We start from the raw sequence: 72,089 nt of genomic DNA, 5'->3' as shown, positions 1-72,089 counted from the left end.
CTTTTCCTGCATTAGTAATTCTATGTATTCAAAATGAGTGAAATCGGGTCAATACTTCCCTGAGCCCCAATTTACCTAATATAAAGATTTTCGAATTTTCTGGTGACTTAGTGCTGAATATATCGGCGAATATTTGAGTTATCGCAATGAAAATTTCATAACATATTTTACTCATAACAGTATATCATTGTGCCTAAAATGGATACAATTGTGCGAAAACTTGATCTAGCCCCTATATAACCATTACCAGGATTTTCAAACATCCGGCTGATTTTGTGTAATGACTATGTATAATGATTTGGGTTTTTCTAACAAATCTTATGCCGAATATGTCTGTAGGTCACTGTATAAGTTATATATGGTGTATATATGTATATATAAAATTGCTTAGATTCCGATTCTCTGGTTGACGTTTTACACCGTAAGGTATTTCGTTTGCACTCGAACTTATTCAAATCTTACTTGTTTTAATTTATATTTAAAATGAAATTCCTTTAAAAAAAAAAATCACCAAAAAACGCTTTCTCTGATTTGCAGGTAGATATAACTCCTTAAAAAGTTCTGAATTCATAGATGTTTCAAGCAACCCTAGTGCTTTAGTATTGATAAATGGTGATTAGTATTTTATTAACATAGTTATTGAATCGTGACTAAAGCGAAAATCAGCATGACATAAATATTAATGAAAGTTGCGCATAATTGCATATAAAGAGCTACTATTCTATTTATTTTTCTTAAAGCTGTTTAGCAGAAATAAATAATAATAATAATAATAATAATAATAGTAATAATAATAATAATAATAATAAAAATAATGATATTCAAAAACTTAACGCATTAATGGCCATAAAATCCGTATGGATCATACAAGCAAATTAAACAAAAAGTTAAACTGTTTTAAATTAAATTTTGCATAAACACTAACGAACTCGTTCTACTCTAACAGCAGGTGAAAAAATATCACTCAATAGGTGTCTAATTTTGGCAAAGAATTTCATTCACTTTTTCGAAAACAAGGTGTGCGAAATTTTATCTAAAACAAAAATACGATTTTTAAGCAGCGCACATGTTTTTGCTAATTGAGATGCTCAATAAACAAAGCATGCATAAACAAATAATTATTTTGTGTTTATACCATTAGCTCTGCTTCTAGTATAAAAAAAACTACACACTCACCTTGTAGAGTATTAAAACAATTCTATTGCTGTCCAAGCCACCGGTGTTCAAGTTAGCCAAACATATGGCTCTTTGTTTAGTTGAAATAATATTTTTTCATGAATTTTTTGAAAAAAAAAATTAAATTTCCTTATATTTATTTTCGAGTGTTAATGGCTTTGTTTATTATTTTATAAACAATTTAGACAATTGCCGAATGTTTTATGGTTCAAAATGCAAGTTTATTTAGTCCCGGTGGTGGTAATTATTTCACCGGCAAATGTACTTGGAAACATGCTTATTGGATTAAGGTGCTGGCAGTTTAATGCCTGCTATTTATCTTTATTAAAAGTACTTGCCTTATGAATGGTTCAAGTTTAATGGCAATATAAAAGACTAGCGTGTGGTTCGAGAATCTGAGGGATTCTGTGGTAAAAAACTTTTTCTCCAAGGAACGTAGCTAAATCGCGATAGATAGTTTAATTTCCTTACGATTTTTCTAAATACTAATCTATTTTATGATGATATAGGATTATTGAGATAAAATTTGTTTTATAAAAGTATTTAGATCTTATGAAGACCTGCATGTATCACGAGGTGATGCTCTACAATGACCCGAAAACTTGATTCGTACACTAAAGATCCTTATAAAGAAATTATTCGGATCGGTTTCCAATAAAGCTCTGTTCCTTCGCGTCTTGATTTGAATAACGTCTAAGGGCGAACCCTACACAAACAGATTGCAGCGGCATTGCTTCGGATACCTGTACGTACATACAAATTTATAGCATATCTAATAAATATCTAACAGCTTACTCATCTGCATATAGTAAGTAGACAATTTTTTGTAGGCATACAGATAATTAGAGGCAATTAATTTGCTATGTCTTTTCATTAAATTGTAATTTGCAAATTATCGCCGCTTGAATAGGTATTTTAATAACATTTTTATTGTCCATTTAAGCTTTTTTCGCTCAAAATGACCACGCATGAACGCTTAAAGCTATTGTCCAAGCTAATACAAAAACCATTAAAATGGAAAAGGCAGAGAAATTTAGTTTTGTGGTTGTCTGTGACACGGCCGGCAGCATTTAACTGAAATTAAATGACAGCACGGTGCTGTGCAGTTACAATAAAATTGTCATTAATGTCAACAAGCAGCAGCCAAAGTGGTGGTTGTCTGAGCGCTGTATTGCCTGCAGTTAAAAGTGTGTTGCAGCAATATTATGCGGATGCAAGCATTGAGTGGTTAGCTAAATGAAGAGTAGCAAAATAGCTTTTAAAATTTTGTAATTTTAAATATTTGAAAAAAAATCAAAATAAATACAATGCCTTATCTGCAAGAGTTGAAAAGCAAGTGAAAGCGGTTGTAAAGCAAAAATCTACTTCTTAAGGGGTTAAATGGATTTGCTCGTGTAAAAGTAGCCTTTTTTCAAGAATTTTTTTCTCATATAAAAAATGAAATATTTGCTAAGATTTTTTATTGTTACAAACACTCACTATTCGTAAAGAAATTCTGAAATTTTTGGAAAAAAAATACTTTAAACTCGGCCATTGCGACGCCATTTCCTGCGACCCCTGGGAAAAAAATGCGCCCGCGTTGGCAAGATAACGTCTTACAAGATCATCTAAAGTGAAAAAATACGCATTTTAGTCAAAAACTTAACTTAGAACTTGGACGAAGGAAAAAAACTGAAAGTTGGATTTTTGGCAGGCATTTTTACAAAGAAATGAAAATTTCGCGACATTTTTTTTTCAAATAGTTGTAATCGAAAAAACATCCTTTGTCCAAGTCTTTAAGAATTGTATCTCAAAGATCTGTGTAAAATTTCATGAAGATCGGTTAAGTATTCTCGAGAAATCTTACCAACCGACTTCAAAAGAGAAAAACGCGTTTAAAGACGGCGAACTTAGCCTAGCTAGCCTCAAGCGCGCAAGTTCTCAAGGCTGAAAGGTAAGAAAATATTCTTGAGATGTTGTAGAGTTTAATAAGACCATAAAAAAATCAATTTCTTGCAACCCGTAAACCCATGTAAACCCTTAAGAATGAGTTAGCCGTTGGTTATCCAGCGAAACGAAAGTTTTTACTTTTACTTGTAATTGGCTTGGTCTAGTTACGTTATTGATTGTATTGATCGTTTTTGATCATATGACTTCTGTGGGTATGCTAGTTTATAGCAATAAAATATTGACTAATGTTAGCTCAATGTCCTCTTCTCAAATTCAAAATCGTAGTTAGGGTTTTCGGCGTATGTCAGCTGCAAGTTTTAATAAATCTTTTCTTGCAAAAAAGAATAGTTCGTAGTCACTTAGGATGATTAATAAAGATGCACACCAAAATCTTTTGAGAATTAATCGAAATCATCCCCTTCTAAAAGCTTTAAAATAGCAAAACCCACGGATCAGCTGTTTAAGTAGCACATTTGTTCATTTCCACAGACTTTTCTCCACACCAAAAACGAGTCAAGTGCCTTTATAAATATGCAACATATTTTTCCACATTTTCACTTACTCAAATAGTTACACTTGGGCATTCTTTATTTAAAGCTACTTTAATCTACACCCCAGCTTGATAAAATTGCTATGTGTGCGTGCGAATAAGTTGTAACAAAGTCAATTCAACTTCCACACATTGCTAAAACACTTAGATCTTGGCAATATTCAACCAAATAAACAAATTGCTGTAGGTTAGAGTTTTAGGGCCGCATGGAGAGACTTGTGATGTTAGATAAACATGCCAAAATACCACGCTGATGCGATTATATAGTGCGCATGGATAAGCAAAGAGAAAAAACAACAAAAATTCAGTGCGAAATGAAAGCGAAGAAATAAATAAACGAATATATATGTATATGTAGGAGTCCCACATATGTTTTCTATTTTTACAAGCATCTAGAGAATAAGAGAAAGTTGAGTGCCGCACAGCGTTGAGTGTCAACAATCTTGTAACTTTAATATTGACAATGCTTAAATCCACTTTCAAGACGACAAACATACTTCCGCAAATATATATGACATTATTTGTATACATTTCTGCTAATGAATGCCCACATATTGTTATTTTATGTACACGCTGTGTAATTTATACCTCCACTTATGTATATAATTCGGTATTAATATTAAGAAAGTGGAATGACGATAAATATACTGACACTAAATATACATACATAATAGGTGGTTATTATAGTTGCTATCGTGGGCGTTTTCAAATCAAACAATTTTCCAAATTTTTGTTTCTAATCCTAGCAAAGAACTTTTGCATATCTAAGCAGAGCTTTCATGACTTGCTTTGTATAAAATTTCGATTTTATGCCGCATTGTATTTATTATTGAGTAGGATATACCGATTATATTACTTTTACAAATTTCCGTTACCAGTTGTACAGAGCTTTTGCAAGCTTACAGAGCTTTAACTTTTTGATACAAATTTGTTTTTTAGTTTTCATTAAAGTTGTTTATATGTATATATTACAGTATTTTTTGTTTTTGTAGTCATTTTTCAAATTTCCGATACCAGTTGTACAGAGCTTTTGCAAACTTACAAAGCTTTCACTTTTCTTATAATTTTTTTTGGTTTTCATTAAAATTGTTGATATATATTAAAGTATTTCTCCAAAATTTGATAAGCTTTCGCTTATCCAAACTTACCTCTTAATTGTCTGTTTTTAATCAAGAATCGACTTTACTTTTCAGTAGAGTTCACGCTAAAAATTACAGTATTTTCCCAATTTTTTGATGCAAAACTTGTAAAGAGCTTACGCATTTTCAAGCAGAGCTTTCACTTTTTCCGATCAAATGTAAATTTTTGTCAATACATAGATGGTAGTAGTATTTCACTATTGTTTCGATACAAAGTGAGGAGAGTTTTGGCATACCCAAACAAAGCTATTAATTTTATTTTCAAAATTTTTTAATATTTTTAATTGTTATAACATTTCTCATAACTTCAAAACAGGAAAGTTTCTACAGAGCTTTCGCATGTTTAAGCTGGTCTCTTTGTTTGAGTTTATTATATATTATATTATTTCTAACAATTTTTGGATGCCAGACTTTAAAAAAGCTTTCGCACTTTCAAACAGAGCTTTCACTTTTTTTACGAAAACTCGATTCTTTCTATGTATACATAGATTACAGTATTCCTCCAACTTTTTGACATCATAGTTTGCAAAGAGCTTTCACTTTTTCAAACAGAGCTTTCACTTTTTTATCACAACTCAATTTTTTCAATAAATAATAAACAATGATTGTAGTATTTTTTTATAATACTTTTTCGACACCAGAGCTTGCACTGTGGTTTCGCATATCTAAACAAAGCTTTCACATACTCAAAATTTTCAATTTTAATTATTACACTGATATCATTATCTAGAATGGCTGTTAGCTCAATCAAGTTCATTAAAGGATCTTCAAATATCATTCTAAATAATTTCTGATGTGCTTAAGTCAAGCTATGAGACAGATAACTTAACTTAAACAACTTTTTAAATTCATTTATTTTACCACTAAAGCCCAAACAAGATTTACATCTATTTTTTCGAAATTATTATGAACTGAAGGTTAGCGCATCTAAGAAAAAGTATATAACAATTTTCTAATTTCTCTCAGTTGAATTAATTCGCATGGATAAGCAAAAGTAGACCAAAGTTCGATTTTATCGCATCAAAATTTGGTCAACTGCAAAATAGTTCTAAGGATTTTCCACTATTCAAGCTTTGAACTATGAAGCAAAAACTGAAATTATAAAACTATAAATCTACTACTTTATTGCAAGTTGGTAAAATAAGCTTAAACCGCTTTATTCCAAATATTTTTTTTATCAAATTTTCAATTGAATAAACTCATAAATTTTCCTTGATTCCTTTTTTAGGCATTCAATTGGATTAAATCAGCAGCAAACGACCCAACTAAAAGTAATGCTGTGAAAGCAACACATTAATGGCCATTATACATACACACGCACACTCATGAGTTACAAGTGCGTGGCAAAACATTTGCGCAAAATAAATAAATTGTAACAGCACAAAAGCCAACCAAGCAAAAAAAAGTAAGTTGTAAAAAATATTTATTAATGACATAAACAAAACAAGGCAATGATCCGGGTGTTAACTGCTTTGTTGGTGTGAAATGTGTGGTAAACGACATTGGAATTACACAACACGCACACACACCCACACACAATAATGTATTTGATTCAGTGGCGTTAAGAAAGCGTTCAACTAAATCCGTTATTACTTACATTACCAATTTCCGCACACATTGTTGTGCTAGCAACTGAACCTTTGCAGGCGTGTGGTATTCACGCTGTGTGCTAAAAGTAAAGTATGGAGAAGTATACGCCATGGTGCACCGTCGCACTTCTAAACACTTTAAAGTTTAACTAGTTGTGCGTCTACTTTCTCTTAGTAAATTATTAATTACTATATATCTATATACTTATATTATTATTTGAATTGACGATCTAGAATTTGATTAAACGAATTTAGAAAGTTTTTAAATTACCATTTTTCAAAGATTTGCATGCGCTGTAATTTTTTGAATTATTTAGAATGTAGTGACAGATAAGAAATTGTTACAAAAAGAGTTTTGAAAATATTTTAATAAGAAATTAATTTCGTAATTTTTACTCAACTTTCGATGAATCGACAATCGAAGTTGGATTGCTGCTTAAGCTTGTAAAAAATAAGTGGACTACAACGCCATCTATTGTATATATTTTTATTCGAAATTGTATAATTTCTTCTTTGGTGCATTTCCTATAACATAAAAGGGTATAAAAAGGTCTTTAAACTGATTTTGATCGGTCAGTTTGAATTATTACTATGTTATGTTATGGTAGACCTGGTCAGTACTCAGGTGACTCTAACGTCGCGATGTGATGCGATTTAAAAGTCACAAGGTCACTTCAGGGGAAGCTGGCTTCTAAATAGGTCTATATAAGTAAAGCTGACACTGTGCCTGGTCAATGCATAGGTGACTCTTGCGCATCGATGTGATGTGATTTCGAAGTCAGAAGGTGAATTCGCGAGAAATTGGCTGACATCTGGCTTTATAAAAGAAAAGCAGGCATCGTGTCTGGCCAGTTCTTAGGTGGCTCTCGCGCCTCGATGCAATTTAAAAGTCATAAGCTGACTTCATGAGAAACTGACTGGTTCTATATAAGTAAAGCAGGCGCCGTGCCTGGTCAGTGCTTAGGTTGCTCTCGCGCCTCGATGTGAGTTAAATATCATTAGGTGACCACACGGATAATTTCTGGTATCTTTTGTTAATCTAATATGAAACTCTAATCTCATATGAAACTATAGTCAGGTCTATTATAAAATTTATGCTCGATTTCCATACCGTAAAATTTTCATAAATTTATTACTTTGCCATAAATGCTTTTACATATTTCAATCGATTAACTATTCTATTATTAGCAGATAGTTTCGTGTAGCAATTTATTGCATATAATTTCATCGTTCATTATCCCACTGCAGTCATACTGTTTGCTATTCAAATATTTTTCTACAGTGACATGATCTTGTTATAAATTCCTTTTAGACGCGATTTATAATTTGAAGGGAAATTGATATTTAAATTGGTGTGGTAATTTGAGTAGTCATGTCTGCAAGCGCTTAGTATGTACGTAGTTGTATTGACTTTACTAGCAAAGCGGTTGAAAAATTAATAGAATTCTGCCAATGACAGCAATCAAGATTTACAATCTTTTAACGACCGGCCATAATAAATAAGAGTAACGAGAATAATAACATTGACGGACATGTGTACACGGGCGTCTAGCGATTTGATGTTAATATGAAAGAGAAATTATGTAGGTAAATGGGAGGGGTGGTCCAAAAATATGTGCTGGTATTTTTAGTTGTTTTTGGAAAGTAAGTACTTTTATTGAGCGTAATTTGATGGTATTTAAATTACTTTATGATCATTCATTTTTAGTATTGCGATTACATAAAAAACTGTCATAAAGCTACTTAGATGAACTGAAGAAAATGTTCGAAAAAATTAATTGTGGTAAAATATAAATATTTTTTTTTTGTGAATAAAGAAGTCTCCTATACTTTTGAAATATAAAACATGAAAATAGTTTTAAAATAGGAAATTTTTCGAGAAATTTAACATTTTTAACTTCTTTTGTTTGAAATTTCTTTCAACTTAAATTCTATTAACTTACTTTTATCATACATTTGAAAAGACTTGACAGGTTCTAAAGACAGTTGGACCTCGTTCATATCCACAAAGTACTCAGCTTCATATTCATTGAACCATTTTTTCTTCTAATTATGCTTCTTTGAAAATATTACAGAAAAATTTGAATCCACGAACTTCATTGAACCACACCAAAAGCATAAGTGTATTACAAAAGAGGGTTATAATGCGAGTACTCGTATATAAGTATGCGTGCGGATGGTAGACAGTTCTCTTTTTAATACGCTTTTATTAGCTTCACTTGTATGTATGTATGTATGTATGTTTTTATTGACAGACATTTGAGTACGCATGAAAGTTGGCAAAGTTGATCGAAGACCACAAATGGAACTTTCCGCATAAAGTGTTCATACTTGCTGCAGAAAATAGTTGTAAAGTGGAAAAACTTGAGAAAAATATTGTTGGCGTATGTAACGGGAGTACACAGTAGTTTAAATAGTTTAGCAAGCAAAGTTATTGATAAAAGACATGCCATTTTGCTTATTTTTCAATATTACCGCTATATACGTAAGCCCATATAAGTATGTTGGTGCATACGCCGTTATTTGTCACAAAGTTTTAATATACATGTATATGTAACGGTTATTTGTGTACCATTCATAACTTTGCCAACACAAATAATTTGTGTGGCATCAATGTGCCACATTCTCTATGCCCTGCTGGCTGGGAAGTGTGCCAAGTCAAGAAATGTAAATTGTTGGCCAACGATATGTTTGTCAAAATCTGTTGCATACATACTTACAAAAATCTGTTGCTGTGTTTGTATATCACTTTTAAAATATTTGTTGTTTTATATACAAACAACTTGAGAATTCCGCTGTTGGCTCTCACTCAATAAAAGAAAGTTTGTATTCCACGATAGTTAGACAATTTGAACAAGGAAAATCAAGTTTTTTTTATATTTGTATATATTTTTAGAAACTAACATCATACGTATGATATATGTATGTGCTTTTTCTAAAATATGGTTGTCGTTAGTGGTGTACGTATTTCTAAATAAGATGTGCCAGTGAGAAAGTCTCAATTATTAATATTGCTCGCTTAGATTTGAAATAATTTCGAGAGCTGAAAAAGGACTATTTGAAGATTAAAATGCTGACATGTATGTATGAGAAGAAATGTATTGTAGTACATAAGTGTCTACTGTGCAATTACATCTTTCCATGGTTACCGTAGAGCTATGTCTCGATGTTGTCCAGGGCTTGGATTACCTCTTAGTTGTTGTAAGATATTCAATGAAGCCAAGTATTCTTAAGGTTAGTTTTATTTCCACGGCCGTCATAGAGCTATATAAATATCAGAAGCTTATCCAGGACTTGTAGTGGGCCTCTAAGTTGTCGAAAAATATTCAAAAAAGTAGTAATTCGAAGTATTCTCGAGCTTAATTCTGATCAATACTAAAATGATGAGGATTTCGGTGTTAAAAATAACAGAAAGTATTTATTGATTTGAAATATAGTTTGTGTGTTTTTTTCACAATTATAAAGTTCTTTTTATGCTGAATGATATATACTGATGGCAATTCCCATAAACTTACCTTTTTATAACATTTATAATACATTTTCGTTTTGGATCAAAAACAATAATGACTCGTCAATATTTATTACTAATAGTAGCAAAATCATGAAGAAGAATCAAGAAGTAATTCGTAGTTTCAAGAAAATTATAATTATTTTAGTGTTTAAGAGCTGAAAATTCAAGTAAGCTCAGGTACAAAAACTATGCATTTTTTTCAAAGAAATAAAGTAATAAAGTTAAGTTCAAACTTCTTGTTAGTAATCTGTACACTTTTCTTTGTGTTTTTAAATTTGAATTAGTGATTTCGTCAACAAAACATTGAAGTTTTTTAAAGTCTACACCGGTATTGCAGCCTAAGCTTCTTACACGCGACTTTCAGCGCTTGGGTTGTGTAAAATTGTCACCCTTTAGCATAAACTCCTTTGGCGGATACCTCTAGTACCGTCAAAAAATCTAATTTTTTCACTTTTGTTATGGGAGAAAAAAAAACAGATCACATCCGATTTTTTTTTTGCATATATATATATATTAAGAGGTATTATTGAACTACAAAACAAAAATGTCAAATGTCAAAAAAAATGGCGGAAATATTAACGATCCCGTTAATTGAAATTTTTTACGGCCTTCAACTTCCTGGCTAGGCATCTTATCTGAAACGAAAAAAGTAAATTTTTGTTAATCAGGAGGCTTTTATCAAGTGCATAGTAGAGGAGGTTTGAGAATTTCCTGGATTTTGTAAAAAGTGTAATTTTTACCTGTGTTTTTCGACATCAAAATAGGTAAACAACTGTCAAAATGTCTTTTTTTCTCGGAAAAGCGCGCTATCACGCACTAGAGTATAAAATTGTCTATAAAATACGCTTTGGTTCAAGTAAATCCGTTAAATAATTGAATGAAACTTCGGGACTATATTTTTGAATATGTTATCAATTGATTAGAGCGAACATTTTTTTTTAATTTTTTGAAAATTCTAGAGGTATCTTTGCCCTTAATGGAACTTCCCAGAGATTTACAATAGGGTTCAAGTCTTGACTATGAGCAGACCAGTCGAGAAGTGAAATATTTTTTGCCTGAAAAATCCTTTGTCTTCCTAGAAATTTGGAATTCGGCATTAAATGATATTTATACCCTGAACAGGGTATATTAAGTTTGTCACGAAGTTTTGTAAGACCCAGAAGGAAGCGTCGGATACTCTATGAAGTATATATATAAATGATCAGTATGTCGAGCTGAGTCGATTTAGCCATGTGCGTCTGTCTGTCTGTCTGTCTGTCCGTCTGTCTGTATATATACGAACTAGTCTCTCAGTTTTTAAGATATTGTTTTGAAATTTTGCAGCCGTCATTTTCTCTTCAAGAAGCTGCTCATTTGTCGGAACGGCCGATATCGGACCACTATAACATATAGCTGCCATACAAACTGAACGATCGGAATCAAATGCTTGTATGGAAAGCTTTCACATTTGACAAGATATATTCACAAAATTTGATATATGTTATTTTCTAAGGCAACAATGTAATCTCCAAAAAACTTGTTTAGAACGGATTACTATAGCATATAGCTTCCATACAAACTGAACACATAGTTACTAACAGAAATGCACCTGTGAAGGGTATTTAGCTTCGGTGCAACCGAAGTTAACGTTTTTTCTTGTTTTATCATGACATTTTCTAAAAAATCATAATGGCTTTTCCATTTGGTGACGCACTGGTCATTGAAATTTTTTTGTCAACTCGTTTCTCATGCCAGTAGTATTGAATGTCTGCCAACATAAGCTTTTTTGCAGTTGTCAATCTAATTATTTACCATTTTGCCTTAGTGTGACATTAATGTTTTCTTCAATACTTGTGGTTGCTATGGAAAGTGGGCAATTTCTAGAAATTGTGTATAGTGAAAACTGCAAGAGTGTATTTGGTATCAATGGGTGCCTATTTAGTTACCTCATGAGCTCAGTTTTTTTGATACTAAAATTTCTTTTAGACACTGAACTGACGTATTTAAATAGGTACATAGTCGAAATATTTTTCGAGAAAATTGCAACTGGTTTCAAATTTTGTCAAATTAAAAAATTAGTATTATTTGAGTAGGGTTTACTATGGCTCACAGTAGAGAATACTTTTGGTAGGGTTGCCAATTGTTAAAAAATATATTTTAGAGGGCAATCGTTTGTTTTTACATCCCACTGATCAGAGAATTTTTCTGTGACTATCTTACTGACTTTACTAACCCACTGCTAATTAATTACCTTAAATTTTTTTGAAGTTAAACTCTTCATAGTTGCTTCGATCATTTTATTTTCCACAGTAGCAAATTTGTTCGAAGAGTTTGATGAATTCTTCAAGTCTGATGCCGCGTGGTTGAAGATGTGGTTTGTATCTTAACTGCTAACTAACACTAGCTAGCCAAGTTTCTGCTGGAAAATCATTTCTTAAATCAACAAGTAAGGAAGGGCTAAGTTCGGGTGTCACCGAACATTTTATACTCTCGCATTATAAAGTGATAATCGAGATTTCATTATACGTCATTTACATATTTTTCAAATGCCGTATTTTTGTAAATCATCATTGGTTCCTAATGTTTATACTCGTATTATACAAAGAAGGCATCAGATGGAATTCAAAATAGCGTTATATTGGAAGAAGGCGTGGTTGTGAACCGATTTCACCTATATTTCGTACATGTCATCAGGGTGTTAAGAAAATATTATATACCGAATTTCATTGAAAGTTAGTAGTTCCTGAGATATGGTTTTTGGTCCATAAGTGGGCGAGGCCACGCCTATTTTCAATTTTTAAAAAAAGCCTGGATGCAGCTTCCTTCTGCCACTTCTTCCATAAAATTTGGTGTTTCTGACGTTTTTTAATAGTCGGTTAACGCACTTTTAGTGATTTTCAACATAACCTTTGTATGGGAGGTGGGCGTGGTTATTATCCGATTTCTTCCATTTTTTGAACTGTATATGGAAATGCCTGAAAGAAAGAAAACGACTCTGTAGAGTTTGTTTGACATAGCTATAGTAGTTTCCGAGATATGTACAAAAAACTTAGTAGGGGGCGGGGCCACGCCCACTTTTCCAAAAAAATTACGTCCAAATATGCCCCTCCCTAATGCGATCCCTTGTGCCAAATTTCACTTTAATATCTTTATTTATGGTTTAGTTATGACACTTTATAGGTTTTCGGTTTCCGCCATTTTGTGGGCGTGGCAGTTGGCCGATTTTGCCCATCTTCAAACTTAACCTTCTTATGGAGCCAAGGAATACGTGTACCAAGTTTCATCATGATATCTCAATTTTTACTCAAGTTACAGCTTGCACGGACGGACGGACAGACAGACGGACGGACAGACGGACGGACGGACAGACAGACATCCGGATTTCAACTCTACTCGTCACCCTGATCACTTTGGTATATATAACCCTATATCTGACTCTTTTAGTTTTAGGATTTACAAACAACCGTTATGTGAACAAAACTATAATACTCTCCTTAGCAACATTGTTGCGAGAGTATAAAAAAGAGAATCAGAAGATAGCACAATTTGAGAGCTTAAGATACTGAGAGAGCTGCTAGTAGAATTTCTTGCAAACTTGCTTTTCTTGAGAGCTAGCTGTTATAAGCAGTTAAGTCACAAACCTATAGCGTAGTTTCCAACCTAAAAGAAATTCAAACCGTCTTTTGCGCATTTATTCAAAGATCAAGCAACGGACATATTCCTTGCTGGTGCTTTCGCTTGATAAACTGTCATGTCAGTCCAACTAAACTTTGCAGCAATAGAATTTTATGAGTTGTAACGGCATACTTTCAAAATCGTTTACGCCATCTCTACGTACGCAGAGTGCACTATTATAAAGTCACGTGGTACGAAATATTGTTGTTTTGCGGTTCGCGTTTGCGGATACGGTGTGGTTACATCGGCTTGGTTTGCGTGGCAATACGCATTAATTAAAATGTTCGCGCGCGCACAGTTTACAAACAGCAAAATGAACTGCAATTTAGCCAAGTAACAATTTCATACAAATTCCTGCATCCGTCCGCCAACTTGCATTTTGCGGGACCTATTGGAATTGCTATGCGCCTGCAATGGTAGGCGTGCTTGTGCGCATGTACGAATATGTGTGTGTATATACCCGCACCTGTGTCTAAATATATGCGCATCCGGTTCTTTGTTGTGTTCACGTACACGCTTCGTTAATTTATTCAGGTGTTATGAGCGCAAATTTTTAAGCAACGCTTACACATTTAAATATATGATGGTGGAAATACGTGGAAACAAGCCACACTTGCACAACTTTGCGCAAATACATCTTAAAAGTTGCAAACTTGAAGTATACTTTTAGGAGGGGAGCGTGTGACATTGGTGACAACATGCGTGCAGTTTAAGTGCTTTACGGTAAGATATAGAATTTGGTGAAATGAGTACGTTTGGTTATATGGATTTTCATTATATAAAGCCACAGACGTTAGAGCTTTGTTCAAATGAGTATTTTATGGTTATAAGAAACTTCTGGGTGAAATTTGGAATTTTGTGAAAAAGTAGGAAAAATAATGTGGTCCAAGTAGCTTCTGAAAAAGTATGATTTTTAGCGAAAAAATAATAATTAATTTGAACAAATAATAATTAATTGGAATTTGAGCGAACTTTTGTTCTTAAATTTACTTTATAGCTCAAAATAGAATAAAAGCTATGCTGAAGAAATTCGTGAAAATTTGCGAATCCGTTTCAGAGTCTAGTGACTCTGGAATAATATAATTTTAGTTTACATTTTGTGACTATTTCATGAGACGATCTCTAGTATGTAAGTACTTCCCTAGTGTGGCTAATTATATTTATGATGATTCTCTTGATTCTTTAACATGATTTTTTTTCTTCGAGCGACTTTCCAACTGTAAAGCATTCCAATTTAATGCATCTAATAAGACAAGGGAAAGAAAAAGTGCACCAATTGGCTAACTTAAAAGCTAAATATATATATTCCGGCGTATGATAAAAAACTATACTTGAAGTAAAATAGAATATTTCCTTGGCTATATGCTGGATTCTGTTGGTAGTTGGGACATTAAAACAGTTTGAAGTAGGTAATTACAGATATTAACAAAGTGAGGGCATCTGGAGTGGAATGGCTGACACAATTTTTCAATTCTGAAGTCATTTCAATTTAATGTAAAAATTTCAAGTTTTAATTATTACTGGTGGTTTAATGAGTACGACTCCTAATTTTAGGCAACATATTTGATATATGAAGTAACAATATTGAAATTTAAACAAAATTTAGCCTACATTTTGGAGCATTAAGATTGTTGACTAATTTTTATGAAGATCAGTAACTTAAAAATGAGAATAAATCTATGCGACGTAGGCAAATAAATTATTATTCACAATTACAGTTATTCACAATGCAAAAATTTCGAGTTTTAATTATTGGTATTGGTATTATTAAATAGCATAACTCTTGATTGTAGGCAATATATTTGATATATGAAGTACAAATTACGCAATTTAAAAATATATTGCCTACACTTAGGCGCATAAATTTATATTTTTACTTCTTTTTATGAACATCAATAACTTAAAAATGAGAATAAAAATATGCGAAATAGGAAAAGAAATTATTATTCAAAATTTTAAAATAAAAATTTCGAGGCCGAAGAAATGACATTTTTTAAGTTATTTTTATCATTTAATGTAGAACGTACAAATGTCTAGTTCTAATTATTGGTCGTGGTTTAATGCGTATAACTCCTAATTGTAGGCAACATATTTCACATAAGAAGTAACAATAATGTAATTTAAACAAAATATTGCCTACATTTAGGCGTATTACTATTTTTTTCTTCTTTTTATAAACGCCAATGAGAATAAAAGAAGTAGGAAAAGAAATTATTATTCACAATTTTAAAACAAAAATTTTGAGGCCGAAGAAATGAAATTTCTTTAAATATTTTCGAAAACTTAATCGTACTTCTTCTTCTTCTTAATTGGCGTAGACACCGCTTACGCGATTATAGCCGAGTTAACAACAGCGCGCCAGTCGTTTCTTCTTTTCGCTACGTGGCGCCAATTGGATATTCCAAGCGAAGCCAGGTCCTTCTCCACTTGGTCCTTCCAACGGAGTGGAGGTATTCCTCTTCCTCTGCTTCCCCCGGCGGGTATTGCGTCGAATACTTTCAGAGCTGGAGTGTTTTCATCCATCCGGACAACATGACCTAGCCAGCGTAGCCGCTGTCTTTTAATTCGCTGGACTATGTCAATGTCGTCGTATATCTCGTACAGCTCATCGTTCCATCGGAGGATGGAGTCATGTGTAGAAGTTCACGCAAGTGAGGAAAGTTCTCTGATCGCCATTCACTTGGGAGTGGCCAGAAACGATTCTTTTACACATGGCTCAAGCAGCTCACTACTTGCGGTCTTTGACCAAGTATCCTCTGGGTAGCCTAAGAACATCCGTTCGAAGGCGAGCTAATGTGAGAAGGCGAAACATCCTCTACATAGGGTTGTGCGCTGGGTTTGGGACCCGCCAAGTAAAAAACAATACCAATGAAAGCTTAATCGTACTTACTTACTTAAAAATTGGTTAGAATATTATAAGGTAAGGAGCAAACAGCTTCGAATTTTATTACATTTTTTTATAACTTTATGAAGCAAGTTCTGCCTGCATGTAGCAATATAAAATATATACATAAATAATATTAAATTATTTAATATTTATTAAGCTTGACTGGTTTATAAATATGTCTATTGGGATTTGAAAGCTTGTGTGTCGACTGTTTTCAAGGAAATATACAAACGTTGGCATTGTACTGTTCTTGTCAAGCAAAAATGTGCTTAACTCAAAAAAGTTACGCCTGCACAATTCCACATATAAATAGAAAATTGAACGAAACTCTTGGCAACTCAAAAAAGCAACTTTCGGCAACATAAAATTCTGCTTGCCTACACACACATGTGGCGCCTTATTATTTTCAATTTGTTATGCGCATACCATTTTACGGTACTTTGTAAGCAAGTTCCAAAAATAAGTACGTATTAATATTGCTATATCCGGCTGCCACTTAATTAACCCGCTCACTTTTTGAACTCCATACACCACTGCATAAAATACACGACAGTTGTTGGTAACTGCCGCAACCACCTTTTGCCTGGAATGTGTGCGCTGTGCGAAGCATGCCTATTTTGCCTAACGATTTACTCATTATGACGATAAATATGTATATTACCCCCCATATACCACCTCACCAGCTGTTACTGTAGCATTTTCATAATTTGCATTTTGCTGCTTGTAGTGCAGTGTGCTGTGACTATAACATTTAAACTTCCGTGTGGCCTTTGCAATTACGGAGAAACCACAAGCTTTAACGTTGGAACTTTGTTTCTTGTAGAAAAGCTGTAACTTGAGTTGTGTAAGTATATAAGCAAGCGGTTACCTGTGTGAAAGTAAGTCATTCATACCCTTTAAAGACCCCAACATATTCCGAATCAATAAGTACCACCTACCCAACTGCTTTCATAACTTAATGGAGATCAATTGTCAAACATCTTCGTTCAATTAGTCGAATTGTAACTTTTCGAGAATATTCAATTTTCGAAGAAATAACAAAATATCAAAGCGTTGCTTATTTGCTGCTGCTTTTAGCTGCCGTTATGCCTGTCGCTCATTTTACTGCAAGCCTCGTGCAGCTACCACGTGGCGTATACGCAACAAATTTGCAGTTTTGGTGGTAATGAGTTATTGGTATAAAATGCTTTAAATAATTAAGTGTTTGTAAACAAACATTTTAGCAGTGTTTCAGCATCCATCAAACGACGTTTAATGCTCATGTCAAATTTATGATTATTTTCGAAATGCAGCAAATAAACCGTTAATTTTAAAATCGCATGAATCTCATGGAATGGAAACAAATTTATTTTTTTTAGTATAGGTAGCAGTACCTGTCCCACAGTGTAATATTCGTAAAATGTTTAACATAAATATTTGATAGTTGCCACCTGTTTGATAATTTTAACTCGAGAAAATTTACATGTTAACGAAACAGTATAAAAGAATCGAACTGATTTGTGTAAACAGGTTCATAGTTGAAATATTTTTGGAGAAGAGTCGCCACCTGTTTGAAAATTTTAAGTAGAAAAAAATTAATATGTCAACGGAACACCATGAAAGTGTTGAACTGACGTGATTAGAAAGGTTTCAACTTGAAATATTTTTCGAAAAGAGTTGCCACCTGTCTGACAGTTTTAAGTCGAAAACAGTTTTTGTGTTACCTAAAAATTATAAAGGTATCTAACTGATGTGTTTAAACAGTGTGTATAGTTGAAATATTTTTGGAGAAGAGTTACCACCTTTTGACAATTTTAAGTTGAAAACATGTACATATGTACATATATATTAACGAAACATTATAAAAGTATCGAAATGATGTGTTTAAAAAGGTTTATAAATTTTCTTCGAGAAGAGTTGCCACACGTTTGAAAATTTCAAGTCGAAAAACTTGAAAGAAATTTATTATTTATCACGTAAATAGCAACGATGGAATAAGGTGTAAAATTCGTAAAATTGTAAACATAAATGTTGCCACTTGTTTGATAATTTTAATTTGAGAAAATTTATATGCTTACGAAGCACTATAAAAGTACCGAACTGATGTTTTTAAAAAGGTATATGTATATTTGAAATATTTTTTTTCCATAAGAGTTGCCACCTGTTTGACAATTTTAGGTCGAAAAATAATATGTTCACAAAATATTATAAAAATACTGAACTGATATATTTAAAAAGTTAGTTAAGATAATTTTCGACAAGAGTTGCCACCTGTTTAAAATTTTGAAATTAAATAAAATTAAAATATTAGTATTATTTGATTAAGGATTACTAAGGCTCACAGTAGAAAATATTTTGGTAGAGTTGCCACTTATTTAAAAAAATAATCGTTTGAGTTTTAACAAATTTCATTTATTTTTTATTTAAAGTTTTGGAAAATAGAACAAAAATAATTTTTCTCAGATTTAGATAGCATTTCGTATTTATTTATATTTCGTGTAGCTTATATATTATGTTGTATATTCTTTCGTGAATAGCTACATACATACATATATTATGGAACCCAGTTTTTAACTAGTTTTTTCCTTACAAACTACTCATTTCTATGTAATGTAATACTGCAAACGTACACACAAATACGCACCAGCAAACATGCTCCTATTTACACAATTACAATATGTCAACCACATTTAGTTAAGAATTCGCTTTTCAATATTGCAAGTATGCGTTACGTAGGGGCTACAATTATGTGCATAGTTGTGTGACCATCCACATATGTATGTACATTCATTCTAAATTCAGCAGCAGTGGGTGGTCTTATTACAAAAACATACAAACACACGCTTTTAAATATACTATAGATGACATAAATGCTCTAAAGTAAATCAATATTTGACTGTAAACTGTATGCTGCTGAGTTGGCTTTTCCCTTAGACAAGCTCGTATGAATTTCTCTTTGATCATAATATCAGACTTTTTGTAAGACATTCTCGCAGAATTGCAGGAAATTATATAAAATATTTTGAGAAATTTAAAATTACATTACACAGGCAAAGAGTAGAAAATGCATGGAGATATATGACATATATATGTAAGTACATATGTACATAAATGTTTGCAGCTGTTTTGCAGTTATTCATATATAATTTTGTAATTCGGTTGTGAATTGATTGTAAAGACGGTAGAATATTCAAGGTCGCGCATATTTATTTGCCTGGAAAAGCTGCTGCTTCTTTTATTTTTAATGTGGCTTTTGTTGTTATGGTCCAAATATGGTGCTTCTCTATAAGTTTTAAAGTCACTATCACGGGTTGAGAAGATTTTACGATAGGAGTTTTTAAGGCAGAAATATACTCAGAATCGTATATAAATGATTTCAGAAATTAAAGGTGTTGGGTCTGAACTCATATACTAACTACTAGCAGCTTACGATCTTTTCATAACAAAATGTTGTTGGTTGCATTCAATTTAGTTCAAAATTCGACAAAAATTCGATGTTGTTTTTTTTTGTTGCACTTGAAATTAATACCAATGCAAATTTACAGAATTTTAAGCAACACTGATTAGCTTTAATCGCTTTATAATCATGTAATATGAAGACAATAATCACTTTTATGGGGTGGACCACATACAGGGTATCTCCTTTTCAGTTTTAGAAACTCAGCGTGGATTTTGTACAAAATATTGTGGACAACAACCCACCACACCTTCTAAGAAGTCGGCCACATATAAATAAAGGATCTGAAGGAAACATTTGTGAGAGGTCTGTGGGGTATTTGAAGAGTCCTCAACTCGAATTCGAAATCAAAAATTGTCGTGGTGAAGTGGGATCCGTTTTCGGCGGTTGGTTTCATACCACTCAGAATTTACTTCTCTGTACTGTTCATGTAGTTTGGTTGCAACAGTTTCGATTTTTCTAAAAATACAGGCAATAATTTGATTGGAAGTACTTCGTGCGCGAACAACATTTGTCGGATTCACCTCATCTGAAAACATCCAAATATTCGACTGTTTACTTTCAGATTTATGTATACGAGTATTTATAAATTCACCATTCATGACCTGTCATTATGTCATAGACGTTTTTCCAAGCATCGCCATAGTATTTTTTTTTAATTTTTCTCGACCAAAAGATTCGAGCCGTTTTTGAGCGATTGACAAATTGTGTGAGATCCAAAGTGAACAAATTTTTGTTAGAGTAAAATTTTCAAGTAATACTTAAGTATATTCAATAAGTTGTGCCCACTAATGTCTACTATGGTTGTCTCAGTATAGGTCACACACTGATCTTGCAATATCAGTTAGCGCACAGCATCAATAGCTTCTGGAACTTTAACTGATTTCGGACGATATTCCAGAAATTTTTCTTGGAGTGATCTGCAACCTAGATTGAATTCTTTATACCAGCGATAAACACTGGTCCTTTTTGGAGCTTCATCGTCAGAAAGTTAGTGTTCCTTGATGGGGCTTCATTGTCAAAAAATTAGTTAAGCTCAACTATGCAATCTTTCTGAGTTAACCTACCTCGAAAGCTGTAGAAAATAATCTTGCAAGAATATTCGTGATTTAATTCCATTCTTTGCCGAGTTGAATATTTTCAGTTACTGTAAACCATACAAATTGCGGTTGTATGTCAAAACTTTCTGAGTCATCAAAATGTCAAACTATATGATAAAGTTGTGAGTTGCCAGTTTGTAATCCTGACCTTGCCAAATTCGGAAAAGAAAAGGCTATTTATGTACCTATCAGTTTAAGTCTATTTGTGATCCCACACCATCTTGGGATACCACACCATTTTGTGATATCAGTCATCTAACCTAACCTAGTTAAGTATATGTACCTAAATTTTAATTGTATTATTTGACAGTCTTTCTTCAACCCACATAAGCGGCTTAAAATCTCAATCAACTTATGCATTATTTAATTAAACGTCGTCGAATCCAAAATTTGTAGCTGAAAATATTTGGTAAGATTTAAATTTTGTTTATTTCGCTCTATATACCAGCGCAATTTTCACTTCATCGGGCACAACAGCAAATTTCGCACAATAATTGCCGACAAACAGTGAAAACAATGCAAATAACCGTTTTAGCGTATAATATCGGATTGTTTTAGTGCTGCTTCACTATGCAAGAATTCAATTAAAATCACAAATTTCGCCAAGCTACCAAGCTACTTCTGCGCTGTTCCCCCTAAGCATTTCGCCTAGTTTGGCTTAGCTAATGTTATGCTGCCGTGAATGGGCGGAAATATGCAAATAATACGCAATTTTTATGATTTTTTGTTGTTTTGCTTATTTTTTGTTTTTGTTTTAATATTCAATTTGTATTTACGCAACTGTAGCTGTAAATGACAGCTTAAACAAAAAGTTCCAATTAGCGCGGCGTTGCCCAATTAATTCACGTATAATTTTTGTTGCGAGTTTTAAATTAACGCTACAATCCATTTCATGCAGCAAATAACACAGATATGAATAACTGAAGTGCTGATGACTGATTGAAAATTTTTACAGCTGTCAGGATAGCACATCGAAAATGAAAAGGCAGCACAAACCGGCGAAAATTTAAGTGAGGTCCACAGCTTTTGCTCGTAAAATATGTGAAATAATTGGAAGAGTCGTAAAACTCCGCATTGTGACATAACAGAGACAAGAGAGTCTAAGACTCAGAAAACAATGAGTATTCTGAAAGGTTTAAAGAAAGTACAGCAGAATGCCCTAGCCCATAAAAATTGGCGAAATTGGCGCTAGTCAATGGCGTGCCGCTGACCATTAAGTCGCACTAACAATGCGCACGCCTTTTAAGCCATTAAGACAATGGCAATTAAAAGCACTTTTATATGGTCTATATTGCGGGTAAACATTTTTTTTACCACTTTATGGTTGTAGTTCTCGTCTTCAATTGGCTGGAAAACTATAATAATAGAGTATAAAAGCCAAATATCTGTCAGAAAAAATTTTTTATCGTATTTTATGGTGTCGCAAGACTTTTTGATTTTTACAAGGCAGGGTTTGTATAGAGTTATTTCTTTTTATGAGAAATGTAACTATACAAGTATAAACTCTGAAGACTTTAGCCAGTTAATACCGTCTGTTCGAATTCGCCTCGACTGATTCATTTAAACTACGCAAGCAAACCAAATCAATAATTGTTTGTTTTTTTAGAATCGTACAAACTTTTTTTTTAGATACAAGATCTCGGAAGACGCCGCAAATCGGAGACATCTGTCTGCACCTGGTGGATACAGTGAAATATCTAGGGCTCATCCTGGCAATTGTCTTATACTGCATTAGAGGAGTCATTTGCAAAAGGTGGCATCTCTCACCGAAAGTGGCTCCTCTGGCTCTACTACACAATAGTCAAGCCCATTATGTTCTATGGATTCTTTATGGGGAGAGCGTACAACGCCCTAAGGTCCACTCCAACCATGGCACTTCCACGTCATCTTCCACATAGTACACATAGTACCCATATATATCGTCTGATGGTGTATGACCGTGAAAGTTGCTATTGGACTCACAGAATCTGTGTTCTTAAAAGAACACATGTCTGAAAACTCGGACATCCTCACACACTTTGGCTTCATACCGGATCACTTGGATCATGGAGCCGCCAAACAGAACTCTGGCGGCTCTTTCTCTGCTCAAGGCGGGAGTGGAAATTAAACGCCTGTGCAAATTTGTATTGGCCACTAAGCGTTTTATTAATTTATAAGTTCGAACAAAGGAGTGCTGTTTTCCTACGCCTCACATGGGATCTCTCTAGATCAGCCATCTAACCTAAACTAAAGCCTTTTTATGTTCATGGTTACTTTGATCTCCATTTGTGAATTTGTGTGCCTTTTGACAGTTATTTATGTTTTGAAATAGTAATTTTGGGAATCTACTTTAGCGCTAACAGAAGTATTTTAGTGTCACCAATCATTCAGTTCCGTTATCATCATTGGTTCCTAATGTACTATATATTATACAGAGAAGGCAGCAGATGGAATTCAAAATAGCGTTTTATTGGAAGAAGGCGTGGTTGAGAACCGATTTCACCTATATTTCGTACATGTCATCAGGGTGTTAAGAAAATATTATATACCAAATTTCATTGAAATCGGTGGAGTAGTTCCTGATAAGTGGGCGAGGCCACGCCCATTTTCAATTTTTAAAAAAAGCCTGGGTGCAGCTTCCTTCTGCAATTTCTTCCGTAAAATTTAGTGTTTCTGACGTTTTTTGTTAGTCCGTTAACGCAAAATTAGTGATTTTCAACATAACCTTTGTATGGGAGGTGGGCGTGGTTATTATCCGATTTCTTCCATTTTTGAACTGTATATGGAAATGCCTGAAGAAAACGACTCTGTAGAGTTTGGTTAACATAGCTATAGTAGTTTCCGAGATATGTACAAAAAACTTAGTAGGGGGCGGGGCCACGCCCACTTTTCCAAAAAAATTGCGTCCAAATATGCCTCTCCCTAATGCGATCCTTTGTGCCAAATTTCACTTTAATATCTTTATTTATGGCTTAGTTAAGACACTTTATAGGTTTTCGGTTTCCGCCGTTTTGTGGGCGTGGCAGTGGGCCGATTTTGCCCATCTTCGAACTTAACCTCCTTATGGAACCAAGGAATACGTGTACCAAGTTTCATCATGATATCTCAATTTTTACTCAAGTTACAGCTTGCACGGACGGACAGACGGACGGACAGATAGACATCCGAATTTCGACTCTACTCGTCACCCTGATCACTTTGGTATATATAACCCTATATCTGACTCTTTTAGTTTTAGGACTTACAAACAACCGTTATGTGAACAAAACTATAATACTCTCCTTAGCAACATTGTTGCGAGAGTATAAAAAGGTTAAAAGGCTACTTGAGAATCGTTGTGTTGCATCGGAGAGGTAGCAGACGATCTCAGGATCTCTTAGGGTTCGAATTAACACATTTAGTTCATGTTTTCAGTATGAATCGTGTCAATGCTAGACTAGTACCAACAGCTCTGAAACTCTGCAAAGACGACGGCGAGTAGTGATCACATAAGCGATGCTTTCTGAGTACCCTACATTCATCAAACGCAACATTCCAGCTTGCCAAGGCATAGAATTATTAATATGGCATCGAAACTAAAAATCGGTCAAAAATAAAGGTGATACTCACGGTTTATCTTGTTTACCATGGCGTGGTTCACCAATTCGTTTCGCAGTGTCAAACGGCGGATTTGTGAATAGAAAATTTATGGATTTTAATTACGATAATGAATTTTGCCGATAATCTAAGAAGTTTTCAAGATATAAATAGCGCTAGCCAAGAAATTTGAAGAAAAAATTTGCGAGTGATGTGCTAAGAGGTCTGTGAGCTATTTAAAGTATCCTCATTACGAATTTGAATTCAAAAATTGTCTTGGTGCAGAGAGCTTAGAAAATTTTCGGATTTTAACCACGATAATGTGCCGTTACATTTTACTGACCGACTGTTTTTTTGATCACACATAAGGCAAGTGTTATCGCTCAAACACCATATTCGCCAAATTTGACTCCTTGGGATTTTTTGTTGCTTTCGAGACTTAAAAATTCGCTTTGGGGAAAACCTATGAGTCCATTGAAACTATTAAAAGTCATTTGCTGCAGGCACTGAAGGCCAGCTCAACTAAGCTTATAACAAGTGTATGGAAAATTGTTGTAAGCATTGGCATGCTTGCAAGATATCCATTATTTTTGAGACGATAAATAAAGAATTTTTGTCAACCATAGTCAATTAAATAAAACTGACAGAAGCAGAGTTAAACTATGCAACAGCTTTGCTTCACTTCACCAAAAAAATATTTTTTAAAACAAAAATCAAATTCTATTAAGCCACCACTAATTCTGCGCTTTATTGCAAACCAGCCAATATCAAACGCAGATAAAACATAATGGAGCACACCTGCAGTATCGTTTAAGTATGCACTTCCTGCTTACCACCCGCAATCTCGAGCGACAACACCAAATGACAATGTTTTGCGACGTAAGAACGTGGCTGAGCAGCATTATCATATTCCTTAGTACAGCACAGACAATGTACGCACTAAGTATAAATGAGATAGTAAAGTTGAAATTGGGAAACTTTTACGCACTTTCCCATTTTTTCTTGCTTATTTCGCACTTTATTTTCATTTTAGCCAATTATTTGAGCGAATTTTTTCCGCAACTTTTTGCGTGCTTTAAAATGTATGTTTGGCCAACATACAGCCACTTAAGCTATTTGCGATCACGACAACAAATGCAATAAAAAGCCACACCTTTATTGGCATTTTAATCGCTTTTACCATTTTCAACGGCATTTTGCCATTTTACCTGTACGCATATTCTGCCACATTCCGGGTGAATAAAGTGAAAATTCATATAAAACACTTGCCACAAGCGCGGGGTTGGCAATTTTTTCAATATTTTTTTGCGGCTTAGATCAGGCTGCTCGGTTGGGTGAGCAGAGCAGTGGTCGTAAGTTGAAAGTGACAATTTTTTACCGTTGTGGTTTTTGGTTTCGCCAGTTTGTGGTGTTCGTTTAAGCATAGCTTAGCCGCATACAGTTGAATTCTTACTAACATATGTACATACATACATACATATATGTCAGCTGATTAACCTTAGCGCAGGGTCGTTCATTTGAGTCAAGGATGCCACAAGGGAATACTCGCGACTAGGAATTTTACTTTGAATTTCTTGAGTAGTATTAAAGACGCAGCGAACTATAAGCGCGGTACAATGTTAATTTCATACTTGCCACATGCCACAACTTTGCTATTTTAGTCGTCTTCTTATGTTAGCTTGTTCTCTAATATTATAAAATCTCCCGCAGCGTCTGTTGAAAAGCTTACGAATTGCCAACTAATTCTGCTAATCCATTCACGTTGCTTCTTATTTAAAGCCATGGCAAATTTATATAACTATCTTTGGAAAAAAAATTGTATTTGCTCTTTTGCACACGAAACTAATTGCATTCACGCCCAATCGAATAGAATTAACAATTTTGCTTGTGAGCTTATTCGGTTTTAGTTAACTTCAAAGCAAAAAATTATAATTTTGTGTAAACTTCTACTATCATCTTTCCAGCTCAACCAGCTCACTCATAAATTAATGAAATTGAACATCAAAGTTAACCACGAAAGTCTTCTAGTTCCACGCGTAGGCGCTTAGTTTCACGCTCAGTTAAAACTTAAGTGGCTGTGAGTCCGAAGAGGGACATACAAGTTTTATTGAGCGTTAATTTTATACCATTTGAGCAAGATGCGTAAAATAGTAGACAATAAGGTGCCAATTTACGGTATTTTAAAAAGTTTGTTCTCTTTGTAGTTCACTCCAGCTTTGGTTAACTTCATACAAGGTAAAGTGAGAAGGCTTAGTCTTTAACTACTACTAACATATAAGATGCTGGCCATTTAAGGTTAGGCATTACTGCTCATTTGGAAAAGCAAAAATTTTGTCAAAGCATAGTTTTAGGCATATAATTTTTAATGATAATGTCTTAAAAGGCCACAGAAAGTGAAGATTCTAGCGAAATACTACTGAAAAATTATACCCAAGAGACTTTATAAGGTAATACACTGATTGAAGAACCATACGTAAATAAAAGATTACAGGCTCTCACGTGACGTGATTGCAGTCAAGATATATTCTACAGTAATTGGTATGGTAAAGGTACCGAAATTACTAGAACTCTGCCTTTCAAGCCGATTGTCAACTGTGGGCATGAAAAAAAGTTCCAATAATCTTCTGCTCTAACCCGGAAATCCATAAATATTCCAGTGTATAGCCAAGCGGCAATTAAGGACATTCGTAGCGCCAATACTAAGTCTCATTGCTTTAGGTTATGCAAGCAAGCAATAGCTAGATTTTTAGCAGGCAACTCGGTTAATTTCATGGGCAACTGGAGATATAAGAATAGAACGAAATGAAGAGACAAATGAGCTGGACTGCTCGGGAGAAGCCAGAGACACAATTCCCCTAAGCTACCTACCCCAGGTCATTCAACTCATTCAAGGGTTATTTGAAGCAATGGATCCTAGAGAGACACCTCAGGTCTTGGAACACAAGTAATACAGGGCATACTTTAAAGCTACTTTGAGGTGGTGTTGATGGTGGACAGGCCAAAAACATTCTACTTCCAGGCAAAAAGGAGCTTAGTTACATTGTAGGGGTCAACACAGGGCACCAACTTTTAAGATTTCATTTTCAGGAAATGGGAAAAGTGGATTCGGCGGTATGCCGTGCATGTGCGGAGCATGGTGAGACTTTGAAGCATTATTTATGCGAATTCCCAGCCTTCAGCAGGATGAGAAGGGACATACTCAAAGATTTCCAATACACCAACTTAAGCGACATTGAGCAGCTGGGGTGGAAAAGAATCAGGCTTTTTTTAAACCAAATCCATGAAGTTGCTGGATAAGGCTTAAAATGGTTAGCGCCCGGGAGCATAATGGGCCTAATGATGACCCAAGTGTACCCGACTACGGTACGGTTGAGGATGTTTGCTTTCTAGAGCCTTTAAAGTTGGCTGCTTTGCTGGCTACTGTTTGCCAATTATGTTGCTTAGAGACCTAGGTATCAGATAGATCTTTTACATAGATCGATGCTACTGTGTTCTCATGGGGATTCGTGGTTGCTGATGATGTTATAATTGTTCCGTTTATTGTCGCTTTATTTTGTACACATTTTTTTCTCACTAAGAATAGGTTAGCTTAGGTTAATGGTAGGCCAATGAGCCACACATAGACTAGTTTTTGTTTTTTGCGATACCAGATCGAATTCAGTTAGTCCACGACGTGTAGTTACTCTTTAGAATGCCTGCGCTTGACGTGAATTTTAACAGACTCTGTGGTTTCACTATCGGTACATCCTCCAGTGTATCATACCGTGGGTACTCCAGATACTTACAGCGTAGTCTTGCCAATGCGGGACAAGTGCACAAGAGTTGCTCCATTGTTTCCCTGATGCCTTGCTCTAGACATTTCCTGCAGTCTACTTGATCTATCAGCCCTATCCTGCGGACGTGTGTCGCCACCAGGCAGTGATCAGTAAGTATTCCGATCATGTTTTTACAGTCTTTTCTATAGAGTACCAATAGGAATTTTGTGTACTGCCGATCTACCGTTTTGCCCATGACTTTTGCAGTTTCTCACTAAGAATAATTTCACAAATCGTATTTTTAATTCATGTTACATGTTTTTAAGTGAGATATTTCGTTTTAGTAAACATGCGCTTTTAACTCTTTCATATATGAATGAGTCGCCTGATGAGGTGAAGTCGCTTATCCTTGCCAACCAAGCAATACAAGCAAAGTGTTTTGCAAAAAACACTGTACGGATTATTTATGGCATTACATACTTATATTACTTATTATATGTATTATATGTAACTTCTGTTGCTTTCACGCAAATTGGATTGCTTTCAATTTGCCAATGCAATATTTTTTCTTCAATTATACATATCTACAATGTGTCCTTATATGTGCATATGTACATATATTTGAGCATATAAATAAGTGCTAGCAGACTTAAAAGGCCTTCAGCACGCGGCTACTTCATTTGACTGCAGCAAGCAGAAAACACGACTAAACACGAAAAACTGCAATTAGTTTAGTGCAAAAATAATTTGAATGAAATTTAATAAAGTCAAACTAAAAACAAAAAAAGGAAACAGTTTAAAGCGCAATCTCAAGCTTTTTGTGTAACCGACCTGTACTTTGGTATACTCAATTACCGTTAACAGCATGCAGCCAATGCTATCGTTCGGCCATTTGTGTGCAGAGATGAAACAAACTCATAAACCGAATTACAGTTAGTATGCGGATTGGGGTTTTTCATCGATTTTGGTTATGACTATTCTATGCGTTTGTATGTTTGTGTGCAGTTAATTGCTTGATTAGATTTTGCAATACCATATAGACTACATAGAGGGATAAAACATAAACAGAATCTCTACTTTTTTAAAGAAAAAGCACAGCAGCTTCAAATTTAATGGATAATGTTTATTACCATTCGAAAGAAGATTCTTTGACATTTTTTAGGGTTATCTATTTTAAATGTTAGCTGTGACTACGTCACAGATGGCCTATACGTTGAGTCCAATTTTTGATGACGCGTTCGAGCATTTAGACTGGTAACTGCGAATGACACGCGTGACATTGTGCTCCAACTCTTGAATTGAAGCGGGATTGCCCGTACAGACTTTAGGCTTTACATATCCCTACAGGAAATAGTCTAAAAATGTGATATCACACAAACTTGGTGGCCAATCAACCGGCCCGAAACGTCAAATTACATGTTCACCGAAGTGTTTTCTCAATAAATACATACATTTATTGATGCGATGTGTTAGAAGTGATGCCGACTTGTTGAAAATAAATGTCGCCGAGATCAAGAGCTTGAATTTCAGGCACCAAAAAGTCGGTTATTCCTATGCGATAACGGTCGCCATTGACGGTCACGTTTTACCGGCCTTATTTTTGAGCAAATACGTACCGATGGTTCCACCGGCTCGCAAACCATACCAAACCATTGTTTTTTCGTGATGAAGTGGCAACTCTTGAATCGTTTCAGGTTGCTCTTCGCCCCAAATGTGTAAATTTTGCTTGTTTGCATTCACATTGAGCCAGAAATGGGCCTCATACCCAAAGAAAATTTGTCTTAAAAATGTCGCATCTTTTTGGAACTTTTCAAGTGTCCATAGAGCGAAGCGTTGTCGCTTGGAAATGTCGAGCGGTTTCATTTCTTACACAACCTGTATTTTGGTCGTTTTCTATTTAAGATCTAGACTTAAAATGTTCGAGTTGCTGCGAAAAGCGCCGAATCGGCTCTCGTTTACGTTCTTAGCTACGGCCTCTACACCTATATTTTCTTCAGTGTGAGCTGGATGTGGTCTATTCGGTCGATAATAAGTGCTGGGTCTTAAGGTGAGTGATGTTGTTGTGTATAGTGCGCTTAGTAGGCCAATTATGTTGACTATAAGTTAAACGAATCACGCGAAGTACATTCTTTTCAGAGCGTGAATTTTCGTAATAAAATTGAACGATTTGTACGCATTGTTCAGGCGAAGGTTTTCCATGATGAAATGCCAAAGAATACTGAACAAAAATAACATGACAGCTTGACACGACTCACGCGTTATCTGTGAAAAAAAGGCTATAGAAAAAATGACCTCTACTTAGCACAACTGCGTTTGAAAGCGCTTAGCACATATTTATATGACTGTTTTTATTGTATTGTGTTTTACTTTGAATATTTTACATTGTTCTTTTCTCCCACATAAAATATAAAGTAGGTAAGAAGAGCCGCCTGTCTGTGCATTTGTGCTAATCTATTTTGCTTAACGACAATGTGTCTGCAAACTATATACAATCGTATTTACATATATATATAAATATACTTGTATATATACATACATAAATATGTTAAAACTTGCTAGAATTTCAACACTTTGTCCCTAAATCACATTTAAAATGCAAATTTCAATGTGTTTGCATGTAGTTGTGGCCAAGGCTATTAAAGAAAGTTTTTGCAGAAAGAATATTTTTGTTTTGTAATCTCTGTTATAATAAATTGCTTGTACATTTTTGCATATTCAATTTGCAGTGAATAAATATTTTGGTATTAAAAAGAATACTATTCTAAAATATTTTTTTATTTATTTTTTTGGCCAGCCTTTATACTAAGTTTATTAAATTATTATTTTTTGTTATTTTAATTGAAAATATTTATTTTCTTTATGTTATTTAAGTTAATTCCATTACTCCAGCAACAATTTGCAAACAGGTTTGTATGGTACTTTTAAAGTAGGGGGAAGCATCAAAAGCCGGAGTGTGGAACTTCAATCCGCTAAACCTAACTTAATCTCAATTCCAGACTCTCTTGCGGAACCACCTTCGTGGGAGTGATAACACATTTAAGTCTCTTCTATGGCACGGAGGGATTTTTGCGAGTAAAAATTGCCGGCTGCAACGTATGCAGCCTTTATTTGCCATCATTCTTGATAAGGCGTTTAGGTTATATTCGCTTTACCTGCAGTGTGTTTTAGGTGGTTCTTACATTTTGGCTTTGAGTATATAATTACTCCCAGTTACTTTAGTTGTGGTTGTGAATGAATCTCATACTCTCATACATACATAGATATACTTTCCTCCACTTTTCTAGTATTTATGAGCAAGACTTCTGTATTTTGCTTAGCCAATTCTAAACTCGTTGCGGAGAACCATTGGCGCAGACCGTTTATGCACTCAATGCAATTGCTCCGGAGGGAGAAAATTTATTTGAAAAAATTTAATACTTTATTACTACGGATATTATTATTGTCACTCGAAGTTGGAACCTCAAAAAAATGCACGTTGGTGGCCCGGGTGATTTTGGCTCTTGATGTTATCTGAAATCAAATATTCTTGATTATTCTTAATCTATAGACACGTCATTCTGGTCGGAACTACTGAAGTTTGAAGGGTAAATAACAAAATGGCGGACTTTGAAAAAAAGTAATTTTATTTTAGCAAAGAAAGGGTTGTAAAAATTCTCGTTAGTACCGTGTAGAACAGCCTGTTAAAATTTGAAAGCAATCGGTTCAGTACAAAAAAAGTTAGGACCCGGGCCGAACAGAAAAAAATGGAGAAGACTCCGAGGCGCTCTAGGGAACTCGTTATAACTCCCGAAATATTTCGAATTTCTGTCTGAAATATTCACAGTATATTCTCAAGACATTGTACTTTCAAATTAAGCAAAAAAAAATTTCGATTTTTTGAACCCAAGTTACCAGACTACTACCTTAATGGCTTTGGGTTCGTATCTCCTTAGCACTCCATCATACATTCGATTCCATAGAAGGAGGTCTAAAACTGAACCTTGCTCTACTCCACTCGAAATAGAATAGCTTTTGGTGCCTTCATCAGTATTGAATAATAGTCGGTTGTTTTCAAAATAACTGATAATAATTTTCAATGTCAATAGTCAATGGTAGAACCCTTTTCCATAAAGCCGTATTGTTTTTCTGATAATCCTCCGGCTTTCTGGATGGTTAACTCCAAGGTGTTTATTCCTATGCTTTCGTACAGATTGTCAGTTGTGTTGTGCATGCACAGAGGTCAATTTGATGAAGATTCCTACGGAGTCTTTTTTGGTTTAGGAAGTAGAACCAATCGCTGGGCTTTCCATGGATCGAGAAATGTGAATTATTTAATGTCAAAAACTTCTTTTTCTTCAATGGCGGTGAGGACAGTCCAGGTTAGTGAATGGAATCATGCAATCAAATCACTTAAAATTTTTTATGCTATAAAATCCTTTGCTTTAGTTCAAAATCTTTAAAATTTTACTAAAAAAAACCTTCAGAGCGATCAATAAGAGAATTCAGTCTGTGTGGGTTGGCAAGTCTCGCTTAAATAAAAGTACAGAATTTACAAATTTAGTTTGTTTAATTTTTATTTATTTAAAATGTACACACATATATACAGCTCAACTTCAATATTATTATCTCTAATATTTTTGTGAAACGCAAGCAATTTCCGTCGCACGTGGCGTATACGCAATCAGCATTAAACCCTCAAAGCACTTGCTGCGATATACTTACACACTTTGCAGCATAACTGTTCACCGGCACCGGCATTTGACTTGTACACAAATTTGTTGTTGTATAATAGCAATATGTGTCATACATAAGCGTCATACTCGAAGCTTATTGATGGTGATTAAGAATTTTTTAACCGGTTCCTGGCTGTATGCTTCTGTTTAATTAGTAAATTATTTTTGGTTTTTTGTTTTGTTATAATCCTAAGTAGAAATATTCTCCTAACCACCTGATAAGATTTTTCGGCGGTTTTAGTGGAAATCGGAGCATCTTTTGTGCACTTTTCCCGCATTGGCAAGACTACGCTGTAAGCATCTGGGGTCTCCACGGCGTGATACACTGGAGGAGGTATCGATAATGAGGGCACAGAGTCTATCCCAAAATCCTAAAGGATGACTACTCCTCATGGACTTAGTAACTGAACTCCATCTGGTATCGCAAAGGAGCAAAACTGGTCTATGCGTGGCTATTTGGTCTACCAGATTAACCTAACCTAACCCAACCCATTGTCATTTTCTTTTGTTATCTTGTGTATATTTTAATTTGCTACCTATTTTATTAATATTTTATTTTCACATTTGCAGTTCAAGCAGCATCAAAACTACATAAAGAAATTCAACAAAAGAAGTTTGAATTATTAATAGAAAAATTCCAAAAAAAAATACATACATATATTATTTGCTTATCTTTAAGCTAACAAATTCAAAAGATCTTTTTCTGACAGCGTGAACAATGCGATTTCTTTAACGCATTCTTCGAGCTGCTTTGTGTTTCTCACGGAGATTATTTTTAGTAAGTTGACCGATTGGTGTCATGCAATGCCTTTATAAAAAATCATATATATGTATGTATATGTGTGTTGTAATATTGTATTGTCTGCCATCTGTCACCTTTATTGAAACAGCTGCTTGTTTGGAGTTTCCACAGACTTTAAGCACACATATTGACATATAATTTATATTCTCTCAACAACCACTGACTGTAGCGATTTATCACATTCAACCTACCACATTAGTGCTCATCAATCTAGCATTTTTTAAAATACACAACCATAACAGAAGTGCTTATAGGGTGTTCTGTGAAGAGATTTTGGTTGATGATAGTCTTAAAATGTTTTATAATGAGACAGTATACAGTTTCATTAATAATCAGATTCCACTTAAACGGTATATACACTCATATAAAAATTTTATATAACAACAATAATAATAGGAGTCCTTTCCAATGAGAGTTTGGCCATATGGAGCTAAAAATAAAAATCATTTGAGAACATTAGGTCAGGTTAGATTAGGTTAGTCTGTTAGGCCAATGAGTCACACATAGACCAGTTTTGGTTCTTTGCGAAATCAGATAGAGCACAGTTACTAGGTCAATGCGGGACAAGTGCACAAAAAATACTCCATTGTTTCCTTGGTGCCTTGCTCTAGACATTTCCTGCAGTCTTATCGATCTGTCAGCATCTAAAAGACTAGTTAATATTCTGATCATGTTCCTTTAGTCTCATCTATCGTGTGCCAATAGGAAATTGGTGTACTTCCGATCTAACGTTTTGCACATGACTTTTGCAGTTTTGCTCCCAGGTAGGACATTATCTTCGATAAATTAAATCAAAAAGCGACTGTCGCAATTACTGCAATATCTTCCATTTGGCTTAGTACTAATCTGAACCCTTTACTGTTAAAATTAAAAAAAAAATTGCTTTTGAAACACCCTATATATTGCTATTGCAAAGCTTACACGTGTGTCACACGCGACTAAATGTTGTAAAATCCAAAATAAGTAAAAATCTCTTTCTTGTCGCTCGAAATATAAGCATTTACATGGAACTGTTCTCCCCATTGCACGAAAAATAAGTCACCAGATGTGAAAGGCGCCCAAGCGTGTCTACAAGTACAAAGTTTAATCAGAGTATTTTATTTTAAGGGCTTGTAGAGGCACTGAAGCAATGATGTATTTAAAGTAAGGCTGATCTGCTCGTTTTTCTTTTTTCAGTCTGATTAGAGTTTTCTCCTGCTCTTTTTTGATTATTTTTGAATTCCGAAAATTTTAAATACTGCTTGAAGAATTTAATATTCAAATTATTTTCAAAATCAAAACTACTCGTTTCACTTCTTTTTTTTAATAAAGAGATATTTGTAGCTCAACTTTAAGTTATCATAATTTATTGTTTACTGAAAAGGTTTGATGGCTTTTAAATATTTGCAAAGATTTTTGTTTTTTTTTTTGTTTTAAATGAGTCGAAATTTGTTCTCGCACGATACGTAGTGGCTTAAGTGGTTCATATGAGTATATACTTGTATATGAAGATGAGCCAACTAACTAACTTATCGAATTTAAAGCTTAAAATGAACCTATATAGGAAGAAATATATTCCTGCTAGACAGGAATTTTAGCTAAAGGGGTTCAACGGTTTCCTCGGGCCTTTTTTCAAAAATTTTTTTCTCATATAAAAAATTAAATATTTTTTTGTTTAGAATTTTCTATTGTTACAAACATACATGTATTAACAAAGAAATTCTGAAATTGTTGGAAAAAATATTTTAAGCTCGGCTTTGCGACACCATTTCCGGTGACCCCTCGAAAAAAATGCGCACGCGTTGGCTGGATAACTGCTTACTGGATCGTCTAAAGTGAAAAAATACATGTTTTAGTTAAAAACTTAACTTACAACTTAGACGAAGAAATAAAACTGAAAATTGGATTTTTGGCAGACATTTTTACAAAAAATAAAAATTTCAATGAAAATTTCGAGAATTTTTTTTTCGAACAGTTGTAATCGAAAAAGAATTCTGCGTCCAAGTCTTTTAGAACTGTATCTTAAAGACCTGTGCAAAATTTCATGAAGATCAGTTGAGTAGTTCTTGAGAAATCTTGCCAACCGACTTCAAATCTTTGATTTTCTTCCTTTGGGCTCGCATGTGTATTTTTTGAACGGCGGCAGAATGCAGGTCGCAATTTCTATCGGAAACAAAAAATTCGAAGAGATTCATATTTTTTAATAATTTATCTTCTTAAATTTCTTCTTAAATTTAAAATTTTTTTTTTTTTTCATCTTATATTTGGAGAGACTTTTTTAGAAATATCTAAAAGCATATTTTTCAGAGTACCAACCGAAAAAAATCATTATTTTGAACCACCCTAATATATATATCAATTTTAAACCAAAATTCGAACGGTTGGTGTTTTTTGATCACCTTACTATATGTATACAACTGATTTTGACTACAGTATTAATATTCTTTGAAGTATGCATTTACTATGACTTACTTATTAAACTTTAGTAATATTAAAAATTAATATTATATGTCAGTATAGATTTCAACTCAACAAATTAATGTCATTTCTGCATTATCCATTGAATCGAAAAAACCACAAAGGTGTTTACACTTAATTGTTTATATATAAGATATAACAATTATATTACATATAAAGTACAAAATGCAACCACAAACCGCAAATGCACATAAATTGAGCAAACCATAACAATCGATGGAACATGCGCGAGTGTCAAACAAGCGAAATGTCAACGCGTTTTACAAGAAAATTGCTTTGGTTTACACACGTGGCAAGAAATTCCACGAACTCACATACATATGCGTGACATGAGTGGTTTGGAATTTAATCTGTGTGCCTGCCATACAAATATATATAAAGTTGAACTGAAATTTAATGCGCCCATCGATTCACTTGTTGCGTACAGCTCAACGTTGGCACCGTTAAATTATTAAGTTGTGCTATTAATACATTACTGTATCTGCTTACAGCACAGCGAAGACTCTGCGCCTACAGTTCGGCTGTATAAGTCATTCGAAGCTCTCTACTCTTTCAAGTGTGTGCATATACGCATATATTTTTAAACCGTTATATAGGTATAACGTTGAAAGGGACATTGCTTGACGCCATTAGCGTTGCAATTTAAATAAACATAAAATTGCGGGTGGCAGATGGAAACCACTTAAGCGAATTTCGCATTAAATAATTATCACTTAAAATAAGTGCACACAAAAATACTCATATATCGGCGACGAATAAAAAATTAATGCGCTGGGTTGGGTGGTTTGGCTTACATATATATGTAGTAGAGGAAGGTGTGGCTTGCGGAGGCGTTGAAAAAGTGTGCTCAAAAATGTACGTAAAATATTTAGGGAAGTGGCTTGGTACTCGCGTATAAATATGGAGTTTGAAATTTTTGACATACGAAATGGAGCAGTTATTCATACATGCTTTTTATGATTTACATCAATGTATATAAGTAAAATTATGTGGAAGAAATTACATTTTATATTTATAAATTGCCAAATGTTGACAAAAATACCTATAGATGCATCATACATTTAGCATATGAACAAGCCACGCCACTTTTTCCGATAAATCCTAACATAACATTATTCTCTAGAAAACTAACGTTTCTTAAACATTGTATGAACAATTTTTTGATCGATTTAAGGGTTATACCCTTTGAATTTGCCTTATGTGTATATATTTGCTTATCGCTCCAACTTTGTCAAAAATTTTCTATAATAACAAGTTTCATCTCAACTGTACTGGGACATTTCATTTCATTCCCAATTGATAAATCGTAGCTAGTCATACAGTACAGACCATTTACTTGACATAAATTAACAAAAAGTTGTATAACAAGCACAAATCAGCCATTGATCATATAATAGTTGAGTTCATTGATCTATTCCTTGTCATGATTCGGTGAACAGAATTTTGTCCAAATAAGTTATTAGTCTGATGTGGCTGAAAAATCTCGCTGCGTGCTTATGTGTATAATAAAAACCTTTACTTTGCTTCAAAATTTTTAAAATTTTACTGCAAAAAAACTTTCTGAGCTTTACAATTAGAGGACTGACAATCTGAAATAACGCATCGTAAAGACATACATTTTTACACTTGTTTAAAAAATATTGCAAAGAAATTAATTCTAGTATGTGGGTTGGCAAGTCTCCCTTATAGGCATAATTCAGAATTTGCAAATTAACAAAATATTTACTTAAATCATACATATGTATGTATTTTATATTAAATACATGCATCTTTGATATTTTCTGTGAAGTGAAATCAATTTCCGTCGCACATGGCGTATACGTAATCTGCCTTCACTGCATTCAAAGCATCAAAGCACTTGCTTCTATCTACCTACACACTTTGGTGCTTACATGTTAGCCGGCGGCGTTTGACTTGTACACAAAAGCTCCTTTGTTGTTGTAGTAATATGTGTCATACGTAAGCAGCACACTTGAAGCTTATTGACCTTAAGCAGTAGACGTAATATGATATCAGCGCTTTGGTGTGATAAAGAGAGCTTAAGGCGTTTGATATTCATATTTTCTTCTATATGCAATGAAATTAAAAAAAAAATTGATAAATCTTCATATATAACAGAAATGTATAAAAATTTAATTTAATTTATAATAAAAAAATAAAAATAAATTAAATTGGTTTACATAAAAATTTATAAAAAAATATCTATTTATAATAAAAAAAAAAAAAAAAATTAAATTAGTTAACATAAAAATTTGTAAAAAAAATTATTCATAATAAAAATAAAATATAAAAAAATTCAAAATTAATAATAAAAAAAGTATTGATTACAAAATTAAAATTCATATATATATAACGGAAAATTATAAAAAACAGATTTATTTATAATAAAAAAATATAAAAAAATTGAATCCGTTTACAAAAAAATTTATAGAAAATATTTATCTGTAATCAAACAATATAAAATAATTTAAATTGGTTTATAAAAAAATTACAAAAAAAAATTTGAATTAATTAAAAAAAATTGATAAATATTCATATATGTACATATAACGGCAAATTTAAAAGGAAAAAATTTGTAATAAAAAAAATTGAATTAATTAAAAAAAAATTTATAAAACCGATTTATTTATAATAAAAAGATTTTAATTCATAAAAAACTTGATAAATTTTCATATATGTATAACGGAAAATTATAAAAAAAAATTTATTTATAATAAAAAAAGTATAACAAAATTAAATCCGTTTACAAAAGAAATTATAAAAACAGATTTATTTATAATAAAAAAATATAAAAAAATTGAATCCGTTTATTATTAATAAAAATATTTATTTATAATAAAAAGCTAAAAAAAAATTTAAATTGGCTTACAAAAAAAATAGTGGAAAAAAAATTAATTGCTTTGCAAAACAATGTATAAAAAAAGATTTATTTATTATAAAAAAAATATTAAAAAAATTTAATGCGTTTACAAAAAAAATTATGAAAAAAGATTTATTCATGACAAAAAAAAAGTAAAAAAAAATAAAGTTGGTATACATCAAAATTTATAAAAAAACAAAATTTATTTATTTGCAAAAATCAATATAAAAAAATTAAGTCTTTTACAAAAAAAAAAATATTTATTCACAGTAAAACATTGTAAAAAAACTTAAATTGGTTTATATATAAAATTGTAAAAAAGATATATTATATAATGAAGATATATTCTGACTATAACTACTAACGTGAAGCGAGTATAAGAATTTTTCAATAAATTATATGTTTACCAACATTGTATTTTCTTTACAGATGTTACATGAACATGCAATCTGCATTCTAACATACTTGTTTACATTGTCTCTATGCTAAGTGTAAATATTTATACAAAATGACAATTCAACATTGTGAGCAGATTGTTGCTTTTTGTGTTATTCTTAGATTTGAAAGTTATTTAGTTTGTTTATGGCTTCAAACCAAGAAAAGTTTTGTAAGTTTTCAAGGAAATTTGCATGTTACAGGTAAACTTAAACATGTCATTGCACTAGTCGTTGAATATAGAACGAAAGGACAAAGAAAAGTGAAGATATTAAGTGTGTTAAGTTGAGATATTTTAGCTTAAAGTAGATTTGAAAAGTGATCAAAATTTATTTTGAATTCTTGAAAAAGTTTAAATTAAATTATTTTTCCTGGTTGGTGTATAATTTGTGGTATGCTTTTTCAAAATAACAATCTTTGTAATACAAGCTGGTGCGATTTAAATATGAACGATGCAAGATGCAAAGCAACTTTCTGCCTTATCGCAGTTTCATGATGGGCTCAAATCATTCGTTTGTTGTTTTTTACAATTTCAAAGCGCCAATAGTAATTATTCAGGTGCAAACTCACTTTGCGAATCGGTCTCAAAATTCACCTAACCTAACCTGTGATAAAAATCCTATTTTTGGGAATTAAAAAAAAAATAAAATAAAAATTGTTGTTTTATAAATTAAAAGGGTATATTTATACACAGCAAACTTAAAAAAAAACATTATTTCTTAGGTTGCACACGATCATTCAAGGCTTTAGAAAAAAACTGCTACAGTGATTTTGGTCTTCTCCGTGGATGCTGAAAAAAATAAAATTCCTCATTAGAAAAGATTGTCCGCATATGATCTATGGTCTAAAATTAAATAAAATAGTGGAATATAAAAAATATAATGGAATATAAAAAAATTCAATTTTACCTGTAATTCTGGACGTTTTTGACCAGCTAAAATTCAGGTCAAAAACTGCTATGTAGCATTATATGCAGAACATGCAGAAAAAATTTGATAGTGGTCCGATCATTCGTCTCGGCAATCATTCCAACAAATTCGAAAAATTGTATTGAGAGAAAAACGCACTTAAAAATAAACTAATAAAACTGGTTGTTTACACTTTAAAAGACGGTAACTGAAAAATATTCCAACTATTCGTTTAAAATTTCGTTTGCATTTTTCTCAAAAATATTTCAATTATTCTTTTAATATAACTATAATATTAGCATGACATTTTTACAGATATAGACAATACAAATTTTCCAAAAAATATTTTTTTTTTCCAAAATCTCTTAAACAAAATACGAAACTCTCCCAAAAATGTTGAAAATATGTGCAGATCATCGTCGTTACAGATTGTGTAATAATTTAGTGTATAACGTTCATCATACGCCCTGTTGGTCAATTCAATGATACAAATTCTGTTAACTAAAATATTAAAAAAAAAACACAGACATTTTAGATTATTTTAAATTGTGTAATTTTATTAATTAAATTTTCGAAAGAAGGACAATGTTTTTTCTAAAATGTTTAACTAATATAACAATCTAGCAAACTTAGCCGCTAAAACTTCCAGTGAAAAGATGAATTCATGTTGTTGCTTATTTAATTTTATTATATTGCCTACAACATTTAATGGCTATATGATATCTGCTAGCTCAATTTAATTAAAACCACTAATATTTATTATAATGACACAAAGCAAATGCTTTATCAGTGTGTTACTCCCACATGCATTATGAATTCACATAAATTGCGCAAATGCAAGTGCCGTTCTTTTGCGTGGCAGCCATTATGTATTGCCACTAAGGCGATTTTCGACATTCAAATCTATTAAATACTCATTATGTTATTATTTAAGTAGCTATTATAGTGTCGTAATAAAAACAGATAGTAGTTTGGGCGCCGAATTTCAAAGTATTATCCAATAAATACAAATAGTTTAATGCTATTATGCGCTTTGATGATTTCACTAATTTGAATGCATTTAGTTGCTAGATATATTCAACGAAAATGGATTGGACGTACGATTAAGCGTACCAATTTATGAAACTACAGTTGATTGCTTATGTAAATATTTCCTATTTGTTTTAGAAATTTCAAATTTTATTTAGTGATATTTTTAGGGGTTTTTAAGCGATTTCTACTAAACCTTAAGTAAAGCTTTTAAACTTTCGTGAAAATGAGAATATTTTAGTTGATAGTATCTAAAATCGATGTAATTTAAGTGTAAGATAACACAACTAAATTCATAGGGCATCTTTTTATACCCGGAGCAGGTGCCACGAAGCTAGAAACAAATCTGAGACCAAATAGAGCACTACCTCTAGTTCCTAAGTTTTTGAAATATTGATCTGAAATTTTGCATACGACGGTTTTAAACCAAGAAACTGCTCATTTGCTGGAATCGACCATATTGGACCACTTTAGGATATAGCTGCCATACCAACTGACTGATAAAAAACAAGTCTTCGTCTGAAAAACTTATTTATTTGAAAAGATATCTTCACGAATTTTGGCACGGATTATTGTCTAAGATAATGATGTAATCTCCGAAGAAATCGTTCAAATCGGACAACTATAGCATATAGCTGTCATACAAACTGACTGATAAATCTCAAGTCTTTATATGGAAAACTTATTAATTTGAAAAGATATCTATATATGATATAGAATTTTGGCACGAATTATTGCCTAAGATAATGATGTAATCTCCGAATAAATCGTTCAAATCAGGCAACTATAGCATATACATAGCTGCCATACGAACTGACTGATAAAACACAAGTCTCTGTATGAAAAACTTATTTTTTTGAGTAGATATCTCTGCGAAATTTGGCGTAGAATATTATCCAAGGCAAAGCTATAATCTCCGAAGAAATTGTTCAGATCGGGCAACTATAGCTTATAGCTACCATATAAACTGAACGACAAAAATCAAGATAAATATCCTTTAATCTCCTTAATGCTATAAGATATGTATGTTACTGTGAAGGGTATTAAAGTTTCCGTGCTTTGAAATTCTCGTTTTTTCTCATTTTCTATATTTTGTGAACGATTTAAGTACACCAGACTTCCAGAATTGATTTCAATATCGACACTACCCAGAAATGTCTACCTTTTTTGCTTCCAAAGCTCTGCTTATACATCTTCTTGTACATAAATACTCACAACCATAACACGTAACAGACAACCATTACATGATTTTATCACTTTTAGGCATGCATACATAACACATTGATGATTTTTCAAAATGAGTAATTGGTGCAATTATAGCTGACGTGACTATAAAAGTGTCATACGGCGATTTGCATACAAACTAACTCACTTCAAACTAGCTGCAAACTCTTCCGCAGCAGGCAACAAATAAACAAAGTGGAAAAATTTCACAGTTTCACATTCTAATCACTGCACGTCTGCGATATGAAGCACAAAACATTGACAGCATAATGGATGCATAGCGTCACATGGCTGTATAAGCAGGAAAATGTATGTGCTATAAAACGGAAGAGAAAAGTTTTTGTTTTTTTGTAGTAGAGTGTGGCAATTTATTAACTAAGCCTGCGCTATTTAGATACAAAAAGGCGAGAAAAAATGTGTCGCATAGCGCAAAATGTATGTAGAAAAAGTGCAAAGCAAACAATATTGGAAAGTTTTCGGAACAAAAAATCGAAGCTTGAATTGAGTTTGTGAATGGTTACATTGAATGAGTTCATCATACGCCCCGTTGGTCAGACAAATGTTTTTATATATAGACATGTATACATGTTGTATTTTACTATGGCAATGCATTTTACCACATATTTCCAATTTATGACAATATAAAGACGTAGAAATATTGGATTAAACTGCTAACGTGCCCGGAAATTCATGAATCCGACTTAAATGATAAGTTATATTGGCTTTAGGCTTAACTGAAGTTGCTACAAAGGCTATAAATTTAATGCTGCTTTTAAGAATGCTTAATGATTAGCAAGACAATTGCTTAAAAAGTAAATAAATTAATATATATCTTGTATAAAACATCGTTTTTTTTCTTTTACGAAGTTAAGCAGCAAAAGTAGAGTAAGATCGGTCATTTCCTTTGCTTACTATCAAGCCCAAAAACTATTTTTCTTCAAGGCATATACTACAGTGGTCCCCATCGGCGATTCCTACCAATAAGCAGCTTTTTTTAATAAAAAAGTAGTATGCAAAATTTTAGATCGATATGTCGAAAACGAAGGAACTAGTGTCTATGCACATAGACGTGCATGGCTAAATCAGCTAATCTCATCACGCTGATAATTTATATTAATATAGTATATATATTCCTTTTTGGCATTACAAAGTTAGCAGCAAATTTAATATATTCAGTGCTTCAGGGCACCAAAAAAAATATGAACATTTATAAATTTATACGCATTTGTATTTCAATGACTATATTTGTTATGCAAGCTTAAATGGGAAAAGTTTGAGCAGTGCATATCATAATTTGCAGTGTGTGTTGGGCGATTAACTGGCCAACCAACGATGGAAAGTTTTGCTGTAACAATTTGGTAACAAATTGATTGAAATCAGCTCTTATGTAGTTATATAGATATTTTCAATTGAAAGAAAATATGAAAAAGGGTTTGCAAAAATGAATAAAGTTAGTAGATAAGATTTAAGTACCATAATACCAATATTAAAAAGAAAAAAATTATTAAACATTAGATATATGTTATGAAATTCTTAATAAATTTAATATAATTAGTAAAATAAATCAATAATATAATTTTAAAGCAATTAAAAAAAATTGATTTTTTACTTTTAATGTTTTTCTGAAATTATATTATATATAATATACACAGTGGCGGATTCAGAGGGGTGAAATGGGGGAAATTTCCTTTGAGTAAGGAATATATATTGAATTGGGTCCAGAGTCAGAGTTCTAATATTATTCGTCTAGAAATGGGTACTTTGTTATTAGATGCACTAAAATGAGAGAAATACACAAGTATCGATCGGTCGGGCAAGGCATCGTATATGATAGATATGATTCGTATATGATAGGTATGTATATGATAGATACATGGATAGAAACGTTTATTCAGACACGAAAAAAATGGCGGTAGAACTGATAGTTGACTAAGAGAAACCAAGAATCCGCGGCCGACAAACAAAACGCGAAAATTTCTGAGAGAGAACTCAGTGTGCATTCCTATGCTGGATACAATCAGCGATGATTTAAAGATTCGCTTTTCTACGGAAGTTATTGATGAATTTCAACTGAGTTTGCTGCTTTCAGAAAAAGTAAGTGCTTTGAAAACCAAAGAAATATAAAATCTTATTGACTGCTTGATAGATAGATTCAAAGGCCTTTTGGATAATGACGTGGTGAACTTGATCACTGGTAGTGCCATTGGGGGCAGTAGCAAAAGTCAAAAGACAACGTTGAAGAATTAATAGTTTTCTTCGCATATTCTGTACACTTCCCGTGACGAATGCGAGCTCTGAACGCTCTTTTTCGACACTTCGCCGTATGATAACGTGGCTTAGGACGAATATGCTTCAAGATAGATTAATCGGCTTGGCGTTGCTGCACATGCATCATGACATTGAAGTCACTGCAGAAGAAGTTCTAGAAAGATTCTCAAAGCTTGGCCCACATCGTTTTACTTTGTGAAATTTTTCTATCCAATACCAATACATGAACTGACTAGAATATTATGCATTGCCAGACGCGGATCCAGAGTAGAAATTTGGGGGGGTTTAACTATATAATTTTGTACCTGCAACTCAAAGTCATTTTCTTCCCGGCGTGTTACTTATGACGGAAATAGTGTATAACTTTTAACTTTTGGGGGTGGAACTCTACGCAGTTCGATTTGAAAACTTTCAGCCATGATACTAAACTGTATAAAGAATACTATATTTAATATAATAATCTTCATGCTTCAAGTAAATGTTTATGCAAGTATGGCGGCATACAAGTATTCTGAAAAAAAAAAAGTTGAGTTTATCAAAATTTCTGTTTATTTTGAGCCAGCTGAAATGCAATTTTGATCAGATCCAAGAACTGATAGTTCATGTAGTCTTTGAAAATGTTAAAAAAAGAAAGAAAACTGAAACCTATCAGAATCCAAAAATAAAATAAAAGACATTTAAAGAAAACTAAATTACGGGTGATCTGAGGTCGGGAAAAGGAAGAGAAAGGGCGTACTTGATATTTAAAAGACTAAAATGATTTGTGTAGATCACCGGCAGAACTACGAGTCTTATAGAAAAATGTTATATGACAATATTCTAGGTTATGAAAATCTCTATAACTTCTCTTTACATACTTTTTTCAAAAAACGTCAAAATTTTTATGAAAAACTCAAATGACCAAGTTGTGAGAGGACTACATAAAAATATTTTTTTCTCGAAATTCAGTATAAATGTACATACCTTCTCATGCCCCAAATACATTGTATTTTATTTTAAATATTTATTTTTTCTCCCTTTATGGTCCTAATATCGAAAAATATCACTAATTTTTGATCCAAAGCTCTCACGCCAAAATTTCGGTAAATTTTGGCATCGTTAAAAACCCTAGCAAATTTGAAAAATATATTTTTGAGAAAAACATATTTAAAGATAAAGTGCAGCAGCTGATCAAACTGGGCGGCTACACTTTAGAAGCCTGTAATTCAAAAAATATTTGAGATATCAAATAAAAATTTGAGTATTTTTTTTTTAAGGTGTTACCTATCGAAATATGGGAAAATTTATTTTTTTTGTATTTTATTTTAATTTAACACTAGGTGTGCACCTTAAGGTGTTATACACTATGTAGTAAAAAAAACCAAAAAAAAAAATGAATTTTCCAGATTTTTGTTTTGAAAAAACTTTAAATTTTATTGATACAAAAATTTGTACACAGATTATGGTATCTTTTAACTGCATTTTAAGTATAATTATTAGAAAAATATATATTTGGAAAGGAGCTCCAGCTGATCTCCGGGAGCTCCTCTCAAAAATTACGTTTTGCGGTGACCACTTTATTTCGAGCTGGATCATATGAAATTAAAAAACCAAACAGATATCGTTAAAATAATGTTATTTACTAGATAATTATTCAGAGGAATAAGCAAAATAAGTTTTTTTTTAACAAAATGGCGGTTTCTCAAAGAAAAAATTGATTTTTGACCAAAACCCCGGACTTAAATTGTTAAAAAAAATACTTATCAATGAGAAAAAATTTTCGACTATCTACTAAACAATATTTTTAAAAAGCTCGTGTTAAATTTGAGACTTATCGGTTAAGACGTTTTCTGGTAATCATGGTCACCGACTTTGAGAACTCCATTTTGAGAAAACCCGTTTAATGTTTGGAATGCACTTCTTGGCAATCTGATACTACTACTTTGCGTGTAACTTCGAAAAATTTTCTAGGTAAAATAAGAAAATAAAATAAAAAACTATTTTTTGAAATTTCTAACTGTAAATAAAAAAACAAATTACGTGTACATATATATTATTAACAATTTTTTTTAAAATTTTTTTGAATCTACAATTAAATACTATCAACACTATAAAACAATATTTTTATTCAACTTTAGTGAAATCCATTCAATTTACAGGATTTCCAACTAAAAAATCGCATTTCCGCTTTCATTATCTTCACACTTCCACACTTTAATAAACTAAGCCACTAAATGGCTCTAAGCTAACCTCGCGCAGCAGGCCAACTATTAATTACAGAATATTTATACATTTTTCAGCCTCCACGGCATGAACAGGACAACGACAGACAAACAACGCAACAACAAATTAAGTAAGTCAACGCCAAAGCAACACAGCGAAGTGCTACTTGACGCCCAACGCCACAAAACACAGCTGGAGGCGGAATAAAGCAAAACGCATATAAACAAACAAAATAAAAATAGAAATTAAACCGCTAAAACAACAACAGCACAATGCAAAATTTACTATTTTATGGCGCTGCGAGTGCCGCCATAGCAGTGGCCACACTGACACATAGCGGCGTGGCGAGCTTAAGCCACGACTCGAACGTTATATGGAATAACAACAATAACAACGTACTACAGCAAGCGTTAATGGCAGAAGCAAAAACAAGTTACAGCGCTGCCACCACAAATAACACATTGTCATTGTGGGAATTGACAACGCGCGCTACAACTGCGGCCACGGCGATAGCGGGCATTGGCAGCGGCAGCAGCTTGACACGCAGCAGTTTGGTGGATGAGGGCGGTGGATATGGCGACGGAAATCAAGAAGTTAGCGGCGATGGTGGAGTCGTCGCGTATGTTGACAGCTTAATGCAAGCCTTAAGCACTAGCGCTAGCTTTATGTATAACAACAACAACAACAATAGTAGCAACAACAGCAACATGAGTAGCAGCAGCAGCAACGTTACAGTGGTCAACGAAACGCCATTTGTACCGTATGTCATGCGACCGGAAACGTACATCGTGCCCGTGCTATTTGCGCTTATCTTCATTGTGGGCGTGCTGGGCAATGGCACACTGATTGTGGTCTTCCTCGGCGTGCGACAGATGCGCAATGTGCCGAATACGTAAGTAGTTGAGTGGGAGTTTGGCTGGTTGGGTGAATGCGAGGCATGATCTTTGATATGCGTGACTTGTTGTTGTCGGATAGGGAGTATAAGTAAATTGTGGGAGTGCATATATGTATATATTATTTTGTTTTTTAATGTATAATGAAAAGCATTAAAATAGTGCTTAGGAGCTGAAAACCTATCAAGAACAAAAATAGCTTATTGTTATATAATTCCAAATTGTTTCAATTATCAAAAATTACAAAATTTTTTATTTAACCTTGATTTTTTTGGGTAACTTTAATATTAATTAATTAATTTTACAGAAAAAAATTATTTAAAAACAGAAAATTTTTGTCTTAATTATACTTGCATTACATTTTTTTAAATTTATTTATTAAATTTAACAAATATATATATAAATAAATATTTATATATATTATTTTTTGATTTCATTTATTATTTTTTATTTTATTTTATTTTTTTCAATTTTGTTTTATATTAGTTTTTTATATCTTTAATTTAGTTTTTTATAAATATATATATTTTTTATTTTATTTTATCTCTTTTATTTGATTTAATTTTTTTTATTTTATTTTATCTCTTTTATTTGATTTAATTTTTTTAATTTTTTGATTCTATTTTAATTATATACATACTTATATACATATATATACATTTCTTTAGATCATTATACGTTAGCATTTTTGAAAGTTGAAGAAGCCTTTTGAATTTTTCTAAAAGCCAATATATGTATGTATAACTCGACATTTAAATATTTGCTACAAAGCACAAACCAAAGTACAAGGGTGCGTATGAGTGATATTTAACTCGAACAGATGTAGCTTTAAACGGGATAGCTCAAAGACAAGAAATTTGGCAAGAGCACATAAAAGCGTGAATGGAATAATAATAACAATGACGCACGTTTTTAGGTTAATGAGCAAAAAATCGAAAATGCTAGCTTTCAAAAAACAAAAAAAAAAAATAAATAAATACAAACACGTCAGAGCATCGCGTCAATGACCCACCTGCTAAAATAACGTGTGCAACGGAAACATATTTATAGAGTCTTCAGACTGTTTACAAATCGATGACATCACATGGAAATGTGTGCAAATGAAGAAAGTTGTTGACAGATGATGTCTTTTACTCTGAAGAGTTTTTAACGTTTTTTGGCAACCTGTTTGTATGTCTACCTGTATTCATTTATATCACATAATTGTACGCAATATTGATGTACTCGTCATTACTTGTACATGCATACGTAGAAGCTAATTTCAGTTAAGGCATTACGTGCTGTAATTAACGAGCTACTAAATTGAAAACGTTGCGTCTTACGTGAAATACGTGACGCTGCAGAGATTCTCGAGGAGATTATTAGTAAGGGGAATTTCATTGTAAAACCTTGATTTTAAAGATAGAGCATTTGTAGCTTTTTATGATTATTTATAAAAACAAAAAAAAAATTTTATTTTAAAAAAATATAAGTATATTTTTTTCGTTGTACTGGGTGAACCAAAAATCGCATTATTTGTACACAGTCTATTTATTATTTATTTGTCTATCTGTTTTTACTTGCGTATGCTTGCTGCCTTCTCCTTTATTGCTACTTAATTTGTTTTGTCATTTCATGTCCAAAAATTTAAAGCAATAAATAAAAGTTATTTTCTGTCACCCTCTTTCCGTATTATTGTTTTCCGAAGGCTTAGGTTACAATAAAAAATGAACTTCCCTGCAACAAAAAATGAGTTGACCCTTATGGCAAACTAAAAGTAATTTAATTTTTTTGTGAATTTGGTGCAAAAAAAAACTGCTTAAAAGTCCTCATTCTGGTAATTTTTATCCTAAATTTTTTTTTAAATTTTCATTTATTTATGAGATATTCAAAAGGCATAAATATCGTTAGCCTTGCAGGGATTTCAGCAACTGTTTTCTCTAGCGAACGGCTCATGGTGCTTGTGACTTTTGCTGCGGTGGTTAAGAAATCGAATTCTCGGATCTCTATTGTGACGCAATTTGGTATTTCAGGGTCCTCGCTTTATTATCTCTCACTTCTTCTCTACTGTGCTTGGTGCAATGCGTGTAAGAAAAGCTGTTACCGGCATTGAAACATCAACACTTTCGATACATGCGGCTAAGAATTTATTTGCTAAGTGCGTCCAACTCAAATCCTAAATTTTTTACTTCGGAAGTTATATTTTCCTGCCTTAGGAGATTCTCATCTTCCAACTGAACTTCTGACTTCCAGAGTTGTTCGTAGAGTTCCCTTCCAAAGTTAAAAGTTATACATTATTTTCATCATAACTGACACTCCGCCAAGAAAAGGACTATAAGAATTATATAGTTTCCAACTCCCACCCCCCAAAATTCTACTCTGGATCCGCCCCTGATCATATGTACATACAAAATTTTAGTATGTAATGTCAAATTATTTCCTATGCACAAGTATACAAATATGTACCTATAGACAGACTCGCATTAGCATTGCTTGAGAATTGTGGCATAATCGAGTTGCTTGTATACTCAATCACTTTATTCGAATGCATTTGAATACAATTTGATTATCTGTCCGGTATTTACCTGCTCCCATATGCATGTATTTGTATGCGTTGCATCATTACGACCATTGAACACAAATATTGCACTGGGTATTTACTTCCTGCAAGTTGATTATCAATACCTCGAAGCGGCAAGAGATGACAGTTGGCAAATAATGCATTTATTGTATGCATTAATCTTTTGTCTTACAAGCCACAGTCAAATCTTCATAAGATTTAAAGCGTTAAGTTGGAATGGAAAATTGAAATAAATTTATTGTTTTTGTTTTTGTGACATCTTTTTGGCAAAAATTATTAAACAAATTATTTTCACAAAAATTAATCTTAATTGACTGAAATGCTTTTCAGATTTAAATAATTTGCTGTCGAAAAAGTCTTTTCGTATTACTAATCAAACTTCAACTTAGTTTTTTTAAATTTTTTAATAATAAATAAAAAATGTAATATGTGCCATTTTGGTCGACCACTTTTAATATTTTTTCCGCTGGAGACCTTATTCCATCAGTGTAAATCGAAATTTCCAGAACGGAAGCGAGCGAAGCATTGTTATGCTACACGAACAGCCGTAAACTTCACAAATTTAATTTTTGGTTGCGTCACATTCTTCTCTTTTATATACAAAAATTTCGAATTATAGCGAATTTCTTCATTATTTACACTCATTTTTGAACAGTTACAACGTTTTTTCAACTCAACCCCGAATTTAATTTGCTTAAATGAAGCTTAAAATCTCATCTATCCAACACTATATGGTATGACACAATGTGATTGGTAGCACTGGAGATATACGACTGCAACGACATCTATTGACAAAATACGAAATGACTTTTTCGACTACCCGATATATTGGATATATTGGGCTGCGAAAGCTGAAAAGTTTGTGAAAAATCATATATGTAATATGATTTAGCGAATCGTAAGCAAGAAAAAAAACTTAATTTAGAATTTTTTGGTGATACGTTATTTTGTATTTTAGGTGCCGGTATACTCATACACACGCACTATGTATTTACATAGTTTTGTATTCAAATATCATTTTAGCTCCGAATTCTTATTGCTCAAGTTAAATTAAATTTATTTTGTATACATATTATTCATATGAAATTCTATGTATTTGTATTTACTATTCAGTTTTTACCTGTGTAAATATAATTATTTTTGAATAGAACTGCAATGCATTTTTCGCGCTAATCCGCTTACCTACAGCCTTTTCATACCCTTGATAATATCATTCATTAATTTATATTATTCTTATGAATAGCGAACAGCATTGCAGTTGTTAGCCGGAGGGACAGCCACAGTGGTGAACATATCTGTAAGAACACCTAAACTTCAATATTCTCTAATGCCTACTTATTTTTATAAGACACTATTTTTTTCTGTCTAAAAAATATAAAATAAGTTGACTCTACAAATTCTTCATATAATTTCCTAATGTAGCCGATTTGACAGTTCTTCGAAGAGACGGCGTAACGACTTCCCAAAGAAGTAAAACGTAGTTATTCTATGTTCGAAAATACACTAAGACATTGGAGCAGGCATTGCGGGTCCGCATACCAAATTATCCATGCCAATGGAACGTTTTCTGAGCATCTTTCAAGCCGAAGTCTTTGCTATAAGTTATTGTGCAGAAACTAATCTCCAACGCAACTATCGCAACCAGCGTATCGCTATACTCAGCGATTATCAAGCCACACTAAAAACGATCTCAGCTTATGAAGCCAAATCGCTATTAGTGGAGGAGGGTATAGAAGGCTGAATCGCCTATCAGTTTGCAACCGGGTACACTTGATTTGGGTGCCGGGGCATAAAAGGGTAGCCGGCAATCTTACCCCGCTCTGATCGGGTTTTAGGCTAAAGGGGCTAAGGCCATGCATTACGATAGGTTCCCACACCATCAAGGAGTTGCTCGGCACGGAGAAGAAAATGGAGAGAAAACGGCACTGGCAGTAGGTAACAGGAATGCGCCACGTCAAGTTACTATTGCGATCAACCGCACCCGAGACAAATTCCGTCTCCTTGTCGATTCTATACTGGATACTGTACGCTCAAGAAACACTTGTTCAATACGGAACATGAAGCAGCAGAGCACTTTATTCTAGATACCTAGGATCTATTTACGTGGACATGGATCACATTACCTCCATTGCGCCCAGAGTGTTGAGCTTATGTGACCATATGTGATATAGACGAGGGCATAATAGACCATAGGTCGCAATGCAAAACCTCAATTATTTTCTAACCATCTAATAGTGTTAGATATAACCACCATTCCACTGGATGATCTAAGAACTACTTACAACACTTCAAATTGAAACTCAGGCCTCGAATATCTCGAATACACCAAGATTAGGTGGGTAGATAGGCAGAGTGGGTATCTGATGATGTACTTAGGCCTTTAGGGGGTTCATTGTGAAACTATCGGGATTAAAACACTCTTAGCTTATTGTCTCCTCTTTGAGCCACCCGTGCTTCTGATCATCAGTACGAAAAGTTTTATCTGTACAACCTTTAAAAATATCGTCGAGACACCGATAGTTGCGATTCTTTTCTTATAAAATGCTTTGTATTCACATAGAAGATGTTCTATAGTCTACTCTGCTTCTCACCTTCTAAGAGCTCATTATAGATACTCATTATATGGTGTTCCTAGTCGGCTTGCATCCCTACCAATTAGACAAGGACAAAGACAATTATGTCATCCCTTTTGAATTTTATTATTCGTCTTTTGCGGCCCATATTCCATTCGTACCACATTTTCCTGCTTGTTGAGCAAGTTAGAGATTGGTTCCACCGAGGTTCAGCTCTATTTATAACAAGTTTGTCTATTAAATATCTACAAATAGCCAGAGGTATATAATCCACTTTGGTAGTCTAATTGTAGAGTGGTGCCGCTCTGGCTAATTCATCTGCAGTTCCCCAGAATATCACTATGTCCTGAAACCCATTGCAGGTTTATGCTGAAATATGTTATTAGTTACACTAAGAGATCAAGGCATTCCTTCGTGACTTTTGTCGAAACCCCAAGAGAATTTATTGATTCCAAAGCCGATTGGTCTGTATATACAAATAAATGTTATAGTAAACTACGTAGCCAGTCTTCTGATAGCAAACACCGACTTTGCCTCGATGATTTTTAAGTGTCTTCCCAAAATAAATACGACTTCTTACTGCTTTATAGAACCACTATTTTTCCTAACGATTTCTCAACTCCGGATCAGACTTTTTTTCAGTATTTTTGATAACTTTGCACAACACTGTAAGTCAACTTCTGCGGAAAAGCTAAAATTAGTTATAAAAGAATGCAGAACTGTGATTAATTTTGTGGTTGAGACTGACAACCTAAGGGATTAACACATACTTACATGTAAGCATGCTTAAACATATAAATCAATACCTACTTATGTGTACATTGTCAGCGAATGAATGCGAAAACTTTTAAAAGTAATCACAACTGTCCTTCAACGAAATTCAATTACATATATAATCCATATATGTATATAAGCAGTAAGAAAAAGAAGCTATAGATAGACATGTTATTAAAGTGGCTGGGGGAGGTGGTGAAGTTGGGTTAAGTAAATAGTAACTAACTTCAACTTCGACGGGAGTGAGGTGTTCAACTTTTGCAACAAAAGCAACAATTTCTGATACTTGTCAACTACTTGGATAATTGTTTAATGATAAAGACAAAGAAAGTTATATTTTGATGCGCGATAGAGGAGAAAAGTTGGTTAAAGTTATAATAGGTCAATTGAAGGATACGCGGTCTGACACATAGATGAGGCTACTATAATTAAAACTCTAAAGCTTCTTGTGCTTTAGATTAATATCGTGCTGAACCTGAGATTTCATCTTTGAACTGAAAAAAAACTAAAAATATATGTCTCTAAGACGACATCATATTTGTACATATATTTGTAAATATATGTGTATATAGAAGGTGGCATGCATTATTAAATCATTATGTATAACAAACAATCTATTCTCTCTTCCGCTCAAACTCTCACTCGAAGTTAACTTTATAAATAATGTCCAGACAAATGACCTCAAAGCATTTACTGTTCTGCCACAAAATAATAATATCAAGTGCCAAAATAGACTAGAAATAAAGCAAAAAACGTTTCAATCATTGTCGCATATGCACATCTCTTCATTTCGACTACAGCCATCATCATTGGAGTTTATTTTCTTTTGGCTTCCTAACGTCTGGTCAACAAGTTTGTTTTTTTTTAACTGTCAAAGCAAATTTTCGCAATTTTGATTAATGTCAGCACAAATCTATAACACTTGGTGAGAACTTAAGCAGATAAGCTACCAGAGCAGCAAGAACACGAGTACCAGTACATTTATACACATAAGTCTAACAGCGCTTGGCTTTATGACTTTGTAGTGTGCGTTTGTGCTTTGGAAAATTTATGACAGACAATTTGTCTCTTCCACATTGTAATTGAGAGTGATATCGTGTAGATAAATTTTGGCTTAGACCAAATGAGTGTCAACAATGACGCTGGAATTTGTTATTTTCATTTTTCGAAGTTTTTTTGTTGTTGTTGCATTTCGTGTACTAATCGTAATGCCGTGCAGTTCACAGTCGCTTCCAGTCAACTGAGCGTCGTCCATTAGTAAAGAAACCAATCAATCAGATTAAAAGAAAATCTAGAAAATTCGATTGAATGCAGGAGCCGTCTGGTTGATTTAATTTTTCGAATTTTTGCTAAGGCGCAAATGTATTTTTGCTTCTTGGAAGTGCTGTGAAGCGAAATTTTCAAAGTTTTACTGCTCTAAAGCTTTTCATATGCAAGTTGCCACAATTTGGATTTTTTTATTCAATTTTATATATTTGTTAGGTTTGTAAAAAAAAATAAGTCATCAAAAAAAAATTTTGCAAAAAAGCCTTTTTCAGAGGTGTCAAGTTGCGTCCAAAAAATTTTCAAGCCACCTTATATCATAGACCTCAACTTCCGGTTGGCTTTATACCGTATATTGGTGAATGTGTTTAACTCAAAGAGCGCATATTTCTAATAAGAGTTAAGTTCTTGTACTTAAAATATTTGCAAGCCATTTTATATCGTAAACTTTAGAGCTTTGGGTAAATCGCAAATATCGGTCAATCTATAAGATCTTTTATTGAAATTCCAAGCTAATATTTTCCTATTAATAGTTGGCCAAAAAATGTGTAAAAAAACTTCGCTAAGTCTCAGATTTTCGAACTTCCGATTGGCTTTATACCGTATATCGGTGAATCTGTGAGTTATTTCAATAAAACTCAGATCGCGTATATTTGTAATAGTGTATCCTTGTACCTAAAGCTGATGAAATCGGGTTAATACGAGCCAAATTTCTCGCTCATATAAATCCAATATAAGGCCTTCTATATTTCCAGTTAACTATATGGTATATATCAGTTATTATATAGGTTACCTTAGCAAAATTAAGTGAGCGTATAATATGGATATATACACTATATTTGAATGCTGTAAATATTTAAAATCGGTCACCGAATTTCCCCAGCTCCCAGCTCCCATATATTATAATTCTTGTTAGTAAATATAGTATGCCCGAGTATGCTGTCTCCCAGCCCCAATCCTCGTATACCTGATAATGTGATTTCCGACTTTCCAGTCGAAATTTTTCGAAATATTATCAATCGCTTCCTTTTATGACTAGTTCTTTTTGAGTCAGGAAAACTACTTCTAAACTAGTACCTATGTACCTATCTGATGAATTATTACAAGCTGAAATATGGCTTTTTACGAAAAACTGCGTAGAAAAGTATTCGCCAGCTTGTATTCTCTTAGCCCTTATATAACCGATATATTTATTTTTGAATTTAAAGCCAACTTTTATTGTTCGGAAACCTTTCTATTTGTTAATGATCTATTCATTTTTCGACTAGTTTATTTTCAGTCCCGTCAACTAGTTCTAAACTAGTACTGATATCAAGCTTAAATGTGGCTTTGACCAAAAACTGAGTCGAAACATGTTCCCCAGCATGTATTCTCTTAGCCAAATATATTTGAGTTACTATACTTCTGACTTTTAAGATTACTCGTTTATAATCGTTTATACTCGTATTATTTGAAATTGTTTTCCAAAGATGTATCCGATATAGTAATTTCCGACTTTTCAGATGACTTTAGATCGTTTATATCATTCGAAATTCTTTCAAATTATTATCAATCGTTTTGTTTTTTTTTTTTCTACTAGTTCATTGGAAACTAGTACTGTTTTAACCAGTTTGATAACTCTTTGCAAACTCGAATGTGTCTTTTGGCAAATGAATTTTTGAAAAATGGCAACCCGTCCATCAAAAAATTTTTTTCCTTTGGATTTTTCTTGACAAAAATTTTGGTAATTTTGGTATCGAAAAAACTTTTTTTCTTTGAATTTTCTTAAGTAACCTTTCTTTTCAGTTTTTTAGGACAGTTCGTTTATTACCATCGAAATACTTTTTCCAGTCAATTTCTGAATCCTTTTTTTTTATTAATAAATATTAAAAGCAACACATAATCAAAATTGCATTGGTAAACAATGTCATACATCAATAGCATAGTAAGCACAAAGATAAAGTTGTTAGTGATGCACATATCACGTGGTCATAGTGGCGCCCCACAAAATAGCATTAATTTACATTCTTTATTCGCTTCTATATTAATATCACTCCAATATCCATATTTATAATCCGTGTTTTCCATTACATTTAATTGCTTTTACAACGCAGCTACATACTATCGCTGGCAATTGCCGATCTGCTGCTCATCCTCACCACCGTGCCGTTAACATCCACTGTCTACACGGTGGACTCGTGGCCATGGGGCAGCTTCCTCTGTACATTGTCGGAATTTATTAAAGACGTGTCGATTGGCGTTTCCGTTTTCACACTAACTGCACTCTCCGGAGACCGGTACTTTGCCATAGTGGACCCATTAAGAAAATTCCATGCACACGGTAAGTAGATTATACCTTCGATTGCAATCTCCAGACACACCCACTTGCATATACTTGTTCAACAGTGGTTTTGTAAATAAACTGAGATCTCTATATATATCCATATATATATTTTTGTGTTTGTTTGTCTTCATTGCAGGCGGCGGCAAACGTGCCACACGCATGACCATCGCTATTGCCGTGTCCATTTGGCTGTTGGCGATACTCTGCGCCATGCCCGCGCTCATCGGCACCAATGTGAAGGTGAGCTCACTGTTTCGGTCTACCGGATATGCTTTTGTGTACACACACATATAAACATGTTTCGTAGAAATAAATGTCCAGCATAGCAGATAATTTTATTTACATATATTTTTTCTATTATTTCTCTCTGCATTCGTGATTTTTTTTCATGCAAACAGCAAGTGGAAATCAATAGCAACAAATCATTCGCACTTTGCTACCCCTTTCCGCAGAAGTGGGGCGTTGAGTACGCTAAAACGATGGTCTTAATGCGCTTTTTAGTCTACTACGCCATTCCATTGTGTATAATCGGCGCCTTTTACGTGTTGATCGCGCGGCATTTGATGTACGCGGCGAGCGTGCCGGGTGAAATGCAGGGCGCCATGCGACAGGTGAGTCGGAAATTATCATGTCATGCTACTGCAAAACAATTTACGCCAGCAGCACGCTCACACTTAAGACGAAAGAAATATCTATACATATTATATGCATGTATGTATGTATTTGTGTTAGTGCAGAAGTGGGTCTGGTTTCATGAAATACAAATCGTAGTTGGAGAACTCGGTCAAGTAGCATCATTAATCATAGACGGAGAAGTTGTTATCCGATACGCGTGCTGGCAGAGAGAGGGTGCGCTGCACAGTGTTATGTATAGCGAAGAATTAGCGTCAAAATTTAGAAGTAATTTTTTGCAGTATCTTGATGAAAATTTTTTTAACGAATTTTTAATAAAATGTGAAATATGATCAACATTAGTATTTTTACTCACCAAACATTATATTTAAAATTTTTAAACGAATTTTTTACAGTAATGTTTGGTGAATAAAAATAATGGTGCTGATTGTATTCAACATTTTATTCGACATAGTTTGGTGTTCAAGTACAGTTACTTTTTCGTGACATGCGCCTGGTTTAGCGTCATTTTTGCGACAATGATTGTTATATATTATTATGTTATGCAGTCAATACAGTATTTTAGGCTGAAAGCATCGACTGAAAATGAACTTCTTCAATATAAATCAGCTGAATTCACATAACTGGAGAGATGAGGTTAGTTCCCTATGCATATGAGGTCAAGACCTGTCAATATCTAGTTAATTAGATTGTTCACTCGAAAGAGTTAAAAACAAATGATTAGCTCGTACCCGACGAAAAAATAAATTTTGAGGTTATGTGATAAAAATGCTAACGCAAAGTAGGAGTTCTTTTTTTACGTTCGCATATATTAAGTTTGCCACGAAGTCTGTAATACACAACAAGTCAGAGACCCTATATGTAAACTAGTGTCCCTCAGTTTTTAAGATATCGGCCAAAAAACTTGCACACCTACTTTTTTCATTTGTCGGAACCGACGATATCCGACCACAATAACATATAACGGCCATACAAACTGGCCTTCCGATCATCCTTTTATCGAAAACTTTGCTATGTGATCAGATATCTTCAAGAAATTTGTCAAGCATTGTTGCCAAAGACAATTATGCAATCTTCGAAGAAATCGTTAAGATCGGACTACTTTAACATAAAGCTCTCATACAACTGACCGATCAAAATCAAGATAAACATATTTTTATATTCTTTTATATTATAAAAAATGCACCTGTATAGGTTATTATCGTTTCGGTGCAGCCGAAGTTAACGTTTTTCTTCTTATTGTTTATAACTTTAATGGCAAACTCTTTTCATAGGATTCGTAGTTTTGCTGGAAATCCTTTCCTACTCCCGCCATCAGTTCGCCGATACAATATTTTTACTTTCATTTTTGTTTTTTGTCTTTCCTTTCTAGCGGGTCTTATCTTGCAATGATTCTTTTTGCTTTCAAAAGTTATCGTCTCTAGTCTAATTATGGAATAACTTTGCTCCCAAAACGTTGACTATTATACTAAACAATTTTCGTATTTACTTGTCCTTTTTGCAAGTAGAATAAGACTACCTCTCTAATACCCAAAATCGCAACACTGTGCTTTGTCTCGTAATGCTAACTAGTAACATGCAGGCGTTCGCCATTTGGTAGTGTGACTAATTAAATAACACCCTTTTTTCTGATTGTGGGAAACCTTACTTGGTTTGTTACTGAAGTGCTCCTACATATACAACGCTGTTGATTAATTAATTCCTGAAATTGGAAGTCAATTCATAAGAAAATATGGTCAAGTTTTCGCACAAATACAACCATATACGTCAATGTGGTTTTTCTTAGCGCTTTCAGCATCTAATTTAATGTGAGTTAATTAACTAACCACAAGGGTGTGGCTTATGTAAAAGGCGATAACTGTATATTTGTGTGTTGTTAAGAAAAGAAAGTGTCAAAAATTGCCTTTATCAAATTGATAAGAAATTCATTCATGCATATTCATTTCTAAAACTGACGCTAGCTAATTTTGCGAAAACAGAAAAAATGCTCAAATAGCGCTACTGAGGAGAAGGGTTGAAGTGAACTAATTTTTGTTGAAACGACAGACACATGTTTGGTATAAAAGGTGAGTGAGAGTTTAAAGAAGTAAAATAATGATTCAAAATAAGTTTTATGGCGAAATTTAAATTTTGTTTAACCTTAGTTGAAAGGATTAGGAGCTACTTGATGGCACCATCTTAAATAGAATTTAACAAAAAAAATATAAAACATTATATTTTATGTATCGTGATTTGAACTGCGAAATAAAAAATCGAAATTGAGTTTTTTTGCTATAAAATAGGTATCATAAACTTTTAAGCTCCACTGTCCAATATAACCGATATATAGTATAACCATTTTGTAACCAGAATTCAAAGTTTGTTTCAATATGAGTGGTTTCTATTACAATGTTTTTTCTTCACTAGTAAACTTATGTTGTTGCTTATGCTGTGATGTTACGTTATTTTTCATTTTAGGAGACGATATGTGATAAAAATTAAGAGCACAATTCAAGATCTTTCTAATATAAGTATTTCTAGTTATATTAAAACTTATATAATCATAAAATAGTGTCATTACCTCATCGAGCATATTGTAAAATCTTTATTCCGCAAAAGCTGTAGCTCAGACGTTCTTGGTTTGTTTACAATCTTCAGCTTAACTACTTTATTGCTTGCAACATTTTCAAAACTTATCATAACAAACATACAAATGTACATAAAAACACATGATCCTTGTAAAGTGGCTAAGATTTATATCATAAGCCGTTGCGTGTCATTGCAGGTGCGTGCTCGTCGAAAGGTAGCCGTAACGGTACTAGCATTTGTGGTCATATTCGGAATTTGCTTTATGCCCTATCACATCTTCATGCTTTGGTTCTATTACTGGTAAGTAAGGAAATCAGAAAAAATGCAAACACAATACAATTTATAGAACAATATAAAGTATATGAGAGAAAGAAAAAAGTGCTACACACCTAAATGGGTGGGCAGGTATACAGTAGTGGGCAGTATTTTAGCATATATTTACTGATTTATTAAATTTTACGTAACTTGCGAATATATTATGTGAAAATGAATAAAGAAAAAAGTAAAACAAAATGTTTTTAAACAAAAAAAAACCAAAATCAAGCTATATTGCCGACAAAAAAACAAAGCAGTCATTTCGAACAATAATAATAGAAACTGTAAAATATTTTTATTAATTTTTTTTTTACAAAAACGTTTGAAGGTTATCTATGGATATTGGACGAAACTAATTTTTTTCAAACGCTTGAGTCATAAATACAAAAGAATTTTTCCCTTTTTCGAAATTAGACTCCAAAATCAAAATTTATGTTTTCGAATATGAAAATCGAGTTTGTTGTAAAAATTCATAATTGCGTATACTATGTAAAAATATCTAAAACAATAAACATATGAGCGTCATCCACGTTTTACTCTTATTTCAATGGTGCATAACATTCTTCAGTCCGGCTAAGATGACAGATATCACAGTCGGATGTCCGAAAAAAAAATTCATTAAAAAAAATCAACTAATCTTTTATATTTTGGTCGAATAATCGACAAAAAAAATATAATTAAATTATTATATTTAAATAAAACTGGCCTATAGTATTTTTCGAAATTCTATTATCCACAGTGGGATCTTCGAAAAAAAATTATTAAAAAGACTCTAAAACTAAGCTTCTATACATTAGTCGAATCTTCGAGAAAATTAAAAAAAAAATAATAATTAAATTTTTATTTTTAAATAAAACCGGTCTATAGTATTTTTCGAAAATTTAATATCATACATAATAAGTTTATTTTACCATGTAGTATTGTTATATTGTCACTAAAACCGAAAGCGAAAAAAATTAGCTTTTCAAGCTTCAAGTTAGATTCTGACAGGTATGTTCCATGAGGTTGTCTTAAGTGGTTATATCCATTTGTGAATCAAGAAACCGATTTTTTTTTTTGCTGATGATGCAACGAATTTGATATATTATATTTGGGTCATTTAGAGCTAGAACTTAGATTGCATTGCAAGCCACAATTTATATCAATATATTTGAAATTATTCTCGGAAATTTTGACGTTAGTCCGGCAAATAGTTTCCAAGATATGAGATCAGGTAATGATCGTTGGAATAAGGTTTTGATAATATTTTCAGTTATTGATAATAATTTCGATTTTATCACAGAAAACGACTTTTTTTTGGGATGCTTGACCCTTATGGGATTAAACGAATTTCCTCGAGCAAAAAACGGCCTATTTTCAATAACTTTGTTTTCATATAAAAAATTAAATATTTTATTCAAATTTTTTATTGTTCAAATATACATATTTTACGAAGATTTTGCGAAGTTTTCAAAAAGAAATATTCAAAACTCGGCCACAACCGACAGACCTCGCAACAATCAGGTCTTCGCGTTGACAGCAGAACTTCTAACAGGATTATATGAAGTAAGAGGAAAAGATACGTGTTTTAAAAAGGATCGACAACTAGCTTTTGGACAACGAAAAAATTGAAAATAGTATTTTTGGCAGACAAAAAATGGAAATTATATGGATTTCATATAGTCTCATAAAATTACAGAATCATCTAAGGTGAAAAAATACGTGTTTTAGTTAAAACCTTCACATAGAACTTGAATGAAGGAAAAAAACTGAAAATTAGATTTTTGGAAGAGAAAAAAATTAAAAACTCAGTGAAATTTTCTGATATTTTTTTTCATAGCTGTGATCGAAAAAAACATCCGTCGTCCAAGTATTTACGAATTGTATTCCAAAGACCTGTGTAAAATTTCATGAAGATCGGTTGAGTAGTTCTCAAGAAATCTTGCCAGCCGACTTCAAAAACACACAGAAGTACTCAAGGTTGTATCTCCGAAACGATTACTCGGATCAACTTGAAAATTTAGGACAATATTCTAGAGGTGTTATATAATTTAATAAGGCAATAAAAAATCGATCTTTGAAACCCGTAAGCTCATTTAACTCTTTACAAAGTATTTTCTGTCCTTTCTTGTGAAAGGTGTATAGACAAAATACAGAACAAATGTAAAATTAAATTAACTTATTAAAGCAACTATTTTGGTAGTAAACTAAGAAAAATACCAAACTTTCGACCACCACTGTAATCTAAAGCAAACTATAATATCAGTATATCAAATCATAAGTAAGCCTAAACCCTTAGCCTAAAGGAAACTTTTTTCCACGTAACTATCTACATACCATATTAATTCCGCAGCAATTCTTGTATATATTACTAACAGCATTCTTTTATTTTAATTTCTTTCTATTTATTCGACGTGACTTGTAGGCCGACCGCACAGGATGACTACAACTCCTTCTGGCATGTTTTACGCATCGTCGGCTTCTGCTTATCCTTTGCCAACAGCTGCGCCAATCCGGTGGCATTGTATTTTGTTAGCGGCGCCTTCCGCAAACATTTCAATAGGTATTTGTTTATTCACTACAATGCTGACGCATGACATACAGGCATCTCCTGCCCGAACGGGGTAAGGACGTTGCAAAGCATATGAATTTAAAAGCAAAAAACGCAAATCTAATATAAATCAAAGATATGCGCTAAAACGAAGCACACACGCACATAAGCAAACCAATATAAAAAAACAACAACAACAAAAATGTATTGAAAATAAATTGAGCGAAGGTTGATTTTGAGTATACGCATAATCTAATATATAAATTTTTCCTAGATATACATACATATGTATATGTATACTTATATAGGGTATGAAAATAGAAAACTAAGCAAAAACAAAAAAAATCGATTTGCTTAGAAATCCGCATAGTGAATAGCAAACACAGTTTGTTAGCTCTACATGCTCGTATTTGCTTCTGTATTAAGCCACACACTTGCATTTTGCTATTGGAAAGACATTATTATCATCGACGAGAAAATCAAATCGCGTTACGTAAAATTGGCTGCTCAAGTCTCAAGTGTGTATTTTTATCATTTTGCTTTTTGTTTCGAGCACCTTTAATAGCTGTCCCAAGCACGCGCATACACACATACATACATGTCATCATCATACCATTCAGCAATTATTTTGCTTTCTATATAAATCCGCTATTTATCGTTAGTGTAGGCACAATCTGTTTTCTGTAGGGAATACATTCAATACAAATCTCTTTGTTCCAGCAAATCCCACAAAAGTACTATCAAAGATTACATGTAGTACTATTGATTCTTTATTCTAAACTAACCTCACTCAATAAAGAAGAAGAAGAACTACACTCAAGCAATAATTCGATAAACGTATGTTCTAAAAATAAGCTGACGACTAATTCAGGGGGGAGGGAGAGAAGTTATTATTGCTCCATATTAAACTTGCGCTCTCCTTGGCCGCTTTTGCTCTCCTGAAATTGTTAGTTATAATATGAAATGATGCTCAAAAGTAAATAATTTGAATATAATCCAAAAATTAATATTTTCTCCTTCATATACATATATTGTTTAGTCTCATATAATTAACTGCCCAAAGCCGAGATCTATACCTTTCTATATGGTAAGAACTGATATTAGAAAGAATAAGCGGAGAGTAAGACAAGCACAGTCATGGAATAAGGTGGTTCCAAAGAATAAATACTTTGTCTCATACAATTAACTTCAGAAAGCCTAATTTTATACCTTTCTATATGGTAAGAAGAAGGAATGTAGGGAGAGTAAGACAAGCACAGCCACGAAATATGTTGGCACTTAGGACCCAGCGTAGACCCTGAATATGGTGAACAGGTTTGTCAGGAAATTTGTAATGGCTAGAAGGAAATTTGGAGACCCTAAAAGTATGTACATACATATAAAAACTAACAGCGTGAGGAGCTAATTCGATTTAGTCACATCCGCCTGTATACATATATGAGACTAGTCTCTAAATATTTGAGTTATTAATATGAAAATTTCTACACGTATTTTTCTCCCCGAAAACCTGCATTTTTGTGAGAATCGCTGATATCTGACTACTGTAGCCTATAGCTGCCATACATACTGACCGATTCGAAATAATTTGTGCTTGTATGAAAACTTTTTTATATGACAAAACGTCTTCACGATATTTGGTATAAAATATTTCCAAAGCCAATGTAACAATCTCCGAACAAATTGTTCAGATTGGGCCACCACCGTATAGCAGCCATATAAACTGATCGTTCAAAACTCCATCAACTTTTGTATGGAAAGCTTTTTTATTTGACAAGATATCTTTTCTGAATTTATAATTTATAAGATCTTAACTATTTTATTGTACATATTTACATAAAAAAATATGTACATATATGATACGCTCTCTACATATAAAGTTTTAGCTGAAACTGCTGACTACATATTCACATAAATTCATATGCCTCACTACGTTACAACCACAAATTCATAGTCTACAGCTAGGCGCACTTCCAGCTTATATCCATTAAAGCCACGGCTTACACACTTGAATGCGTTATTTGTTGCTTTGCGCTTTCACATATTCACGCTGCAAATTTTCTCACTTCCTTTTTTTTTTAATTTCACTTGCGTTTCGTTTTTTATTGTATGATTATTTTTTCGCCGCTCTTTTGCATATTTCACTCTTTTAGATACTTGTTTTGTCAAGGGTCTGGCGTGCGCCTCAAAAAACGACACCCACACAACGATACGCTCTGCATGCATCGGGACGCATCGCTCACTAGCACCGCATCGAAGCGCTACTATTCATCGACGCGACGCTCTACATGCCATCATCACAGCACCGTGCGAAGGTGAGTGGTGATTTACTATACTATACTATAAGTAACCATGTACTACATACATATATATGTATGTATGTATATCTAAACTTTAAATTCTAAAGCTGGTTGAGTGATAGCATGCAGGCAGTTCTTAGCTGCGCTCTTTATTGTAGATTCGTTATATATGACCGTTAGCTAGCGAGAATTGGATTAGTTGAGTGCTTGTTGGAGGCTAACTATTTTTCAGCAAGACACTTGAAAGTAGAAATAAATATCTCACAGAAAAAAGTACTGTTTATCGGCTTCAATATTTGTAAGAGTTAACTCAAAAACCAATTTTTATTTGAAGAATTATTTAAAAATAATATTTTCGGAAATAGTTTTTTGAAAAATTGTTTGAAATTCAATTTTTGTTGAATTGTTGAAAATTAAATGAAATTTAGTTTTGTTGATTTTAGTTCAAACAATTTGAAGAATTGAGCAGTTAAGTTCGATAACTCAAAGAAATTTACATGCTCGTGAGGAATATAAATGAAAGAGAGACAATGAGAGTTTGGTAGAAATTAACAATATCGTGGTGAGTATAAAAAGAAAGAGATAGATAGCGAGAGTAAGAGTTTGTATGTCCAATAAAAAACCACATTAGTTGCGAAGAAGATCTGAAATTTTTTATTCGATTTTTACAATTTCAGCTAGACTCTTGAGAAACCGAAAAGTATTCGCTTTGTAAAGTCAGAAATCTCCTACAGTTGAAACTCTTTATCGACAAGTTGCACAGAATCCATCAAAAATGGTGAAATGGTTAAGAGAAAGAGAGAAATAATCAGAGTTTGTGTGACCAATAAAATACTACATTTGTTGCGATGAAGATCTCAAATTGTTTATTAGAATTTTACAATTGAAAAGTATTAACTTTGTGAAGTCAGAAATCTTGCAAATCTCCCTAAATCCATCAAAAATGGTGAATATAAAGAGAAAGAGAGAGATAGTGAGACTTTGTGTGACCAATGAAATACCACATAAATTCCGTTGAAGATCAGATATTTTTCTAATTAGATTTCTTAAGAAATTTGTGGAGCCATAAATTTCTAACGCTTGGAACTCTTTATCGATAAATTCCTTGGATCCATCAAAAGTGGTGAATAGAAAGAGAAAGAGAGAGATATTGAATAACAGTTTGAAAAACCTTTAAAATATTGCATTAGGTCCCATGAAGATCTGAAATATTTTGATTCGATTTTTTTGATTTTAGCTACTCTTTTAAGAGAAATCCGAAAGTATTACCTTTGTGCAGCCAGAAATTTTGAATTGTTGGAACTCTTTATCAATGAATTGCCGTGAATTTTTCGATTTCATTTAAGCTCTCAAGAAAAATCGGAAATTAATAGCTTTTTGCAGCCAGAAATACCTTAGAAGTTGGAAAACATTTATCGATAAATTAAACTGAATCCATCAATAAGCTGGCTTGAGTTTTTATTTCTATACCGAGTAGTAGTCTTAGCAGTCTGAAAGTTTGATATCTAGGGCAGCCGAAATATTTTAAATTAACAGCGCCTTAAAATGGCAAAGAAATCAGAATAACCCTTTTGATTTCCATAAAAAAACATAGCAGTGTTCGCTTCAGCGGCATTTTGCAAGAATATCGGTTATAAGCTGCTTGTCTTTTACTTTAAATTTCTGGGGGTGAAAGGCCTAAGATTTATTTTTTGTTTGCATTTTACCGCTAACGAGTTTTATTTCTTCAGAATTTATACATTTCTTAGCTTTATATAAAAAATGAATACTCAACTTGGAATCATAAGCAAACATAAAGTGAGGTTTATTTTTTCGAAGAAAACAATAACAAACTGTTAATTTTATTTGATTCGCCACTATATACTGTGCGTTTGTGTATACTCAAGTCCAAAACAAATGTATTCGAAGAGTGCTGAGATTCTCTGTATCTTGCATATCTTCACTACAAGCCAGCGCAGAATATTAAATATTTTCACCGCCTGAAAGTAGGCTACGCTGCAAGCGTGTATGCATGTTAACAATAAATATTTTCTACACTTCTTTATTTCCAACGCGCAACCACATTCACATGTACAATATGTATGTGTGGCGTAGTCGCTTGCAAGAGACCACCATCACCATTATGGCGAATGGCAGTCAAAATGGTGGACCGCTCACCGATGTCTCCGATGTTGCTTTGGCCAGTGAATTTTGCGATCACACAACGCACTACCAACATCAACAACACCAACAACAACCGTTGCAACAGTCTTCACAACAGCAACAACAATATCAACGTCAATTGTCATTTATGTGAGGTAGCCAGTGGGAGGTTGACAACCAGTCACCGAAAGCAGCAACTACAACAACAGCGTTCATTCCTATGCATACAGATGAAGAATTTGCAACAGCAAGCACAACCACAATAACAGCAGTACCCGCAGCAGCAACATTAACAAAAGCAAGTGCTGCAACGCTGACAAGGTCAACGCGGACGGAAAGTTCGAGTATCGAGTTGCGCGATTTAACTGCGTTGAAAGAGACTTTCCACAAAAGAGCAACAAATGCAAATCAACAGCAACAGCAACAGCAGCAACAAGCAGTGACACAGCACAATGAGAAACGGCACATACAATTTCACATTGTGGGCTGCGCACAAATTTGAACGGCCGGAACAACAACAAGTATATGTAAAAATGAAATTAGCGTTTGCAGCGTTAAAAAGTGCGGAAACGAATTTAAAAACGGAAAATGCAGGCAACAGGTTTTAAATTTGATTTTATGCAATTTGTATATAGTTAAATATATGTACTTACATACATACATATATGTAAAGTTAAGTAAAAAATCGTATATTTCTTGGCAACAACGATCAAATTAAATTTTAGCTTAAAATTAGCGCCTAAAGGTTTTTTAACAAAATTTATTGACTTTGTGGTATACTATTATTATGTAAGTACTGTACTTCTAATGAATATATAAGTGCTTAATATAAGTAAAGTTTAATTTTGTAGCGCACTTAATTGCCTACAAATATAAGTGTTGCGATTTTTTTTGGATAGTAGATACTAGATTATGAATTTTTATTTTCTAACATTGAAGAAAATATATAAAACAAAAAAACGGAGCAATTTCATGCATGGGTCGCCTTTTATAGTATTTCGGTATTAGAGAACAAAAACAAATATTAATCAACGAAAATCGCTTTACTTTCTATAAACATTTTTTATATTTTTTATTTTTATTCTTCAAAATATTCTACATTTAGATGAATTCAAAGCACTTTTGCCACTTTGACTGAGGTATATCCAAAAAAATGTCTCTTAAACACATCAACCGCCTCTTCAGGTGTCGAAAAACGTGGAACTCTTAGTTAATGTTTCTCGTACGGAAATAAAAAGAAGTTATGCGGTGCCAAGTAAAGAATATTCGTTGGATGGTTCATCAAATCCTTTTTACGAGTGCTCAAATATGCATTTGTTTCAGTCGATGGGGGAGAGCTCGCATTGTCGTTATGATGAGTGAACCGTCTTCGACGGTTGGTTTGCCTAATTTATTGAAAGGCGATTAGCAAACAAATGACTTCCGAGTTGTTTTGGTGGTAAGGCTGCGACATGTTCAGTTTTTCCAAAAAAAAATATTTGTTTCCGAACAGCATCAACAATTTCCGAAGCAAACATAAATGTCAAGATTTACGTTGAAGTTATAAGCTGCCAAATTGCAACATTGGGGTTGCCACATACCGAAATATGAAAAGCAACCTCTTTAACGTCTCTATTAACCAATTTCTCAGTGTATAAAGTGAAAAAAATAATCAATTATTTTGAACTACCCTAAAGTATATACATTTTATACGATATATATTACATATAATATAGATTTGAATAGTAAATAAGTGTATTATGACATATTTAGAAGTAATACATATTTATGTATTTACTATTCATCGAATTTTTAACTTTCTACCACAGCATAGTTATGATTTTATATATAAAACTATGTGTATGTGTATATATTTACATATTGATTAATTGTATATAAGGTAAAGTAAGGTTTAACCTTTTATTTTTGTTGTATTTTAGGCGTAAATAAGTATTGGCAGTACTATGTACAAATATTATATAAGTTCCATCTCTATATAGTATACACATATAAGAAGCACTGTATTTTTGTAAATGTCAGTATGAGGTACATATGTTATTTTGAATGTTGTCGCTTTGCTAGTCATAGTTTTTAAACATTTAAAGAAAAAATGTCATGTGTAGTAAAATTAATTATATAAAATGTTAATGAAATATTTAGTCTAAAAGAGCATATAATAAGGTTTGGTTAAAAAATTTATATTTGTGTAGTTAGACAGTGAAACGTCGATAGCACAAACCGTACAGAACAACTTGAAGTTAATTTTTTTTTAATTTCAGAATTATATATTTTTTTCAGCAATTTATATTGAAATTTAAAGAATATCTGTTTATCTTGAGCTTAAATGTAAAGTGCTTCCTTGTCCCTTAACATCGGTTGCACCTTCAAAAATATAAAAGATTATATTAATATTAAAGATACAATAACGGGAGTCGTTGGATCTTTTTGTTTGGCAAAAATAAAATAAAATTAAATTAAATTAAATAAATAAAATTAAAATAAATTAGATAAAATAAACTATAAAGAATATAAAAAATAATAAAAACTACAACTGAATTAAAATAAATTGAATACAATTAAATTATGAAATAATTTAAAATAAAAATCGAATGACAAAATTAAAAAAATTCTACCAAAAAATGCACACACTTTATTTTAATTTTTTTCAAAAAATTCTTTTAATAACAATAAATTTGTACACAATTTTTATAATTTTTTTCTCTAAATTTTTTGAAGAATTTCGACAATTTTTATATAATTTCAATTAAATTAAAAACTTAAGGGGTTACATGAGTTTCCTCGATCAAAAAAAGTCTTTTCCAACAATTTTTTTCTCATATAATAAATTAAATATTTTATTAGAATTTACTGTTACAAACATACATACATTAATAGCAAAGAAATTCTGAAATTTTTGAATGAAAAATACTTTAAACTCGGCCATTGCGACGCCATTTCCGAACTTAGACGAAGGGAAAATAAAAACTGAAAATTGGATTTTTGGCAGACATTATTACAAAAAAATTGAAAATTTCGCAATTGTTTTTAAATTGTTGTAATCGAAAAAAAAAAAATCTTTTGTCCAACTCTTTAAGAATTGTAGTTCTCGAGAAATCTTGTCAACCGACTTCAAAAACACAGTTTCGGGCAAAATGTGTTTAAAGACGACCGATTTAGCCTAGCTAGCTTCGAGCGCACAAGTTCTCAAAACTGTATCTGCAAAACTATGACTCGGATCAACCTGAAAATTTAGGACAATATTCTAGAAGTGTTGCAGAATTTAATAAGACAATAGAAAACCGATTTCTTGAAGCCCGTAAATCCATATGACCCCTAATGGCACACCTAGTGTAATTTTTTTTATTTTATTTTATTTTATTTTTTTTTATTTTATTTTATTTTATTTTATTTTATTTTATTTTATTTTATTTTATTTTATTTTATTTTATTTTATTTTATTTTTTTTATTTTATTTTATTTTTTTATTTTATTTTATTTTTTTATTTTATTTTATTTTATTTTATTTTATTTTATTTTATTTTATTTTATTTTATTATATTTTATTATATTTCGTTCTATTTTATATCTGTCAACTTGATTAGTATTTAATATTTCAAATTTGACAACAGGAGCTAAAAGCTTCGAATTTTTCGAAAAAAATACATTTCTTAATTTTATCATGATAAAGTATTTAATAGAAAATATGCAAAAAAAAATCTTTAATTATATTATTATTCAGTAAAAGCGTGTAGTAGCAAGGAAATATTGCTAAATATTAAGAAAAACAAAAAAAAAATATTTCAGTTTTATCGCAGTTTCACTGTGTTAGTAGGTAAGAGCAACTACTTTATTATCACTGTGCTGGCACTATTGTTAAAACATTTACATACATATATATGTGTAAATTAAATGTGTAAAATATAAACAAACAGTTGAAATTGAAATAAAAAATATTTAATATGACTTCTCGCATTTTAATTCGTAAACGTGTGGCAGCTATGACTTGTAAGTATAAAATTTAAATTATAATTTTTTTTACTTTTATTAGTTATAAAATTTGC

The 72,089-nt window shown here is 32.8% G+C and overlaps 1 protein-coding gene across 1 annotated transcript; it reads left to right on the top strand.

The window, feature by feature from the left end:
- The first annotated feature begins 47,450 nt into the window (after positions 1-47,450).
- Positions 47,451-68,226, top strand: LOC120771543 (neuropeptide CCHamide-1 receptor). Its single transcript, XM_040099599.1, has 8 exons — positions 47,451-48,070; positions 57,335-57,561; positions 57,701-57,804; positions 57,963-58,175; positions 60,962-61,065; positions 63,485-63,622; positions 65,761-65,922; positions 68,002-68,226. The coding sequence occupies exons 1-8, from the start codon at positions 47,451-47,453 to the stop codon at positions 68,201-68,203; spliced, it is 1,770 nt and encodes a 589-aa protein (XP_039955533.1). The 3' UTR covers positions 68,204-68,226.
- Positions 68,227-72,089: the final 3,863 nt, after the last annotated feature.

The sequence above is a fragment of the Bactrocera tryoni genome, chromosome 3 (genome assembly GCF_016617805.1).
Source record: "Bactrocera tryoni isolate S06 chromosome 3, CSIRO_BtryS06_freeze2, whole genome shotgun sequence".
In the NCBI taxonomy this organism is placed as follows: domain Eukaryota; kingdom Metazoa; phylum Arthropoda; class Insecta; order Diptera; family Tephritidae; genus Bactrocera; species Bactrocera tryoni.
The sequence above is the reverse complement of the archived record's forward strand: the minus strand, read 5'-3'. Positions and strand labels throughout refer to the sequence as shown.

Bases quoted from the DNA above. Each gene is read 5' to 3' on its own strand.
- LOC120771543 (XM_040099599.1), top strand. From the start codon at position 47,451: ATGCAAAATTTACTATTTTATGGCGCTGCGAGTGCCGCCATAGCAGTG. The intron at 48,071-57,334 runs GTAAGTAGTTGA...TTTACAACGCAG, and splicing joins ATGCGCAATGTGCCGAATAC to CTACATACTATCGCTGGCAA. The intron at 58,176-60,961 runs GTGAGTCGGAAA...GTGTCATTGCAG, and splicing joins TGCAGGGCGCCATGCGACAG to GTGCGTGCTCGTCGAAAGGT.